The sequence below is a fragment of the Ovis canadensis genome, chromosome 1, assembly GCF_042477335.2.
Source record: "Ovis canadensis isolate MfBH-ARS-UI-01 breed Bighorn chromosome 1, ARS-UI_OviCan_v2, whole genome shotgun sequence".
Lineage (NCBI taxonomy): Eukaryota > Metazoa > Chordata > Mammalia > Artiodactyla > Bovidae > Ovis > Ovis canadensis.
This window is the reverse complement of record NC_091245.1, coordinates 133371980-133429138: the sequence shown is the minus strand read 5'-3', so window position 1 is coordinate 133429138 and position 57159 is coordinate 133371980. Positions and strand designations below refer to the sequence as shown.

At 39.5% G+C, this 57159-nt stretch overlaps 2 protein-coding genes across 9 annotated transcripts; one reads left to right on the top strand and one right to left on the bottom strand.

The window, feature by feature from the left end:
* Window positions 1-597: 597 nt before the first annotated feature.
* Window positions 598-9620, bottom strand: ATP5PF (ATP synthase peripheral stalk subunit F6). Of its 4 annotated transcripts, none has more exons than XR_011248564.1 (4): window positions 8835-9620; window positions 4148-4318; window positions 1355-1479; window positions 598-773 (listed from the first exon to the last, which is right to left on the bottom strand). XR_011248564.1 is itself a non-coding variant. In XM_069549856.1 (4 exons), the coding sequence occupies exons 2-4, from the start codon at window positions 4309-4311 to the stop codon at window positions 736-738; spliced, it is 327 nt and encodes a 108-aa protein (XP_069405957.1). In that variant the 5' UTR covers window positions 4312-4318; window positions 8835-9424; the 3' UTR covers window positions 598-735. The 4 variants fall into 4 exon arrangements, 3 of the variants coding, with proteins under 3 accessions (XP_069405957.1, XP_069405952.1, XP_069405943.1); XM_069549856.1 differs by having other exon boundaries at window positions 8835-9424; XM_069549851.1 differs by having other exon boundaries at window positions 8317-9075.
* Window positions 8272-48698, top strand: GABPA (GA binding protein transcription factor subunit alpha). 5 transcript variants are annotated; one of them, XM_069549795.1, is made up of 10 exons: window positions 8272-8396; window positions 16421-16523; window positions 20309-20453; window positions 24644-24728; window positions 26879-27124; window positions 28857-29051; window positions 32916-32969; window positions 33763-33903; window positions 37379-37571; window positions 45146-48698. In XM_069549795.1, exons 2-10 carry the CDS (start codon window positions 16447-16449, stop codon window positions 45372-45374), a joined length of 1365 nt encoding a protein of 454 aa, XP_069405896.1. In that variant the 5' UTR covers window positions 8272-8396; window positions 16421-16446; the 3' UTR covers window positions 45375-48698. The 5 variants fall into 5 exon arrangements, with proteins under 5 accessions (XP_069405896.1, XP_069405891.1, XP_069405904.1 ...); XM_069549790.1 differs by lacking the exon at window positions 8272-8396 and adding an exon at window positions 8421-8926; XM_069549803.1 differs by lacking the exon at window positions 8272-8396 and adding an exon at window positions 9107-9383 and having other exon boundaries at window positions 45146-48563.
* Window positions 48699-57159: the final 8461 nt, after the last annotated feature.

Genomic DNA, 57159 nt, shown 5'->3' with positions numbered 1-57159 from the left:
GTAATAAACACAGTGACCATTACACTGTAAGGGGAGAGGAGGGAGGTGAGTTACTGGGATAATAAAAACATTTAACACATGAGGAGACAGAAGTTAAAACATAAAGGTAAGTCCCTGGACGTATTCAGTGTCACACTCGATTTCCCTGAAAAAGTTATGGTCAATGATTTCTGAACGGTTTCTTCATATTCTGGGAGCAGGTGTGACATCCTCCACTGAGAACACGCCTTCCTTCAGTCAGGGTGGCTCCTCTCCAACAGTAAGTCTCCAAAATAAACAGGACGCCTCAACACTCTAAGAATCTGGCGAGTTCGGGGCAAATGGTACTCGGTTAATCCAAGGTCTCCATCTGCTTTCATATAACCAAACAGGAGGATCCAAAAACAAAGAATTCGGGGACTTCCCTGGTGGTCCAGTGGCTAAGACTCCAAGCTCCCAATGCAGGGGGCCTGGGTTCAGTCCCTGGCAGGCAACTAGATCCCACATGCTGCAACGAAGAGTTCGCATGCCACAACTAAGATCCGAGACAGCAAATAAATAAAGTAAAATCAATCAATTAAAACCCCCCCCAGAATTCAATACACTCAGCTGTATATCTAACATCACCAAATAATTTATTTGAAATCAGAATTAAAAGAACATTTGACAGCTGTGAAATGTATATTTATTCCGTTACTTCTGGCCAGCTGAAAACTCATCTAGGACAAACTACCAGATCAAGTTTGCATTACTTCTTCAGGACTGTGGTTTCTCGACAACTTCAAACTTGGGGTCTAAAAAGAGGAAAGAAAGGTTCAAACTTAGCTATACTGCGATAAAGCATATTTTCTAAAAAACTTTAATATTTATCTCACCTGTCTTCCAATTTTTTAAAGAAACATCTACATGCAAATACAACTTAAGATTTATTTAGGACTTACAATGAAACAGGCTGTATAAATTTACATATATTACGTCATTTGACTACAGCTAAGAGGACAGTATAATCTTACCCAAATGTCAGATGAGGAAACAGGGACCAGTTAACTCTCCAGAATCACATAGCCCATAATGATAATCAGGCATTTGATCTTAGGTCCCCACCGTTTAACCTCTATGCCATGTGATCTCCTCCAGTGGCATTTACCCCAGAGCCTGCCACACATGCCACTGTCCTAACACATTCACACATTCAGTTCAGTCGCTGAGTCATGTCTGACTCTTGCACGCCATGCTTCCCTATCCATCGCCAACTCCTGGAGCTTGCTCAAACTACATTCATGTGTAACTGTCATTTAATCCTCCAACCAACCAATGTAAATATTCTCCACTTGAAATGATCTCCCACAGTGAATCTGTGATTACAAAGACTTACCTTCAAATGTGAAGTTAGGGAACGTATTCATGTCTGCTTTACCATACATTTGCTTAAGCTTAAAAAGCTCCCGGTCTAGGTCTTGCTGATACTCTGGGCCAGCATCAACAGGTCCTCCAGATGTCCTGTAGTGTACATGACCAAGTAAAAATGTATTTTAAGCATTAGTTTACAGAAACGAAAATAAGTTTCACATACCTTCCGAGCGTAGAGAAGAGCAGACTTTTCTGAAAGGTAACAAGTATTTCAATTTGAATGTAACCTCAAACAATTTTAAATATGAGGGTTCACACAAATGACGCAACTTCAAACAAAACATTCAAGGTCTGTCAGTATCAGTATTATTAAGTCAGAATCTCTCAGCGTCTGAGCAGCAATAAGGTGTAACGGCTAAGTCTATGGGCTTGGGGTGAATAACTGCTTGTTTCATTGTCAGTTCTACAATCTAGTTACTGTGTGAACTACAGCAAGGCATGAAGCACTCTAAACTCTAGTTTCTACACCGACAACTCAAAAGTCTTACCTGACGGTGCTGAGAGAATTAAGAGATTGTGTACGTGTACCACTCATGGACCAGTGCAGTTATCTACTATCACTACGCTTTAAATCAAACACCACTGAAGGGTTTAAGTCTCTGTAAGAGCCGCCTATCAAAGAAGCAAATTACTTCCCATCCTCGGAGGTTTTACCATTTAGAAGAAAAAAAAAAATAACATTTATAAACATTTATGCCGAGAAGCAGTCAGGGGATAACCTTTAAAGGCACAGTTTAACAAAAAGCTACTAGAGGTGAGGGATCACTTTTGCTAAGCTAAACAGGGAGACTTCATTTTAAAAAGGTGGCATCTGTGACAAACCATGCATTTGGGTCAGATTGTAATTTGAGACATTCTAAGACTCAAAAGCAAAGATGAGAAGGTGGGAAAGCATTGGCTGTATATGGGGAATGCTAAGCAGCCTAGATGGAAAAGCTAGCAGGACCCAGATCACAGGAGGCCCAGAATGTAAAGCCTGGATGTCTGTATTTTGTTTGCTAAGCAATAAAATGACAAAGAGTTGTGCTTTGTAAAGATAAACACAGCATCATGGACCAGCTGGGCTTCCCTGGTGGCTCAGATGGTAAAGAGTCTGCCGGCAATGCAGGAGACCTGGGTTTGATCCCTGGGTTGGGAAGATCCCCTGGAGAAGGGATACCCACTAAAGTGCTTGGAGAATCCCCATGGACAGACAAGCCTGGCAGGCTATATAGTCCATGGGGTCGAAGAGTTGGACACAACTGAGAGATTTTCACTTCACGGACCAGCAACGGGCCAATTAGACCTAATTAACTATTTGTACAAATTCTTGTTTGTCATAATGTTATTGTCTGCTTATCAATGAACAATATAATAAAAAAATTATAAGTGAAAATTCCATCAAGGCTAGTATTTTCACCTATGCCTATGATAAAAGCATAGGACCTTATTTGTTATTTCCACAAAAAAAAATACTGAGCCAGCTCTAATTTAAGAACTTGTTAATGATGTTTCTTGTCATGGACTCAGTTTTCTTCTCTATCAGCATGTACAAGAGAAACTTTCTATGATAACAGAATGCTCTGTGTCTGTGCTGTGCAACATGGTAACCACTAGCCATATCTGGTATTGAGCACCAGAAATGTGGCTAAAAGGTAAATGAGGAACTGAATTTTTATTTATACTCAATTAGAATTTGAATAGTCACATGTGGATAACAGCCACAGAAATATATAGCGCAGTTCTAGATAGAGCCTTCAACCAGATACTTTGATGATTGACGATCATTGTCCAGTTCTTGGATCCACAAACTTTTGGAAACATTACTCTTCCATGCCACCTTTCAAAAGGTACCAGCTAGAAAAGGATTCCTTCCAAGAAGTTCCCCAAACACTGAATGTGTCACTACGTTCTCACTTAACCTATTTTACCTCCTATTATATTTACTTGCTTACAAACTTTGTACCCTCGTAGACTTGAAGAATATTATGGAAATGCAAAAATGGCTTCTTTCTTTGTAGCCCACCACTCTCAATAGTCCAGTGCTCTGCATATTACAGACAACTAAATAAAACAAAACTCTGAACTGATCTATATTACTTTCCCAAAGATTTGACAGTTAAGTTTGATAATAGCTAAAGTCATCAATCACCTTCAAAACTGTATGGTTCTGTAATTAGGTTTTCCCTGGACTTGCTTTATGCCATTTCAGAGTCCTTTGATAGTCCCAGAAATATATTAACTATGGAAGTAACGTTAAAGAAAAAATGCTGTGCTTATACATTTCTTCCCAAATCAATTTAGTGGTCCCAAGATCACTAAATTGAGAGTTAAGAATATTCTGAGTATATTTTCCCCATAATTAGTTTTATGACCTTAGGATAATCATTGTCTAAGGGGCTGAATTTTCTCAAATATGGTTCCTAAATGATTTCCAAGATCCTGGTATGGATCTTGTATGAATTGTATGGATCTTGTATGGTACAGTTGTATGAACTGACTCCAGTTTATAATAAATGACATTACAGTGGGGATATATCTAAAATGGCATTAGATTTAATGCAATTCTCCCTGGGAATTCATAAAATTTGAGACTTAAAAAAAAAAATCAAGGTCCTCATCTTTTTCTTTTGGAGCAGCTAATGAGCCTGTACCACAGGGATCAGCTCAGTGAAGGTCTTAAGACACTTTGAAACGCCAAGTAATTTTTTTACCATCTCAAAACTTACATACTTTGAATATGCACATTAACACCAAAGTCAACGATCTACCCACTTACTGTCGCTTAGTTCTATATTCTCTAATCTTGTCCACGAAGAGTTTCTGCACAGGATCAAGCTCCTTATTAAATGCCACTGCTGTAACACCAATGTTCCTCCTCAAAGAGACTGAGATTGCAGACTGAACGACAGAGGACAACCTGAAGAGTCTCTGAAGAATCATGGTGATCCTGTTATTGGAAACAAGAACAGCATGGGAAGATACATTAAGATAGATATAATTGTAAAACCCCTGTAAAAGTGTTACGGTGGGTACCTAATTCTACTAAGTGCTACAGAACTTACCAGAACTCAGTGAATACTAAGAACAGTCACCTGACCAAAGATCCCTTTCCCTCTCTACCCCTCACTGCAAGGGTTTTGTTTCTCAAGCAAAAGGCCCTGGGATCTAGCAGCAGTTCAGAATCACTCAGGCCTGCATGCACCTCCACTAGGTCAGATGCAGAAAGAAAGCACAAAATCTGGGATGGGGTGTTTCTTCTCCACGAACTTTTTAGTCTTGACTGCCCACCCTCAGCAGAGAGACAGTAATACTGGTTCCCAAATTAGCCTACCAGGTTCCCCTGACTCCCTCAAAAGGCAAAAAGGGATATAAGCAGGGAGCCTGGAGACAGCTGCCTCAGCCTCAGTTTGCGTTTCATAGGCCCACAGGGAGAGAAGTATATAGCGCAGTTATACGCTCTCCCGGTGGTACAGCTGTAGGATTCCAGGCATTCACGAATACTGTAGAAACCAGATCTGAGTCCAAAAGAACCAGCAAGAAAAAACAGCAAGGGAGTCAAACAAAACAAAACAAAACAACACACACACACAAGGGAGTCCACCAACAAGAGAGGGAAAATCAAGCAGTACCACCTCATCAATGAAAGAGAATTTGTGAGAAAGCCTGAATTTTAAGGACTTAAAGACCTCTAAGTTCTTAGACTTCCTGAAGCTAAAATACATGATTTCCTAACTAAAAAATTATAGTATGTATATTACAGGATGATCTCAGTTGAGAACTCACTTAAGTGTCTTGAAAAGATCTAACATAAAAGTATCAAATATATGCAAGCAGGAATTCCAAAAGAAAAAGAATAAGGAGATCACAGAAAAATTAGAAGAAACTGCCCCAGATTAATAAAAGGCTGACGAAGCCATGTTGGAATGATAGAGTCACACCTCGATACAGCCTGGTAAAACTTCTGAACCTTAAAGTAAAACCCCAACACACTAACATGATTCCCCAGGCTTCCCAAATGAATTAAACAAGCACCGTCACACCGAACTGTTAAATTATAACGCTACTGCTCAAAGTGTGGTCCGAGGACTGTCGGTAGTACTGTGTTACTGCTCCACTGTAGTATCAAAATTGGGAATAAGCATTTAGAAACTTTTACAGCAATCTGACAGAGTAATTCGTACCTGCAGAATTCAATAGTGAAAGTGAGTGTCACTCAGTCTCGTCCAACTCTTTGTGGCCCCATGGACTATACAGTCCATGGAATTCTCCAGGCCAGAATACTGGAGTGGGTAGCCTTTCCCTTCTCCAGGATCTTCCAAACCCAGGTCTCCCACATTACAGGTGGACTCTTTACCAGCTGAGCCACAAGGGAAGCAATTAAGAGTTCATATTTTGTGTCTCCATGTTTTAACTTTCATCTACTAAATTTCCAGTAATTCATTTTTACTGGATTCTTCAAAGATATCCACAAGCGCTAGGGGGAAAGTGGCCCTTTACTAGTGAGAGTTGGAAAGCATTAAGCCAGAAGACTGAAGAGTGGCACTGCAGTTCTCTAAGCACGGTGGGGATGTCCCACAGGAAATGCCTGGCAATGTCTGAAGACATTTTTGGTTGTCCTGACAGGGGGAATGTTACTAGCCTCTAGTGGGTAAAAACCAGGATGCTGCCAAAATCCTATAACAACAACAACAACAATAGCAGCCTCCCCACAACAAAGAAATATTTGGTTCAAAACGTCAATAGTGCAAGGGAAGCCCATGAACTAGCACATTAAAGACTATCAAAATAAATCCTACGATCTACCATACTTCACCTACAGGATGAAAGAAAACTATTTGAATGACCTTAAGGTGCTACTTGGAGAAGGCAATGGCACCTCACTCCAGTACTCTTGCCTGGAAAATCCCTTGGATGGAGGAACCTGATGGGCTGCAGTCCATGGGGTCGCTAAGAGTCAAACTTGACTGAACGACTTCACTTTCACTTTTCACTTTCATGCATTGGAGAAAGAAATGGCAACCCACTCCAGTGTTCTTGCCTGGAGAATCCCAGGGACGGCGGAGCCTGGTGGGCTGCTGTCTATGGGGTCGCACAGAGTCAGACACGACTGAAGCAACTTAGCAGCAAGGTGCTACTTCCCTGGCGGCTCAGATGTAAAGAATCTGCCTGCAATGCAGGAGACCCGGGTTTCATTCCTGGGTGGGGAAGATCCCCTGGAGAAGGGAATGGCAACCCCCTCCAGTATTCTTGCATGAAGAATCCCACGGAGAGGAGCCTGTGGGCTACAGTCCATGGAGTCACAAACAGTCGGGGACACAACTGAGCGACCAACACCCAAGGTGCTACTTAATATCATTCTCACTTTACAGATACAGAAACTGTGGCTTAGAGGTAAGTACCCGATCCCAGGTTACACAACAGAATCTGACAGGACACAAATACATTTTTAAAATTGTGCAACTCAGTGTATACTTTCCCTTTTGGCAACATACACACAAACAACATTCCCCAACAGGGTCACCGTAACATCTGTTCAGACCTAGGTATTCTGCTAAGTACTTCCATACATATTCTCTCCTGGTACCCTTACAACAATCCTGTTAAGAAACAGAGCAAAGTATTCTTGAGCCTCCTTCACAGATAGTAAGACAGCGTGCAAGACAGTTTATTAATGATCCCCAAATCACACCTAACTGTGCATGGTTTTCTTACTGAATTCCAAACCTATACATCAACACCTCTCATCCCTTCAGAAGTCTTATCTTGCTCTCAAACTCATCTAAAAAAGGAACACATAATCTCACTATCAAAACTTGTTCCTTCTCCTCTGTTTCATTTTTTCCCCCGACGATTTAATATCTATTGAAAAATATACACATCATTACACAAATAGGTATTGACGTGTCCGACTCTTTACGACCCCATGGACTGCAGCCCACCAGGCTCCTCCATCCATGGAATTTTCTAGGCAAGAGTACTGGAGTGGGTTGCCGTGTCCTTCTCCAGGGGATCTTCCCGACCCGGGGATCAAATCCGGGTCTCCCGCATTGCGGGCAGACGTTTTACCGTCTGAGCCACCAGGAAATCCAAATATGTATACAGAGTATCAACTACGATTAAGTCCTCTATTCGAGTACTATGCGAGGCCACGCACGCCAGCTATGACAGGGATTGGACATACTCAAAGAAATTGGGGAACGCAACAGCTAGAAAAGAACACAGCATAAGAAGAGGCCCTGTGCTGAGAGGGAGCATGGCTCTCCCGTTTACAGTGATGACTGGCCAGTCCAAGGTTAGTGCTTTCCTCCAGGAAACAGTGATGTAAAACAAAAGCTGCTTAACCAAGTTTCAGCACTACCAACATCTTTAGGTGGCGTCCAAACTTTTAAGAAGACTATTGTCTTTTTCTCTCAAGTTCTATGCCTAAATAGTTCAGAACCACCTCCCACGCTTCCGGGATCAGCAGGCCTGGCTGCAGACCGGCCCTGCGGACATGATATGACCTTGGGCTGCCCCAGACGGGCTGCAAGTCCACAAAGCGCCAGCCCCCCTGCCGCCCGCGCCACCCTGAGAGCCAGGCTGGCCCTCAGAGCGGGATTGTCTGGCTCCTTATTCAATCTACAGCAAACATCAAGGCCGAAAGGCGCCGAGGTCGAAAATGACCCGGGACAGGCCGTGAAGGCGCCCCGGGATACAAGGTTGCTCTCTTTTCCAGCGTCCTAGAGGGAAAAGGGCATCCCAGACTTCGTGAAGAAACCCAGAACCCAAGTCCCAAGAGGCCACGTAGGTCCAGTTACCCTCCCAGTCACCTTGCACTCAGTGCCGAACAACCAGCCACCGCAGCCGCCGCCGCCCCGTTCTACTTCCGGCCCTGGCTCCGCCCCCACCCGCCTACCCGCCATTGCAATGCATTATGGGCCGCCGTTTCAGACGGTCGACGCTCACCGGACAGGAAGCGTCTCGGAGACACTGCGACCGGACGGCTCTAGGTGAGACAGAAGCCAAACAGGAGGAGGAAGTGGAGGGTAAGTGCTTCCGGGTCCTCTAGTGACGCCTCCGCCATCTTTCCTTCGCCCAATTTGACCCGCTCTCTTTTTCCCTCTCGGAAACCGTGTGGTTTACGCATGCGCCATTGGACTGGCCTGTCCCCTAGTTCAGTCCCCCCGGCCCCGAGTCAGCGTCCTATTCCTTGGTTGACGGGGGAGAGGGGGATGTTTGTTGGGGTATACGATTGTGCAAAGTGACAGTGTAAAACAAAGCGAACTGGGGCGTTGCTACTACATTGTGCCTCGTGAGCCTCCGTTGCCTCAGGCATCCGTTTCGCGCAACCTGCTGGGAGTTGTAGTCCCGGACCCGGGGGTGCCTGGGAGGCGGGAGGGGGGTGGTTGGAGTTTCTCTGCGCCGTTTTCGCGGGAAGGGCCCAGGGGCCTCCCACTTCGAGTCGTGGGAGCTGCGGGTCTTACCGGGAGAGACGCTGCACGTGGAGCCCGCGCCGCTGCGCTTCTCAGCCGGCTCTGGAGCGCGGGCGGGGGCGACGGGGCCGAATCCGGAGCGGGTGAGTGCGGCCGCGGGGGAGGAAGAGAGCGCGGGCCCGCGCGGGCCGGCTTCGTTCCGGGGCCTTCTCCCCCACCGCGGCCCCCCCGCGGCCGCCTCTGTGTTTTGTTTCCGCTGGTCCCCGGCGCTGTGACTCCCATTTCCGTTCGTGGAGACTTGAGGGAGCCGGGTGGGGAGGGGCGGGGGAGGCTGTGCGGGGAGGGGCGGGGGGCGCGCGGCGCGGGGCTCCGCGAGGTCGCGCGCCCCCGGGGCCCGGGTAGTTCCTGTCACCTCTCGCCGCCCCCTCCCCGCCCTGTGACCCTGCTCGGCTGTCCGCCGTGCTTCGCAGCCGCCGCGGTCGGAATCACCTGATCCCGACGCCCCTGGGATCTCACAGGACGATGCCATATCGATCTTCTTGCCAACTCAGCGATGCGTTCTCCCTTCCCGTCCAGTGGTCTTTCTAGAATTGTCTTGCAGTTGCGTTAAAGCCATCTGTTTAATGTCTGGGACATTGGGTTTCTTTTAAAAACGAGGAAGTGAAACGAGAAAACGATGGGTTACTGTAGCTTGTCAGCTTTTTAAGTTTGCTTTTGCAGGCTGGAAGATAAGCCAACAACGTCTTTGTGTTTAGGAATCCCAGTTTGATTAGGTTAACGGCAGGGAGGACCACGCCTAATGTTGCACTGCAAGAGATTAGTGATTTAGAAAGACTCGCGGTAGTTCTGAGTCGTGGAGGCAGCAAAGGTTTAGAAGGGTCCACGTAAGCAAAGAACTGGGCAGGGATAACGTTCTTAGGTATTGTATTGTCTTAATGTCAAAAGAAACTGGGTCAACTAGTTCGAAACTGGAGGGAACAATAAGTTCTCTCTCAGGATTTGATCCAAGCTTTCCAGCCTTAATTATTTTCAGACAAATTCTGACGCTAGATGGGCTTATGTCAGTTTTACCTGGATTGCGTTTACAGGAGCAGTGACATGAGGCGTATATCATCTTAAAATAAGAATCTAAATAATGAGCTAGGTGTTTAATGGAGGAGCAGGTGGAGGCTGAACAATTAAAACTGTCGACTTGTCTCCTTCCAACTTTCGTTTATAAAACTTTAAGTCTAAAGGAAAATTCAGAAAATTATACACTGAAATTGTACAAGGTACACCGTCACCCCCAGAGACTCCACGTTTGCCACACTTTTTCCACACTTGCTTTCTCTCTGGATGTATACACACATGTCTGTGTTTACTTTTTCTTAGCTATTGACTTTTATCTTTAAAAATAAAAAATGTCTTTTTTCTCAGAATATTTAATAGTATTTTTTAACTTGAGAAAAACTCCCAGATTACATTTGTGTTTGTTTATCCTTCATTTACTTACTGTCCTTCACTATGAAAAATTATTCTAAACTCTAATAATGTGCTCCAATGGAGAGTAATCCTCAAATTTATCTGTGGCTTTAAAAGATAGTGGTAAATATAACTATTTTAAAGAATACTAGCCTTTCCTGGAATTTTTAGTTAAATATAAATTTGTATTGTTTTGTGAAGTGTTCTGAACGCAGGTTAGGTTTAATCCAGGAAAAAACCAGTGTCAAGGGACATTTTCCTGTGTGGAAAGTCTCCAAGTAATGCTGTCTTCTCCATTTTTTTAAGTATTGACATAGAATCCTGGGCAGTTGGCTCAAGGAGAAGAGCTAAGACCCACTCAAGCATTGACGGCAAAGATTTGGACAGCTTGCCAAATGTCTCCATTGCTTTAGGCTAAATTTAGAGAATTGAGAAAGAAGATCAGTTCAGAGATTTAAGTAACACAGTGTTTTCCAAAAGTGTATTGGATTCATCGCTGCCCACCCCCACCCTGGCTTTGGCACCTTTTAGAGTCTGATCTCTAACTTTTTTAAAAGATCACAGTATAAATTTCTTTTAACAACTCTCTCTTAGTGCTTCTGTCAAAAGGTGTGCCAAATATCCCTGTTGATCAAAGCCCTTAGGGCCATTTCTCTGGTAATTACAGAAAACTGGATTCATCTTTTGGTGGGTGTGAGACAAAAGACACAACCAAGCCAAAGATCAGGAGAAGACATTTATTACTTAGAGCAAGAAGAACACTGGGGGATCTTTCCCAAAGCAGCAAAATTGGGAAAAGTCTTAAGCTAAGGGTACATGCATATTTATGAAGGAGCTTGAAGAGGAGAGTTCAAGATAGGATTGGGGCAGAGGTTGACAGCAACCAAGCTTTAGTTGATTGAAGTCACAAAGGTCAGAAAAGATCAATATTATCATCCTTCGGGTTATAGTTGATCTAGTGGTTGCCACTAGAGGAGGGTTTAAATTCTGCAGAGCAGCTCAAGAAAGTGCTTCAGGCTAATCTTTACCATGGAAACAGAACCTGGAGTTTTTATACTGATTTGCTATCTTTGCTATTGTTATTCCTTAAGAGCATTATTACTGAGATCTATTCAAGGGTAAGCATTGTGGTTAGGCTTAGATCTCAAAATGGCTTAGGACAAAAATGGCTTCTGTTTGTCAAAAGCCATGCCTGATTCTTCTTTTCTGGGGACCTCCTACCCTATCTGCTTACAGTGCTTTCTTTCTTTTTTTTTTTTAATTGTTTATATGAATTTTATTGGTCATGCTGCATGACCTGTGGGATATTAGTTCCCTGACTAAGGCTGGAAACCATGCTGCCTACATTGGAAGCATGGAACTTTAATCACTGGACCACCAGGGAAATTCCTAAAGTTCTTTCTGCTTTTCTGAAGTCCCTAGAAAATTCACTCATTTTAAAAGTTGGTTATGGAAATGGGAGTGAGCTTGCTCGTGGACCCTGAAAGATAAAACATAAATGACCCTTTTAAATGCTGTCCTGCTATAATATAAGCCTTAGTCCATTTCTCACATTTTTTGGTACGGTTTTTATGCTTTGTTGTGTGTTCATTACTCCTTGTTTCTGACTGTTGCTAAAGTTCCGTAGTGTGTGCTGCTCCCACATTTTCTTGTGTCTGCAGTGCTCTCTTATCACGGGTTCGTGTATTGGCTCCTGCTTTCAGCTGTCTCCAGCAAAGCTACCCTTAACATACTATTATCAATCACTGTGAGAATGTCTCTGGAATGCTTATCTAAGGGCAAGATTGCTGGATCAGAGGTATAATCACTTTATTTGAGCAAGTGCTGCTAGCTGTTTCTCCAGAGTAGTCAGTCCTGTCTGTCTTCCCTCAGCAGAGGCAGGATCCCTGTGCTCCAAGGTCCCTGCTGCTCCTCTTTTCAGTATTCAACATTCTGATCTTTGCCCCACACACACACAGAATAAGGTGAATAGCTTGAACGTGAGCATCTCCTCGTGTCCTTAGCCATTTTGGTTTCCCTTTAGCTGAGTTTCCTTCTCTACCTATTTTGCTAATTTGTTCTGACTTTTGGGGGATTATTATCAACTTGTTCACTGTGTATTCCAGTTATTATTTGCTTATCATATATGGATATTGGAAATGTCTTTCTCTACGCTATAACCTGTCTACTATCTTAACTTTTATGTAATGAAATTATCAATTTTTTTCATATGATATATGTTTTTGGAATTTTAAGAAATGAATCCTTTTTTATCCACAAGAAAAATTCCACCACTTTCTTCTATTAGTTTTATAGCTTTACCTTTAACATTTAAGTCATCTAGATTTCTGGAGTCAATTATGTGGTGTGAAATGGTTCTTATCAGTCTGTTCAGTCACTCAGTTGTGTCTGACTCATTGCGACCTCATGGACTGCAACACACCAGGCCTCCCTGTCCATCACCTACTCCCGGAGTTCACTCAAACTCATGTCTGTTGAGTCGGTGATGGCATCCAACCATCTTCCCCTCTGTTGTCCCCCTCTCCTCTTGCCTTCAGTCTTTCCCAGCATCAGGGTCTTTTCCAATGAGTCAGCTCTTTGCATCAGGTGTTCAAAGTATTGGAGCTTCAGCGTCTGTCCTTCCAGTGAATATTCAGGGCTGATTTCCTTTAGGTCTGACTGGTTTGATCACCTTACAGTAAGGGATTCTCAAGAGTATTCTCCAACACCACAGTTCAAAAGCATCAATTCTTTGGCACTCAGCTTTCTTTATAGTCCAACTCTCATATGACTACTGGAAAAACCATAGCTTTGACTAGACGGACCTTTGTCAGGGGAAAAACCATAGCTTTGACTAGACGGACCTTTGTCAGAAAAGTAATGTCTTTGCTTTTTAATATGCTGTCTAGATTGGTCATAGCTTTTCTTCCAAGGAGCAAGCGTCTTTTAATTTTATGACTGCAGTCACCACCTACAGTGATTTTGGAGCCCAAGAAAATAAAATTTGTCATTGTTTCTGTTGTTTCCCCATCTGTTTGCCATGAAGTGATGGGACCGGATGCCATAATCTTTGTTTTTTGAATTGAGTTTTAAGCCAGCTGGTTCACTCTCCTCTTTAACTTTCATCAAGAGGCTCTTTAGTTCCTCTTCACTTTCTGCCATAAGGAAGTGAATTTGAGGTTATTGTGTATCATCTGTGTATTTGAGGTTATTGATATTTCTCCTGGCAATCTTGATTCCAGCTTGTGCCTCACCCAGCCCAGCATTTTGCATGATGTACTCTGCATATAAGTTAAATAAGCAGGGTGACAATATACAGCCTTGATGTACCCCTTTCGCAATTTGGAACCAGTCTGTTGTTCCATGTCCAGTTGTAACTTGCCTTTTGACTTGCATACAGATTTCTCAGGGGGCAAATAAGGTGGTCTGGTATTCCGATCTCTAAGAATTTTTCACAGTTTGTTGTGATCTACACAGTCAAAGGCTTTGGCATAATCAATAAAGCAGAAGTAGGTGTTTTTCTTTAATTCGCTTGCTTTTTCTGTGATCCAGTGGATGTTGGCAGTTTGGATCCCTGGATCTTCCCGAGCCAGGGATTGAACCCAGGTCTCCCGCATTGCAGGCAGATTCTTTACCAGCTAAGCCCCAAGGGAAGCCCAAGAATACTGAAGTGGGTAGCCTATCCCTTCTCCAGCATATCTTCCCAATGCAGGAATTGAACCGAAGGCTCCTGCATTGCAGGTGGAATTCTTTACCAACTGAGGTATCAGGGAAGTCCAAAAATGGCAGCTGTTTGAAATACAGGAGCCCCAAGGATCTGCTCATAGGTGAAAGTTGCTCAGTTGTGTCCGACTCTTTGCAACCCCATGGGCTGTCTTTACAGTCCATGGAATTCTCCAGGCCAGAATACTGGATTGGGTAAGCTCTTCCCTTCTCCAGTGGATCTTCCCAACCCAGGGATCGAACCCAAGTCTCCCCGCATTGCAGGCAGATTCTTTACCAGCTGAGCCACCAAGGAAGCCTCTTTGGTTGTTATAACATTCATTTATTAAACACACTTTAATACAGTGCCTACAAAAGGAGCGGCACTGTTCAAAGTTCTGCGTATACATCTGTCAACAAATACGCCTTCCCAGGTGAGCTTACGCTATTCTAGAAGGTCGGTCCCTACTGGGTTACTGCCACCAGTGTTTTGCTTTAGTGCTCCTGTTGAATTCCACAGTTTTAACACATAGTATCAGTTAAGAAATAGGCTTTATGAAGAAAGGAAAGACTGACTAGGCTGTGGTCAGCGAGAAAGGAAAACAAAAGCCCTTCATTCTTCTGTCATCCCAGACAAAACCTGCTGGGGCCTAGGCATTCTGCTGGACGTGCATGATGCGTATCTGTTCCAGTGGGGAGCCCCATCGTCTTATTATTATTCTTTCTTGTTATAAAGGAGCTGTGAGAGGAGCCTTTATAATGAGGGAGAAATCAGATCATTTTTGTACCGGAAAGTCTAGATTCGGATGCCAGAATTTAGAGACTAAGTTATCAGAAAACCAGCTCCCCAGTAGTTGGAGACTTTTGGACCTGAGGAGAGTTACAACCCTCTCTAAAGTGGGAAAGAAGACTTACTAGTTTCCTAGAACTACAGTAACAAATTACTACAAACTTAGTGGCTTGAAAACACCAACTTACTATCATACATTCTTGAAGTCAAAAGTCTGAAATGGGTCATTCTGGGCTAAAATCAGGTGTTGGCAGAGTTGTATTTCTTCTGGAGGCTCTGGGGGGAGGGTCTGTCTCCTTTCTTTTTCGAAATTTTAGAGACTGCCTGTCTTCCTTGTATTCTGGCTCTTTTTTTTTTCATCTTCAAAGCCAATCACAGCCAGTCAGTCGTCCTCACTTTGAATCTTTCTGGATCTCTCTAGATTATTCCTCTCTTAATGATTCTTGTGGTTTCACTGGACTCACCTGGATAATCAAGGATGATCTCTGTATTTTAAGGTCAGCTGATAGTAAACGTCCCAAGAGGCACAGTGGGAAAGAATCTTGTCTGCCAGTGCAGGAGATGCAGGAGATGTGAGTTCACTCCCTGGGTCTGAAGATCCCCTGGAGCAAGAAATGGCAACCCACTCCAATATTCCTGCCTGGGAAATTCCATGGACAGAGGAGTCTGACAGGCTACAGTCCATGGGGTCTCTAATAGTCAGACCCAACTGACTGACTGAGCACGCACAACAACCTATAACTTACAGCATTAACACCTTGGAAATGGCCATAAAGGAATGCCAACATATGCAGCTGTTTTATACATTACTTAGCATTTTATAAAATTATAGCATTTTAGTATTGATAGTGCAAATGGTACAGAATGGCACATAATGTATCAATGGTACAAAAATCAATGGAAGCTTAATGTCGTAAGTAAAAATTTTACATGCGAGAATTAAAAACTGATGTAATAGTTTGATTAAAAGGTATAAAACCACATCTGAAAAATAATCATAAAGAATTCTAGTGTGTGATCAGGGCAGTAATTCACATATCTATGATTTTGTTACTTTATTTTGCCATTTGAGAATATTGTACTGGCATGTATAAGGTATGTAATTTGTAACATAAATCATAGCTTGGGTTAATTTTTAATTGGCTAATTTTTAATTTAGCTTACTCTGTCAATAGTGGTTTATAGTAAACTCTGCTAATAAAGTACAGCTTTTTAGCTGGACAGTTGTACATTTTTCAACTCCATGTTGATCCCCCTCATCCCCTCCAAGCTGTGTGGCATGTGATTATCTTAGTTCCCTCACCAGGGATCAGACTCACATGCCCTGCAGTGGAAGTGCAGAGTCCTAACCACTGGGAATTCCCATGTTGATTTTTAAGGTGCAGGTTTAAATCTGTTATTAAGACCGAACTGCTGTAATAGTCGACATGCCTTTCATTTGATTTTGAAGTAATCTTGTTGACTGAGACTAGGGTCAAAAACATCCCAGTAAATCCAAGGGAATGATACTGATGTCATGGCAGACTGGTAAACACCATTTAAACAAAAACTGGTTTATAAATATTGCTTGTGGGTTTTCTTTTATATGTGAAGATTGCGTCCTCCTCTTCTGCTTACCCTCATGTTTTATTTGATTTGGGTCTTTACTTCTTGTGTGACGTGTCTGCTTATGCATTTCAGATGTCTTAAACTTTAACTCTTGTAGGGCTGAACTTTTGAAATACTTCAGCCATGACGAAAAGAGAAGCAGAGGAGCTGATAGAAATCGAGATTGATGGAACAGAGAAAGCAGAGTGCACAGAAGAAAGGTTGGTATTTTTTAAATTTACTACTTTTTATAAACATGCCTAATTAAGAATAGCCAAGTTCTTTGAGGACCTTTTTTTTTTTCCTCCTAACTGACCTTAGCATTTTGAGGGATAATGTATTGCCTTTTTCCTCTGACTAGATGGTTTTGTAGCTGGGAGGAAAAGATAGTTTTAAACTAAAGATGGTAGTAAGCATAGCTAATAATGGTCAAGCAGTTGATTGTGGTGGTTTCTACCCTTCAGGCACTGTTGGATTCTTTTTCCTTTTGTCAGTGCTGATTTCTTTTATTTCAGTAAGAGTTTAATTCACAGCCTGAACTAGTTACAAATAGTAACTATCAGGAGTACATCAGTAAATGAGACTGTAATCTGCCCTGGTAGAGACTACGTTATATTTGAAGAAGCACACAGCTGTATGAGCCATCAGGCAGGCAGGCAGGCAGTTCAGTTACTTAGACTCAGTTCAGTCTGACTCTTTGCGACCCCATGGACTGCAGCACACCAGGCCTCCCTATCCATCACCAACTCCCAGAGCTTGCTCAAACTCATGCCCATCGAGTCAGTGATGCTATCCAACCATCTCGTCCTCTGTCGTCCCCTTCTCCTCCTGCCCTCAAATCTTTCTCAGCATCAGGGTCTTTTCCAATGAGTCAGGTCTTTGCATCAGGTAGCCAGAGTATTGGAGCTTCAGCTTTAGCATCAGTCCTTCCAGTGAATATTCAGTACTGATTTCCTTTAGGATTGACTGGTTTGATCTCCTTGCCGTCCTTGGACTGAAAGACTCTCAAGAATCTCCTTCAACACCACAGTGCAAAAGCATCAATTCTTCGGTGCTCAGCTTTCTTTATAGTTCAACTCTCACATCCATACATGACTACTGGAAAAACCATAGTTTTGACTAGACGAACCTTTGTCAGCAAAGTCATATCTCTGCTTTTTAATAAGCTGTCTAGGTTGGTCATGAGCCATCATAGTACTAAGCATATAGAGAAGTGAAAGGTGTTAGTTTTTGGTATAGTAATAGAATACTGTTACTCCATTAAGGAAGGTGGGCAGTGGTAATGAGTTCAGGATCCAAGGAGAGAATATGACTGAAAAGAGGGATTTAGGAGTCAAGAAGGACAAGGAAGGTAATGACTAATGGTCCTAGTTTACTCTGGAAAGCAGGAGCTGAGATAATGTACTAAAAGTAAGAGGGGCTGAAGAGTGGTACAGAACTTCAGTAGAGTAACAGAGGTTTAGAAGAACTCCAGTGGGAATAGACAGATTACTAAGGTTGAGTAGCTTGTTGAATGTTGAGTGTGCAGCTGAGATGAAAGACCTGAAATTGTTTAAAAATTGTTATTTTATTGTGGTAAGAACATTTAACAGTATCTGCCCTCAGTAAATTTTTAAGTGTACCATGCAGTATTGTCAGCTATAGGCACAATCTTGTGCAATAGATCTTTTGCAACTTTTCTGTCTTGCATAATTGAGATTTTTGTGCCAGTTAATTAGCAGCTCTTCTGCCCTGAGGCCATGATTACTCATGAAGCCATGGTTACTCAGGCCGCCTCATCTGCTCAGGCAAGATGTCTTGCTCTAGCTCAAAATAACAAACCTCGTTTTAGTGCCCCCCACCCTGTCTTCTCCCATCATGCCCTGGCATGGAAATGTATTCTTGGCCCAAAAGGTCTAAAATACCTTGATGTGATTACACAGGAGACATTAAGTTTTGAATGGAGCTTTTCAGCATGTTTGATTATGCTATTTTCTCCAGCAGAAGAAACAATAGGCTATATATATATACATACATATACTTATTTATGTAGCACTTTACTCCAGAACTTTGGAGCTTAAAACACCCAACAGTTATTCTTGCACCGAGTTTCTCAGAGTCGGAAGCCTCTCATCCAGTCAGTTAGCTGCTTGGTTCTGGCTCAGAGACTCTCAAGAGCTTGCAGTTAAGCTGTCTGTCTGGGCTACAGTCATCTGAAGTGTTGGCTGATGGTAGCATATCTGTTTCTAAAATCACTCATAAGACTGGTGACAGGACCATTCACTTCCTCAGCACATGGGCTTCTGTGTAGGGCTGCTCGCCACATGGCGGCTGGCTTTCCCTAAAGCAAATGGCCGGAGGGAGCGTTCACCACAGTGTCTTTTTAAATAAGCTAATCTAAGAAGCAGTACTTGTATCACTCTGCCATTGTCCTTTGGTCACACAGTCTAGCCTTGGGACAGTTTGTGAGGGAACTGTAAAAAGCTGTAAATATTAGAAGGTGAGGATCATTTGAGTTGTCTTGAAGCCTGACATGAATATATTTGTGTTTTTGTATACACATATATGTATAAATGACCCACAGAGTGTAAAGTTTTTACTGTTTGATTTCGTAGAGAAAACCTTTGTTGATGTCTCTTGCAAGGTTGGTAGTTACTCTGATTGCAGCTACTGTTGACCTGGGGAGTAGCTGTGTGAAGCAGGCAGGTAGAGCTGTCTAGTTGTAGCAGAGTGCTGTGCAGGAATGTCGATCCAATGATGGGAGATCATCCATGTTTTCTCAAGGGAAAATTGGTAATCAGATTTTTTTATATGGATCTCCCAAGGTTTAAATGATGGCAACAGAATATTAAAAAATGTTTTAAATGTTGAGCCGATGTAAAATGGGTCCTTAAAAATCTGTGTTAAAGTGACATCTGACTCTTGTAAAGATTATTGTTACCAAAAAAAAGAAATATATAGCCCACTCTGCTATAGCTGAAGAATTTGTGAAAATATTTACATAGGCAAAAGACCCAATTAATCTACCTTAACAAATAGTAATAATAATAAAATGTTTATTATTTTAAAATAATTTTTTTTCAGTCATGAGTGGTCTCTTTTATAAATTTTAAGTTTTAGGAATTTAGGCCACATATATTCACTGAATATCATGTATTTATTGAATTATACGTGGAATTTATGTGAAAATGTAACGACAAATTTTTAAGAACACACTTTTTGACAACTGTGAGATTTAAACCATATTTAAATTAAACATGTGAAACTTGATTGAATTGTAGATTTACCAATTCAGCAAATACTTACTGGTATCTACTTTCCATTTGGCCTCAAGTAAGGATTCACAAAAGATATGTAGAATTACTTACCAAAGATTTTACTCTTAAGGAACTTAACGGTTTTTTGTAGAACTTAGAATATGAAGTAAAAATGCAAAAGAGCACATAGAGAGTTTTAAAGGAAGAATATAACTTTCTAAGGTGAATCTAGACTGATTATAACCAGTAGTTTTCAGATTAGATTAGATGGAAAATATTTTATATAACTTGTATTTTCATATCTTATAACTTGTATTATTGTATTGATTTTGGGAAGTAGAGCTACCATACAAGTTTTGAGGAGACTTTTTATATTCCTTTCTGAGCCTGAAATTCTTCAAAATAACTTGGAAAATAAATGCAGACATTTCCTCTTCAATATTTTAGTGTAAGCAATATTAGTATGCACATACACACACACATACATATGTGTGTGTGTGTATGATGTGGTCTATTTGCAAAGGTGCCTTAAATTTCAAGCTTGCATTTCTTTGTGTAATGTAGTTCGTTATTAAGTTTGACAACACTAGTTGATGTTGAGCCTACCACTATGAAAGGTGTCTGTGCAGAAATGAGTTTCAAAGATCAGAAATGTGTTTTGGAATTGAATTTTGTTTTGAACATATTGTTGGGTTAATATCCAGGGTAAGAAGGTGATTGTTAACCATAACATTCTTTAACACTGGGCCCTCTAACACTGTATTCTTCAGCATTGTAGAACAGACCTACACTCCAGCTGAATGTGTAAGTCAGGCCATAGACATCAATGAGCCAATAGGCAATTTAAAGAAACTACTAGAACCAAGACTACAATGTTCTTTGGATGCTCACGAAATTTGCCTGCAAGATATCCAGGTATTATTATTTTCTTTTTGAGATTTGTATTTCAGCATTTATGTCTGCATTAGAAATGGCTTTGTTGTTACTATTGGCCTTTTCTAACTATAGCCTTTATCTCCCCTTTCTCTCCATTTGACCTATATTTTTATAAAATGTAAGCATTTAGAAATATCAGAAACATTTCTTCCATTTAGAATTATTTTTCAAAGATTGAGTAATAAATCAAACTTTCCTTTTTCAGCTGGACAAATGTTAAATGAGAAGTTTAAATACAGTTTAATCAGAGCTTAAACGTAGTGAGAAGCACATTGACCTTGAAAGTTGAAAAACTGTACCCTCACATCCTGTTTCTAACTAACTTTTAACTTGTTTGTACATTCGTTTCCTCCTTTTTTAGATTTTTGACCAAAGGATTTTATATTCCTTTCCATCTGTGTTTGCTCCAGCAGTAAATTTTGGATAAAAATTTAAATACCACTATATGTATATATCTCGGAGATTGTTGCAATAGGAGTTTACCTGTGGTAATATAATAATATGTTTGTAGCATATTTATAGTCATGTTTTATGGTATTTTTTCAAGAAAGGGAGTATTTTTATGTATAAAAAGTAGTTGCCTATATAGGGTTGCTCAAATAGTTTCTTCAGACCTTTCTTGAACATATGAATAAGTACTAGGGATTTATTTTGTTTTTCTAATGCTGTATTATGTAGATCATGTCATCTTTTCGAATGTTTGGTTTGGTTTATTCTTCACTCCTCCTCCCTCTGCTTTGTATTATAGCTATTCCACAAATCAGAACTTCTGCCTTAGTTTTTTAAAAATTCAAATCATGTATCTCCTCTATTTTTAAATAAGATACTGATGTAGAATAAGTTGAAATGTTTTGATGAAATTTGTGAATTTTAGTTGCCATCTAACCATACTTTTTTTCCCCAGCAAGCTAATAAATATTAGGGAAGGAGAGGAGGGAAGTTGCTCTTCTAAAGAGAATATATGTGAGTCTAATAATATTGTGATTTAAGGTTTTTCTTCTCTCAGCTGTGAATTAACATAATTCATAGGGGTGAATTAACATAATCTTTTTGAACAGTAACTTATTATTTAGTGTCTTAATGTTGAATGTGAAATATTTAGCAGCTTTCCTCAAGGAATTTTCTTAAGTGCTCCCCTCAGTGAGCAAAGGCGTACATTGCATAGCTGTGTGGAAAGTAAAAACATCTCAAGTGATCCAAAAATAGGGAATGAGATAAATAAATTCTGTTGATTAGAATTCAAGGCAGCCATTAAAAATAACTGAACCAGGGCTTCCCTGGTGGTCCAGTGGTTAAGACTCCACACCTCCACTGCAGGGGATGTTCCCTTGTCGGGGAAGTTCTGCATGCTGTGAGGTGCAGCCAAAAATTAAACTGGTGATCTAGAGTTATATGGTTGTAAGACATTTCTAAATTATCTCATTCTTCACAGCAGTCTTTGAAGTTGGCACATTCTTAATCATAATCTGCAGATGTAGCAACTAAGATTTAAATTAAATAGTTTGCCCTGTGTAGTGGGGTGCATTGGAATTTGAACCGAGGCCTATTATAACTATAGAACTCTCTTCACTTGTTTGAGGCTGACTTTTTAGGAAAATTTGCCTTGCATAATTCAGTGTCACTGGACTTATCTTGTTTTTTTTTCTGTGTAAAATTAAGGGGAGTTTGGGCTCTTTACTTGTCTTTTAGCTCTGACATTTGTTGCTGCTCTTATAATACCTGACCTATATAAAATGAAAGTTTTAACCTGCAAAGTAGCCAGCCTATCATAGGATAAATATTGGTTAAAGGGATCAAATAAATATTGGTTGAAGGGATCAAACCTGGGCCATAGCAGTGATAGAGCTAAATCCTAACCACTAGGCCCCCAGGGAATTGTGCTGGAGAAGACTCTTGAGAATCCCTTGGACAGCAAGGAAATCAAACCAGTCAATCCTAAAGGAAACTGACCCTGAATATTCATTGGAAGGACTGACGCTGAAGCTAAAACTAATACTTTGGCCACCTGATGCAAAGAGCTGATTCATTGGAAATACCTTGATGCTGGGAAAGATTGAAGGCAGGAGGAGAAGAGGGCAACAGAGGATGATGGTTGGATGGCATCATCAACTCAATGGACATGAGTTTGAGCAAAGTCTGGGAGAAGTGAAGTGAAGGACAGGGAGGCCTGGCGTGCTGCAGTCCACGGGGTAATGAAGAGCGGCACAGGGCTGAGCGCCTGAATAACAGTGCACCGGGCCTTGCCTCCCATGTCCTCAGCCTGCCTTTTTGTCCGTGGAAAAAACTTTAGCCAAAGAATAAGTTTAATCAGAGAAGGAGAAAATGAAGAAACAAAGGAAAACAGTCATGACAAAACAAAAATAATTTAGTCACTAAGCAAAGTCAGGGACCTTTAGTTCTTTCTCAAGGGCTATCATATCCTATGAGCTGTCTTACAGATACTAAAACCCCCACCAGGTGGAAGAAGTTTAGCTACATGATGACCAGACTGTAGCCACACCAGAAGCTGCCACAATTCCAAGAATTGGCCTTAAGAAAATGGGAACAGACTGACCCTGGAACTAAGATTAACTGTACTTAAAACAACCAAGATGATACTGGTCACATCACCAATGTCCAATTTCAAGATGACTGTCAGAGCAGACTGTACTATTTTTGCATGTAGCCCTCTCCTCCATCTATAAAAGCTCTTGCCCACCGATTGTCAGTGCAGGGGAGCCAGCCTTTGGATAGGAGTCTGCTCCCCACCAATTGCCAGCCTCCCAAATAAAGCAAACTTTCCTTACCACCAATAAATACATAAATGAATATTGGTTGAATAAGTGGGAATATGCATAATTTATAGTACTGTAGAATTCAGAACTACCTGTGCATCTAGGGCATTTTTCATTTCTTCCTGTCTCCCTTCCTCTCTTCAAAAAGAATATGAGGATAGCAACTTCTGTTCTCCATATCATTTAAAGCAAATATAGTTGGAGTCAGAATGCTTGCCACTTGTGTAATACAAATACAAATGCTTTTATATTTTCAGATAAGTGCTGACTTTAAAGCTGATGAACAATTGAGTTGTGCTTCTCTAAGGAATATGACCCAAGATCAAATACCATGCTTGAGTTTTGTCCTTGTGCCAGCTCTTACTGAACTAGCTAGTGTGCTCAGTACCTGAGAATCCTGTTTCAGAGCTCCACAGGCTTTAGCTTCTAGTCGATAATACCATTACCAGTGTCTACTAGAGAGGGGAGAAATCTCAGTTGAATTTTTAGCAAAATGTCATACAGAGATGGTTGTATTAAGGAGTGAAGCTGCCACGTTTGACCTGTCTGCCTGCAGGGTTACACAGTTTGCCTTGTCTCTATTTAAGTTACATGCAGTCACTTAAGATTTTAGGCTTTATGTGTATGACGTTTTTCATTTTAGAAAATACGTGCGTACCATGATTCCCATATTGGCTGAATTCTAGGAATAAGAGTGGGAGGACTTTGTATTTCCAGCTGTATGTATACACAGAAATACACCTTATTCAAAATAATTTAACAGAAACATGTTTTAAAACTTGATAAAATATCCAGAAGTCAGAAGTTCTTTTTGCCGTTTGTGTGAAATACATTCAAAAGCACTGGCACTGAAAGGTGAAGAACTGTGACTAAAGATATTCACAGCTAGATCAGATAGTATGACTGTAAGTCCTTTAACTTTGTTAACTTCATGATCAGAAATTAAATTACCCTGATCTTCAATGTGTATCCTTGGTTATGAAGAGATCTGGCAAGAAGTAGATAAATAAATTTGTATAAATTGTCCCCACTAATAAAAAACCCTTGCTTATTCATGGCAGATAACTGCATTTTTTTCTACCAGAAATACTTTTGCAGAAACAATAGTTGCCTTTTGGCATTATTTAAAATTCTAAACTAGACTCCAGATCTTTGCAAATAGAGAAAACCACTATTTAAAACAAGTCCTGTTTGTGTTGTCCCTAATTGCTACCACAGTGGTGAAATCCTTTTCAGTTTTGGCGAAGAATTAAATGATAAGACAACTTGAATAATTAAATGTGTTCTTGTAATTTAAGTAGTATACCTTAGTAATTAGGTCTTATTTGGCACATCCATTTATATTAAACCAGATGACTGAGCTAAAATAATCTTAATCCTTTTACCCATGTTTAGCTGGATCCAGAACGAAGTTTATTTGACCAAGGAGTAAAGACAGATGGAACTGTACAGCTTAGTGTACAGGTAATTTCTTACCAAGGTAAGTTAATTTTAGTGTTGTCATTTAAAAACTTACCTCATTTTTTTCTAATATGGGAACTCAGTTTTATAAGTTTTAGATGATTGTCTAAGTTAGTTAAGGTGATGTTATAGTTAAATATTCGTGCTTTTCATTGTTGTATCTGTCAGGATGAAGCAAATTGTATAACACATTCTGCCTACTTTAATCAGGAAAGGATATATTATAGGATAGTAAATAACAGAATCCCAGGGAGGGCTGGAAGAACATGTGCTAGTTGACTTTCTAAAAATGCCTCAGCCACACTGCAAAACTAGACTGCCAAGGAAGCTGCTGCTCTGCTGGGATCTGGAAAATGCCAGATCTGAAAGCCATCACTATAGCTGCTGACTTGGAACTATGCTCCCTTTTCAGTGACCCACATTAGCCAACGGATGGATTGCTTGTCCCCTCTTAACTCATTTCCAAGTAGAACGCTCATGCCAGTAATTCTGGAACCTAAGTCACATCTGTATTCCTGCACGGAAATCTAGTCTCTGCAGTTTAGCACACAGAGAGGAATTTGCAAAGGCTCTGGGGTGACCCAGTCAGCCATATCCACATAGTATTTTACTGATCTTTGCAAATACGCAAGTTAGAAAATTAGGAAACCATTTTTGGTAGATTGAATTTTAGTTTTTTAAATGGGCTTATTGGAATTTCTAACCAGAGTTTTAGACTAATTTTAATCTCTGAACATGTTATTGGTTATGGTTCAGTTGCTTAGTCATGTTTGACTCTTTGCAATCCCGTGGACTGCAACATGCCAGGCTCCTCTGTCCTCCACTGTCTCCTGGAGTTTGCTCAAATTCATATCCATTGAGTTAGTAATGCTGCATAACCATCTTATCCTCTGCTCCCACCTTCTCTTTTTGCCTTTTATCTTTCCTAGCACCACAGTCTTTTCCAGTGAATCAGGTGGAACACATTATATTGCTTACAATTATGTCTCACAAATCAAAGTTTTTTTCCACATTATGAAAGTGGTAATTACCTACTTATGATCCTTAATTTCCCCAGAATTTTCCTATTGTTGGAAACAGGAAAGAAAAATCAGTCTTTGTTTTTTATCTTTAAAAGCTTAGTGACCTCTCAGTGCAAGTGTGTTAAGAAGAGTTGACTTGATGAAATTTGATGGGGACTTAATGAATAATTTTTAATAAAATTTTTTTTCAAAAATTGCAATCTTTTTTTCTCATGAACATTTGAAAAAAGCAACTTCTGTTTACACCACCTAATGAATGAAAGCAGTATATTTTTCTGTAATATAGCTTTTGAGATTGAACTTCACAATAATGAAATTGAGTTTTATTTTTTCTTTCAAGTACACTTTGATTAAATTTTGATGTAGTTTATAACTAAATCAGTGAGCAAACGGTAGCCAGTGAGTTGTATGATAGTTTCTTAGAACTGTCATTTTACCGTTAAGTAACTATGATTATTTCATAAAGGGCTAGTTTTAAAACATGTACTTTGTCTTCTAAAAAGACAAGGAGTCATAAGTAATTTTTAATTAGCTTAGAAAGACTTTTTAAACTTTCAAAGATGAGTAGCTACTCATTTATACTCTCCCTAGTGTAGTTTTAATTTCCTGTTACATGTTGGTTCTTTTTCTCTGTTTGTAAGTAAGGTGTGTGTGTTTGTATGCATGGTGGTGGTGGTCTTAAATTATTTTAGATTTATAGAAAAATTGCAAGTGTAATAAAAGAATTCCCAGATTCCCCAAATGTTAACTTTTATTATTACATTGTTTTATTCTGTCTCTTCCTCATCCCCACATTATTTTTTTAACCTAGTTAAGAATAAGATGTAGACATGATTTTTTTTCTGTCTCTAAATACATTAGTGTGTGTGTTTTCCAAAACAAAGAATTCTTTTAATGGCCACAGTTGTCAAAATCAGGAAATTAATACTGATACAGAACTGTCCTGTGATGTACCAAAGTTCTGTTCATTTGTTGTTTTTGTTATTTAATAGAAATCTGTTCAAGTTCTCTAGACATAATGCTAAAAATATTTAATGTGGAGTTTTGCTCTACTATTTGAGAACATATAAACTAAACTAAATTTTGCTGTGTTACTTTCGTGTTTTCACTTAGATATACTTTTTTTTTTTTTTTAATCATTGTTAAGGAATTGAACCAAAGCTAAATATCCTGGAAATTGTTAAACCTGCGGAAACGGTTGAAGTAGTTATTGATCCAGATGCTCACCATGCGGAAGCAGAAGCACATCTTGTTGAGGAAGCTCAAGTGATAACTCTTGATGGCACAAAACACATTACGACCATTTCAGATGAAACGTCAGAACAAGTGACCAGATGGGCGGCTGCACTGGAAGGTTATAGGAAAGAGCAAGAGCGTCTTGGGATACCCTATGGTAATAAAATACGTAATAATTATGTTAGGTAGAATAATATTTAGGCTTGACATAGAAGACACTATGCTGAATAAGTTTAAATATCGAACTTTCAGGAAATAAATAGATTTTCTGTGTATCTTTTTTTTGGACTGTTAATACATGATGGTGCTGGGAATACAATGATACACATTTTTTAAAAAATCCTGCCCTTAGGGCATTCATAATTTAGAGAGAGAAACAATAAATGAAAAGAAGTAGTTTCCATAAAAGTGACATATTTTAAATTGTCAATAACTGGTATAAAAGGAACATATTACTAGAATCTCAAAGGGATCATAGTGATCTGGGGAGAAATTGGGAAGGAGTTTATTGTAGACAAGGAAACTTCTGGACATTTGAGACAGGAAGTGTTTATGCAAAGCTGAGAGGTGGGAGTGTGCTGAGTAGTAAGAAGATATAGTGGGTGAGGAATTATTCTGTACCATTATAGAACTGATTCTGATTGATGCAGCTGACAATTGAAAATGAATGTGGCAGTGGGATGTGATGTAAGTTGGAGGGGGTAGTTTCCGTGTGTCTAGGTAATAACATTTAGGTTAGCCTAGACCAGGTGATTGCTGTGGGAACAGAAAGAAGGAGATGAATCAAAATAGTGATAGGACTGATCAGCTGGTTGATGGATTGCATGAGGCTAGAGAGGGGAGAGTCGAATATTTATCTAACTTCTCAAGCTCGGGTGACTAGGCTATAATAATATTGATAAGAATTGGTAACATCTTCATATTTCCTGAGCTAGGCACCATGGTAAATGCTGGGCTTTCAGTGGTGCATAAGAAAGACAGTCCATGCCTTCTAAACCTTTGTGGGGAAGGTAGGAAAGTCTGGTATTGGAAAGATTTTTCAAGAGAAAGTGTTGATAGTGCTTGATTTTCAAGAGTACATATTCAGTTGAGGGTCACCAGAAAGTAGTTTCAGGGGCACAAGATTTGGACTGGAGATAAAGGTATTTGTTATCTGGGATGAAGTCACATTGAGTTTGTATTAAAGTCATAAAAAAGTAGGTGTAATCTCTGGTGGAGAGAGAGAAAATGAATGATAACACAGTGCTAAACCTTGTCAACATTGAGGGTTTAGGAATAGGACATTGGGGAGACATGAAATAGCTTACCAGATAGAAGAAAAATAAGAATTGTACATATATAGTGCCATTGAAATTGAGGAGGAGTTTCAGATGGTCATACGTCTCAATGCTGCTGAGAAACTCAAAGAATGCTGGCTGAGTAGTATCTACTAAATTTGGTCATCAGGGGCTCATTGGTGAATTTCAATACAAAATAGCTATTGGAGGTACAAAACTGAATTATAAGAAATAAACATTGCAGAAATGGAAAAAAAAATGAATATTAACTTGGTGAGGGGGCATTTCCTACAAGGTAATCATGTGTTTTATTCTTTCATTTGGCTCACTGGAGAGCAGTTGTGCTTTTTGTTTTTTTCTCAATAAAATTCCAAACTAACTGATGTAGAAACACATGAACCCATCAAATTTTAGATTAAGGAGTTGAAAAGGAGCTAAGAAGAAAATGGAGTGTAAGCATCGTTTTATTTCATATAATGAGTTCACTTACTTGCGGGGGAAAAAAAAACCTGTCTGGATCTCATCTGTGTTTTTGTGTGTGTGTTGACAAGTTAACTGTAAATTGTAATATCTAAGATGCAGCTAGGCTAATGGTAATATGTTTGTCTTTAGATCCCATACAGTGGTCCACGGACCAAGTCCTGCATTGGGTGGTTTGGGTAATGAAGGAATTCAGCATGACTGATATAGACCTCACTACACTGAATATTTCTGGAAGAGAACTCTGTAGTCTCAGCCAAGAAGATTTTTTTCAGCGAGTTCCTCGGGGAGAAATTCTCTGGAGTCATCTGGAACTTCTTCGAAAATGTATAAAATTGAAACCATTATCTTATTTGCATTATAACTTAAGTTTAATTGTATTTATAACTTTGTTTTCATCTTAATTGTTCATTGCTAACAGCAGTAATTAACATTTATTGTGTAAGGCTGCGATGTGCTAATATGTATGTATAATCTCGTTTAATCTTATACCAAAGCCAGAGATCATTACTTTCCTTATTTCTTCAGATAGGAATCTGAGGCTTAGAGAGCCCCCACAAGGTTATAGAACTAGGGTATGGCAGAACCAGGATCCAAACCCAGGCAGTCTAACACTAGACTCCAAGTTCTGTTCTATCCAAGTAAGATTCTGTGCCTTGCAATTAGCTCTGTTCATATATTCTAGTTGTTGACTTCTGGTTTATCAGTCAGTTCTTTCATTGATGCTCATCTTTTAGAAATTTACGATTATTTGTTCACAGATGGCTTCTCTCTCGTCCTCTTCATTATGGGGATTAAACCTTTTAAAATTTCTTTTAGTCGAATGGGATTTTAAGGGAGAAAGGGGAGTATGCAACCCACCATCTTGAATTGGAAGCCACTGGTTACAGTGTTTCCGTGTTGCTCAACAGACATTATTTTGATGATTAAAGCTGTCCAACCAAAAGAGCTCAAATATATGTAAATTATTTTGTTTGAATTTTAGTCCATGTTATATTTCAGTGACTGTTAAAATATTAGTAGTAACCCATTCCCTGACATTGTTATATAAATCAGAAACGCTGACCAAAGAACATATTTTTCAGAATGAGTGACTAGGACATGCTGACTTTGTTTTTATAATCACTGTGGATGAAAATATAAATGGTAGCATTTCATCCTACTGTGTATGCAATTAGGGAACAGTTCTGGTGGAGGGATTTTTCAGTCATTTAATGCTTAGGATTTCATCTGCTGTTGAATTAAGAAATAAGCTCAGTGGAGAGGCTTTCCTTCATTGTTTTATTGGCACTATCTTCTCTTGTATTGCTTCTATTAAATATTAGGAGGAAAAGTATTGAAAAGATTTAGTAGATTCATTACATTTACAAGGTTTATTTCTAGTTTCAGTTCCCATTAGATAAATAAGTTGAATGTTCTAGTTGAAAGTTTATCCTTGGTGTCACAGGTTTTCTTCTCCCGAGAGCTTTTTAGATGAGTAAGGTAAATTCTGAAATATTTCAGGTTTTTAACATGTGAGTCATGTTTACAGAAACATTTTCTTGTAGGAACTCTCAAGACTAGAACAAGGACAGTGTTTAGACTGCAATTTGGTTTTTCTCAAGTTCATGATTTTTACTGTCTATCCCAGATCTGCACTTTGTTGTTTCTCTCTGGCTCTCCTAGGGCTTCTCAAATGTTAAAGTTCACTCAGAGGCTTTTCCCAGCACAGGGGGCTGTGAGAAATCTTATGTATCTTTCCATCTTCCTGCAGTAGAATGGGTCTTCTACAGGGGAGCTCTGCTTTGGAATTGTTTTGTTTACAAAAGTAACAGCCCCATGGCCTACATGAATATCTTAAGGAATTCCTTGCTTATCTGTCCATGATTCTTTGCTCTGCCTGGCAAAGAAATTCCATTGGGTTTGGAAATCTAATTCTCAGAATCTGGGAATGGGTAGGGTGATATGTAAGGCTATGTCTGGTTGACTTTCTGTAATTCACAAGCCTAGCTTCTCAGAACAGGCTCCTTGGGACACAGTCTAGCCCTCTGGACCCTCTTGTAGAGTGAAGTCTATAGCATGTCCTTAGTAACCTAGCATTTACTATCTGTTCCTGAGTGATTTATCAAGGAGAAGCAGTACTGAACAGACAGACCTCCTTCTTTAAGTATTTGCATTAGTTTTCCCACCCAGGCCACCAGCCTCCTGCAGTTTCCCTTCTAGTAAAACTTGATCCAAGTCCTACCTTACATGGAGAGGATAATTAGGAAATGTTCCAGGAGTCCCAGCTCTCTATGGTGTCCTTCTTGGTGTGAATATGTCTTCTGTGGCCAGAGGCACAAAACTCAGTTTGCTGAGAGTTTTCTTTGGGACAAAGAATTGCCTTATACCTTCAGTGTTCAGAGTTTGCATAAAATTGCTCCATACACCCTAGAGCTTTTCCCCTTAGGGCTCTGCTTCCTTTATGCAGGACCAGGGTTTGAGGGCTGGAGAAGGAATTTGATATTTAGAGTGTCTGTGTGGTCTTGGACCAGCCTTTCAAAAGCCCCTCTGTTTCTGTGTTCTGCCTTCTGTTAATATCTTGAGAGTTCCCAGGAAACACACCAAACTACAGGGCTAAGTGGCTGATCTTAACAGGTTGGTAATAATGCCTGTGTAGTGTAGTGGTGACTCTTCTTTGTCTCTTTTTAAGCTAGGGTACTGTGTTCAGTCACAGTCAGGAGTTGAACAGTTTCATTTCAATAACACTTTGCCCTTTGAAGGTACTTTTATAAAATTTGGGGGAAATATACCACAAATATAAAGCACGAATTTTTCTTCAGGACAGTTGTCCTTGAGGAGAATACTCAGAATTATGAATCTGGATAAAAGAATAGTGTCTTCAACTTACTGAAAGTTAACTATATTTCAGGCATTGTGCTTCTTAAAAATATTTTCCTTTAATCCTCACAACAGCCTCCTGAAGTGGTAGGTGGGGGTATTCCATTGCATTGTGAAGAAATATTAGTTGAATAATTTACTGTTGTCATACAGCCAATAAGTTAGTGCTAAGACCAGAATCCAGATCTGAGGCTAGTCTCACTTAATTGTTTACATTCCCAAACTCGGGACCCCCAAAGAAAGCTCCCATCTGACAAGTAGGAGTCGGATCTCTCTTTAGTTTGCCGGTCCTCTTCAGCTCTGTGCTTGGCGTTGGAGCCTGGTGTGGCATTCTCAGTAGAACTGTGTTAGAATCCCAGGCCCCAGGACTCAGCTCGATACACAGGTGACTGCTGGTGGGTGCAACTTCAGTTGGAGAGAGAAGCATCCAAGTCTGTGATGGGCACTAAAAAGGCTGAAGGGATATAGACTGGCAAGTGTAACTCTTATCTGAGAGGTGAAGAATAACATTTCAGTAGGAAATAGCAAGGGATGAGTAATGAATGGTTCTCTAAACGGTTATATTAGGACCTTTTACACTGTAACTCATGGGGGGTTTTGTTTGGTTTTGGGGTTTTTTGGCTGTACTGCACAGCTTGTGGGATCTTAGTTCCCCATCCAGACTGAACATGGGCCCTGGGCAGTGAGAGAGTGAAGTCCTAACCACTGGATGACCACGGAGGAGTTCCCTTCACTATACCTCATTTGAGACCTGAATTTGTAGACGTGTTAAATTACTTACTTCATTTGTGACACAGAGAACAGCTGTAATTCCACTGAAAATCTAGCTACCTATCTTTAGAAGAAGTATTCTAAAGTTAAAGCAGTTTTTTTTTTTTTAATGGGTATTTGATCGTGCATACAGCAAATTGTGATGATCTCTCCAGTCATCTTGAAAGAGCCTTTTTTAAGGAAGAAAATGTATCTAAATAATTTCACTCTGGTGATCTGATCTTGAATATTTCCTGTTTTACATAAAGCCTAAATAAATAGCTTTATAATAGACATTTTCAAACCCTGATCCTCTGAACAACTTTTCTGAACATTGAATTGGAGCTTTCTTTCTGTTGCATCTCTTAAAAATATCTATTCCCTGTAAAATGACTGTGAAGTATTTTTTAGGTTCTTAGGCCAAAAGTTTCAATTATTTGATGTTTTGCTTTTTTGTTTGCTTGGTTTTTGTTTTAATCATGGAGGGTGGTGGTTATTTTTTTTTTTTAATTGAATTTACTGAATTGGAGTTTGCATTTGTGGTTTAAATGAAAACAAAAAATTTTTATGTGTGTTCTTCAGATGTATTGGCAAGCCAAGAACAACAGATGAATGAGATAGTTACAATTGACCAACGTGAGTATTCATGTGCCCATAATATAGGGTTGATTTATCAATAAGACATGTTCCATTTAGTACTGCAAGGTAGTAAAAACAAAAGCTAATTTATAAATTTTGTATGAAATGTTTTAGATATACAAAGACATTAAGTGCAACTAACATCTGCATATACCATAAGAGAAAACTTTGTATGTTAAGTAGATCCCATTTTAAATGACTGCCCTGAATTTAAGGTTTCTTATTCTATGCATATTTTATATTTTTGTGAACTTTTATAACTGTAAACACGTTAGGGCATTAATTTATAAATGTATAAACTTTTGGGTAAAGATGGTGATATACTGTGTGAACATCATTGAATGAGTATCTGTAAGAATGTGTGTGAGATTCTCTGGTTGTGATTTCGTGGGATCCTACCCTTTCAACTTAACTGGATATACTAAAGTTTTTCTCAAAATGGTGGTATGTTTGTACTCCTGTCAGCAGTGGAACATGAATTCTCATTTGTCCTCATTCTCCAAAATTTGATAAACCATCTCTTACGAACAAATATTTTTAAAAAATTATATTTTTTAAAACCTTATCTACTGTATATATATCAATAAGTTTTTCCAAAATAAGGAAACCAACTTTTTATTCACTTAAGATTCATAAACAATAATGCAGACATTATACCTTATCCTCTGAACTTTTGTTGAGGTAATTAGGCATCAGTTAAACTAATTGCGTTTTATTTTCTTTCAGTAGTTTTTTCTCTGTCTGTACTGGAAGGAGAAAAAAAAAAATTTCCCCTTGTCTTGCTTTGCAGCTGTGCAAATTATTCCAGCATCAGTGCAGTCTGCTACACCAACTGCCATTAAAGCTATAAATAGTAGTGCAAAGGCAGCTAAAGTACAAAGAGCTCCGAGGATTTCAGGAGAAGATAGAAGTTCGCCTGGAAACAGAACAGGTATTTTTGCATTGTCATCTGATATTTATAAAATTTGTCAAATTGTGTATATTTTATTTCACTGTGTGAAAATGTGACTTTTTCTCTTCTGGGACTCCTATGATTCGAGTGTTGGGTCATTTGACATTGTCCCAGAGGTCTCTGAAGTTGTCCTCATTTCTTTTAATTTTTTTTCTTTTTTCCTCTCAACTTCATTTATTTCTACCATTCTATCTTCTACCTCACTTATCCTATCTTCTGCCTGTTATTCTACTGTTGGTTCTCTCCAGAGTGTTTTCGATCTCATTTATTGCATTATTCATTATTGATTGACTCTTTTTTTATTTCTTCTAGGTCCTTGTTAAACCTTTCTTGCATCTTCTCAGTCCTTGTCTCCAGGCTATTTATCTGTAACTCCATTTTGTTTTCAAGATTTTGGATCATTTTTACCATCATTATTCTCAATTCTTTTTCAGGTAGACTCCCCATCTCCTCTTCTTTTGTTTGGTTTGGTGGGCATTTATCCTGTTCCTTTACCTGCTGAATATTTCTCTGCCTTTTCATCTTGTTTAGATTGCTGTGTTTGGGGTGGCCTTTCTGTATTCTGGCAGTTTGTGGTTCCTCTTTATTGGGGAGGTTCCTCCCTGTGGGTGGGGTTGGGCAGGTGGCTTGTCAAGGTTTTCTGGTTAGGGAAGCTTGTGTCGGTGTTCTGGTGGGTGGAGCTGGGTTTCTTCTCTCTGGAATGCAATGAAGTGTTTAGTAGTGAGTTTTGAGATGTCAGTGGGTTTGGTGTGACTTTGGGCAGCCTGTATATTGAAGCTCAGGGCTATGTTCCTGTGTTGCTGGAGAATTTGCATGGTATGTCTTGCTCTGGAACTTGTTGGCTCTTGGGTGATGCTTGGTTTCAGTGTAGGAATGGAGGCTTTTGGATGAGCTCGTATCAATTAATGTTCCTTGGAGTCAGGAGTTCTCTGATGTTCTCAGGATTTGAACTTAAGCCTCCTGCCTCTGGTTTTCAGTCTTATTCTTACAGTAGCCTCAAGACTTCTCCATCTATACAGCACCGATGATAAAACATCTAGGTTAATGATGAAAAGATTCTCCACAGTGAGGGACACCCAGAGAGGTTCACAGAGTTACATGGAGAAGAGAAGAGGGAGGAGGGAGATAGAGGTGACCAGGAGGAGAAGAGGGGGAATCAAAAGGGGAGAGAGCAAGCTAGCCAGTAATCACTTCCTTATGTGCGCTCCACAGTTTGGATCCCTCAGAGATGTTCATGGAGTTATACAAAGAAGAGAAGAGGGAGGAGGGAGACAGAGGTGGCCAGGAGGATAAAGTGGGGAAACAAAAGGAGAGAGACAGATCCAGCCAGTAATCAGTTCCTTAAGTGTTCTCCATCGTCCGGAACACACAAAGAGATTCACAGAGTTAGAGAGAGGTAGAGAAGGGGGAGGGAGGAGATAGAGGCGACCTGGGGGAGAAAAAGGAGAGTCAAAAAGGGGATGGAGCAATCAGGCCAGTAATCTCACTCCCAAGTAAAAATGGGTACTGAAGGTTGGGTTCTTAAAAGTACAAAATTGATAACAAAACCAAAAAGCAAAGATTAAAAATCTAGAGTAGGTTAAACTCTCAAAAATACAATATTAAAAAAATAAAGTCTCAAAAATTATAAAAAATATATATGAAGTTTGCTTTAAAAATAGGGTCTTTTTTTTGCAAGGTAATAGGTTATAAAAATGAAAAAGGCATAATAGAGAACTTAAAAATAAAAAACATTTTTTTAATTTAAAAAATGATAATAGTAGAAATATATCTAGGAATTTATCTGGAGCTGTTGTGGGCAGTTTGGGTCAGTTCAGATAGTTCCTTGTTCAGCTTATACTTCTCAAGATCTATAGGCTCCTTCCAGTGTAGTTGGTGCTAACTACAGGGTTTTAAATCTGTTGCACCTGTCACTTCCAAAGTGGTTCCCTCTATTTTGGCTTCTGTTTGCTGGTCACTTCACTGTCTAATTTCTGCCCTGACACAAGGGGGCGGTGGTGGACACTTTTTTAGGCTCCCTTGTTCAGCCTTGCTGTAGGGAGGGAGGGACGCTACAAACAAATATCACTGGCGTGTGTGGGGAGTACTGGCAGTGTCTCGGCCACACTGGGTTTGCCCCCGCTCACAGCATGTGTGCTTTCCCAGTCTACACTGCTCAGGCTCTAGGCTGCTCTGCAGGGGCCCTGGGTTGTGTGCACTTCCCAGGTCTGAGCCACTCAAGTTCAGGTACTCCACAAAGGCACAGACTCGGTTGGGCCTGCGTTTTGTGCCCTTCCCAGGTCCGAGCAGCTCAGGCAACCAGGTGCTTGGCGAGCACGCTCTGCCCAGATGGGAGCTGTGTTTTATCGCTTCTCCCACCCCAGCCTCTCAGGTGTGCCGAGTGTCTCCTCTGGGGAGCTGATCTCTGGCTGTGACCCTCCCTGCAGATGTCAACCATCCAGGATCCCAGGAAGTCTTGGTTAGCAACTGGGAGCCTGCTCGCGGTTTGGTAGAGAATGCCGTCTCTGGGGCCCCTTGCCTTCCAGCTCTGGCTGGCACCCGCCTGCCTCCCTGTCTCCAGCGAGGGGTGGGCCGGTCCAGAGCCGGCTAGCTCTCCTCCGGTATTCGCTCAGTCCTTTGTTCTGTGAGCAGGCCGGCAGTGCCTTAGGATAGAGCTTTTCCAGGGAAAGTTCTCTCTCTCTCTTTTTTTTTCTCTCTCTCTCTGGCTGTCTCACAGTCTGGGTTGCTATCTCATGTTTGCTCCCTCAGGTTGCCCTCAGGTCATTCAGGCCCGTTCCTTACCCTAAGCAATGCAACCCTCTCCTCCCTGTTCAGCCCCCACTTGCTGTTGGCGGGTTCCAGCGTCTGGGCTACTTCTCCCCTGGGAGTTGCCATTAGGCACATTATCTGTGAGTTTTATGTACTGGCTACTTCTCCGCTGGGAGTTGCAGTTAGGCATGTAATCTGTGAGTTTTATTTATTTATTTTTCCTCCCGGTTATGTTGCCCTCTGAGATTCCAAAACTCCCCTCAAACTCACAGGTGAGAGGGTTTCCTGGTGTTTGGAAACTTCTCCTCTTTTAAGACTCCCTTCTCAGGATGGGTCTCCGTCCCTAACTCTTTGTCTCTCTTTTTGTCTTTTATATTTTGTCCTACCTCCTTTCAGAGACAATGGGCGGCCTTTCTGGGTGCTTGATGTCCTCTGCCAGCATTCAGAAGTTGTTTTGTGGAATTTTCTCAGCGTTCAAATGTTCTTTCCATGAATTTGTGAGGGAGAAAGTGGTCCCCCCGTCCTATTCCTCACCGTCTGAGGACTGCCCCCTGGACTTTGTCTCTAAAAATACTTAGTGTTTGTAAAAAGAAGTTTATGTCTTCTATGTGGCTGAGATATGAACCAAAGGACCTGTTTGTTGTCTTTCACCCTCTGAAAGTCCATAGCATTATGGTCAGTGCTTGCCATTCTTGTCAATTTCTAGGAAACAATGGCCAGATCCAGCTGTGGCAGTTTTTGCTAGAACTTCTTACTGACAAGGATGCTCGAGACTGCATTTCTTGGGTTGGTGATGAAGGAGAATTTAAGCTAAATCAGCCCGAACTGGTTGCACAGAAATGGGGACAACGTAAAAACAAACCTACAATGAACTATGAGAAACTTAGTCGTGCATTAAGGTAAGCATTTTAAAAGTATCAATCAGTCGTTTCTAAAAAATGGCTTCTTATTTGTATAAACATTGTTATGTAATGATGTTAAATTACTTGACTTACGTTTTCTTTATATAAATAAAAAAACTAAAAATGTTCACATTCATGTTAAAAATTACTTCTTAAAAGGTTTCTAGTAGTAATTTGAGATATGTAGAATTTTTTAAAAGATGATTCTAGATTATTTGTTTTTATCTGATTAAAAACATTCACCACTCTGTTTAAAACCAGCATATTTAATCTTTGAGGTTTTTGGTTTTTTTATTAACAGAGATGCTGTCATTTTGGCATAGGTGCATTGAGTGTTTGTAAACTCTAGTAAATACATAGATACTGTCAATTTTTATAATTAGATGCAAAATGTTAACCCATTTCTCTGTTTTTCCTTCCCCCCAGTCAGCCTAAATCTGAATATTCAAACTTTTTCATCAGTTGAGTTGAAATAGAATAATTATTTATAATTTCTCATAAATGGTATGAAAGTTTTGATGTAATTAATGTCAGAATTTATGCTTACTACAGTGATGGAAATTCAGTATGTGCACTTAAGTATCTGAGAAGTATGAATTATGTCCATTTTTTTGGAAGAGGGAATTTGATAAAGCAGTTCTGTGAATTTCACACAGAGTATGATTTACCTCTCATCATTAACACATGCAACCTTTCTATCCCCTCATTCCATTGTAATTATATAATTATGCGGAATACTGGTTAAATCAGTATTCCTTGTTATAGGATCGTGACATTCAAGTACTGTTACCTAGTTTATCATGATAATTTTTCTTTTCCACAATGACAATTTGTTTTCCTTAGCATATACAAGTAACTAAAATGCTTTATTTTCAGTGTACTTATTACTCAGTGTCAGACACTTTGCTAACTATCTAAAGATCCTTTCTGTGTAATCAGAATTAAAACTGTCATTTTTGACAGCTGATGTGATTGTGTACATGCTGCTAAGTCACTTCATTTGTGTCCGACTCTGTGTGACCCCATGGACTGCAGCCACCCAGGTTCCTCCATCCATGGGATTTTCCAGGCAAGAGTACTGGAGTGGGTTGCAATCTCCTCAAAATTACATATGAATTATTAGAATTAATAATTAAGATGTCACGTGTCTGCAGTTGGCCTGTTTCAATGCAGTAGCTGCCTGAATCAGTTTTCATAGAACTTGACAAGATGATAATAGAATTTATATGTGAATGTAAAGTGGCGATGGTCAGGGAGGCATAGTGTGCTTCAGTCCACGGGGTCACAAAGAGTTGGAAACAACTGAGTGACTGAACTGAACGGATAAAGTGTCCTGAGAACCAGGACGCCTGAAGAAGATTATCAAACTGGACAGACGTGCTCTACAGGATATAGAGACTCACTGTAACAGTAAGACAGTGTGCCGTTTGCTTGGGATAGACAGAAGACCCAAGATTAGAACTGATAACCTGAATAGAACAAAAAATATAGGAACATTTGATTTAAAGACGGCAATAGGGAAGCGACCTACATTTCAGTCAGTAGTGCTGGGACAGTTGACTATCCATATTGACTCCCTTCTTAGCATACTGAAAATCAATTCTATGTAACTTGCAGCTCTAAATTGTGAAAGTAAAATAGGGAAGCATCTGGAAATACCTTCTTGACTTTCAGTACAGTTCAGTTCAGTCACTCAGTCGTGTCCGACTCTTTGCGACCCCATGAATTGCAGCACTCCAGGCCTCCCTGTCCATCACCATCTCCCGGAGTTCACTCAAACTCATGTCCATCGAGTTCGTGATGCCATCCAGCCATCTCATCCTGTTGTCCCTTTCTCCTCCTGCCCCCAATCCCTCCCAGCATCAGAGTCTTTTCCAATGAGTCAACTCTTCGCATGAGGCGGCCAAAGTACTGGAGTTTCAGCTTTAGCATCATTCCTTCCAAAGAAATCCCAGGGCTGATCTCCTTCAAAATGGACTGGTTGGATCTCCTTGCAGTCCAAGGGACTCTCAAGAGTCTTCTCCAACACCACAGTTCAAAACCATCAATTCTTTGGCACTGAGCCTTCTTCACAGTCCAATTCTCACATCCATACGTGACCACAGGAAAAACCATAGCCTTGACTAGATGGACCTTAGTCGGCAAAGTAATGTCTCTGCTTTTGAATATGCTATCTAGGTTGGTCATAACTTTTCTTCCAAGGAGTAAGCGTCTTCTGATTTCATGGCTGCAGTCACCATCTGCAGTGATTTTGGAGCCCCAAAAAATAAAGTCTGATACTGTTTCCACTGTTTCCCCATCTATTTCCCATGAAGTGATGGGACCGGATGCCATGATCTTCGTTTTCTGAATGTTGAGATTTAAGACAGCTTTTTCACTCTCCTCTTTCACTTTCATCAAGAGGCTTTTTAGTTCCTCTTCACTTGCTGCCATAAAGGTGGTGTCATCTGCATATCTGAGGTTATCGATGTTTCCCGGCAATGTTGATTCCAGCTTGTGCTTCTTCCAGCCCAGCGTTTCTCATGATGTAACCTGCATATAAGTTAAATAAGCACTGTGACAATATACAGCCTTGACGTACTCCCTTTCCTATTTGGAACCAGTCTGTTGTTCCATGTCCAGTTCTAACTGTTGCTTCCTGACCTGCATACAGATTTCTCAAGAGGCAGGTCAGGTGGTCTGGTATTCCCATCTCTCAGAATTTTCCACAGTTTATTGTGATCCACATAGTCAAAGGCTTTGGCGTAGTCAGTAAAGCAGAAATAGATGTTTTTCTGGAACTCTCTTGCTTTTTCCATGATCCAGCGGATGTTGGCAATTTGATCTCTGGTTCCTCTGCCTTTTCTAAAACAAGCTTGAACATCAGGAAGTTCACGGTTCACATATTGCTGAAGTCTGGCTTGGAGAATTTTGAGCATTACTTTACTAGCATGTGAGATGAGTGCAATTGTGCGATAGTTTGAGCTTTCTTTGGGATTGGAATGAAAACTCACCTTTTCCAGTCCTGTGGCCACTGCTGAGTTTTCCAAATTTGCTGGCATATTGAGTGCAGCACTTTCACAGCATCATCTTTCAGGATTTGAAAGAGCTCAAGTGGGAATTCCATCACCTCCACTAGCTTTATTCATAGTGATGCTTTTTAAGGCCCACTTGAGTTCACATTCCAAGATGTCTGGCTCTAGATGAGTGATCACATCATCATGATTATCTGGGTCGTGAAGATCTTTTTTGTATAGTTCTTCTGTGTATTCTTGCCACCTCTTCTTAATATCTTCTGCTTCTGTTAGGTCCAGACCATTTCTGTCCTTTATCGAGCCCATCTTTACATGAAATGTTCCCTTGGTATCTCTAACTTTCTTAAAGTGATCTCTAGTCTTTCCCATTCTGTTGTTTTCCTCTATTTCCTTGCATTGATCACTGAAGAAGGCTTTCTTATCTCTTCTTGCTATTCTTTGGAACTCTGCATGCAGATGCTTATATGTTTCCTTTTCTCCTTTGCTTTTTGCCTCTCTCCTTTTCACAGCTACTTGTAAGCCCTCCCCAGCCAGCCATTTTGCTTTTTGGCATTTCTTTTCTATGGGGATGGTCTTGATCCCTCTCTCCTGTACAGTGTCACGAACCTCATTCCATAGTTCATCAGGCACTCTTATCTATCAGATCTAGGCCCTTACATCTATTTCTCACTTCCACTGTATAACCATAAGGGATTTGATTTAGGTCATACCTGAATGGTCTAGTGGTTTTCCCTACTTTCTTCAATTTAAGTCTGAATTTGGCAATAAGGAGTTCATGATCTGAGCCACAGTCAGCTCCCAGTCTTGTTTTTGCTGACTGTATAGAGCTTCTCCATCTTTGGCTGCAAAGAATATAATCAGTCTGATTTCAGTGTTGACCATCTGATGATGTCCATGTGTAGAGTCGTCTCTTGTGTTGTTGGAAAGAAGGTGTTTGCTATGAGCAGTGCATTTTCTTGGCAAAACTCTATTAGTCTTTGCCCTGCTTCATTCCACATTCCAAGGCCAAATTTGCCTGTTACTCCAGGTGTTTCTTGACTTCCTACTTTTGTATTCCAGTCCCCTATAATGAAAAGGACATCTTTTTGGGGTGTGTGTTCTAAAAGGTCTTGTAGGTCTTCATAAAACCGTTCAACTTCAGCTTCTTCAGCATTACTGGTTGGGGCATAGACTTGGATTACGGTGATATTGAATGGTTTGCCTTGGAAACGAACAAAGATTATTCTGTCGTTTTTGAGATTGCATTTCGGACTCTTTCATTGACCTTGATGGCTACTCCATTTCTTCTGAGGGACTCCTGCCCACAGTAGTAGATACAGTGGTCATCTGAGTTAAATTCACCCATTCCAGTCCATTTTAGTTCGCTGATTCCTAGAATGTCGACGTTCACTCTTGCCATCTCCTATTTGACCACTTCCAATTTGCCTTGATTCATGGGCCTGACATTCCAGGTTCCTATGCAATATTGCTCTTTACAGCATCGGACTTTGTTTCTATCACCAGTCACATCCACAGCTGGGTATTGTTTTTGCTTTGGCTCCATCACTTCTTTCTTTCTTGCCTTTAGTAGATGAGAAAAGACATTAAATAGAACCCAGAAGCACTAACCTAATGGAAAAGATCAATAAATTGGACTACATTTAAATTAAGAACTTCTGGCCATTAGAAACCATCAAGAGAGTTAAAGTCAAGCCTCGTATATCTGATGTAAGACTCTTACCTGCAATAATTAAAGAACTCTTACAGATCCATAGGAAATTAGGAAAAAATTAGAGATTATCCAAATGGCCAGTCAGTTTGCTGACAAAGGCCCATCTAGTCAAAGCTGTGGTTTTCCAGTAGTCTTGTAGGAATGTGAGAGTTGGACCATAAAGAAGGCTGAGCGCCAAAGGATTGATGCTTTTGAACTGTGGTGTTGAAGAAGATTCTTGAGAGTCCCTTGGACTGCAGGGTGATCCAACCAGTCCATCCTCAAGGAGACCAATCCTAGGTGTTCATTGGAAGGACTGATGCTGAAGCTCCAATACTTTGGCCACCTGATGTAAAGAGCCAACTCGTTAGAAAATATCTTGATGCTGCAAAAGATTGAGGGCAGGAGGAGAAGGGGACAACCGAAGATGAGATAGATAGATGGCATCACAGACTCCATGGACATTAGTTTGAGCATGTTCCAGGGGACAGTGAGGGACAGGGAAGCCTGCAGTCCATGGGGTCGCAAAGTGTTGGACACAACTTATCGGCTGCACCGCAATACATCCAAGAGTGGCTCAAATGAAAATAATTGCTTGTACCAAGTGTTGGTGAGGATATGTAGCAGTGGGAATACTTCTACACTTTTGCTAGGAGTGTAAACTGTGACCAGTAACCTAGCAGTTTATCTTGGATTTACCAGACAAAAATGTACATATATATTCATATAGATTCTTATAGCAGCCTTATGTATAACATCCCCAAATCAGAAGGGGCTTCCGCAGTGGCTCAGTAGTAAAGAATCTGCCTGCAATGCAGGAGACACAGGTTTGATCCCTGGGGTGGGAAAATCCCCTCGTATGAAATGGCAACCAGCTCCAGTATTCTTGCCTGGGAAATACCATGGATAGAGTAACCTGGTGGGCTGTAGTCCCTGGAGTTGCCAAGAGTCGGACACAACTGAAGTGATTGAGCATGTAAGCATGCACGAAATCAGAAACCACCTAAATATCTTGCCACAATAGAGTGAATAAGTAAACTGTGATATACTATAGAATACTGTGGATCCATGAAAATGCACTGATATGGGTGAACCTCAAACATAATATTCCGTGAAAAAAATCCAGACCCAAAAGAGTGTATACTGAATTCAAACAGTATCATGCAAATAACAGCAAAACTAAATTACAGCACTTACAGATGCATGTTTGGGTGATAAGAATACAAAAAGCAGCAATGAAATTATTATCATGAACGAGGATTGTGCAGCCTTCTAGAGCAAGGGAGGGGTGATGATTGAGAGGGGCTGTGGAGGAGCTGTGGGGTACACGCAGTGTTCTGTGTCCTGACCGGAGTCATAGTTAACAGGTGAATGAATGTTCACTTTATAATAAGTCACTGAGCTGTTCACTTAAATCAAAATGCCTACAGTATTTTAACTGGATGACAAGCTGTTGGTAGTTTGTGGGCTGAGTTATAATTCTGTATTAATGTAGTTGACAAAAAGACACAAGACTATGCCCAATGTGTTACATCTCCTACTGGGAAAGTGGACATAACCATTATACTTTAGCTGTTCTGGAATTAGGGAAGATGACAATTTACTGCCTGTAGTTTTTTGTTAATGGATTTTTGGTTACACTGAGTTACTTTTATAATAAAGTCCTACTAATGTGATAGTTATACCACCTGTACTTTTGCATGTAGTTTGTTTTGTAACAGCTCTTCATCAAATGAGTGCAAATGCACCCAAGTGGGCAGTACAGTTTTAAGATAAAGTCTCCAAAGTCTGCCAGCCCAGAAGTTTTGACTTACCTTTTTCCTGCTGATTGGAATTGGCAGTGCACGTGTGTGTGTGTTTGTGTGTTAGTTGCTCAGTTGTGTCAGACTCTGCCACCCCATGGACTGTAGCTCACCAGGCAGTGCATAGGGGTAAACAGTCTTTTCCAAAGTGAGTATCATTCCAGTCTGTTTTATATCCATAAACCAGGCTTCTAGAGTGATTTCCCCAAGTGTACCTGTGTAGCTTTAGAAACGTTGTTTCTTTATGAAGTCTTCTTTTCTGTTTTTCTGGTCCTCTTTCTTTTTTCTTTTTTTGTTTTTAAACCCTTCTGCTTACAGTTTTGAGGCTCCCCTATTGGTTTGGAGAATTTCTCTGGAAGGAGAGCTTTTAATATATTAAAATGATAAAGATGAAGGCATAGATATGTAATAAAGCATTTTATACAAGACAGAAAAATGGACATTCCAACAACCAGAGAATATGTATATTTAAATCTTTTATTCATACAATATGGGTTCTTAATTATCACCATAGCTTCTATTTTATAGTAGGCTATATGTGTCAGTCGTTGTGTGCTAAGCACCTTACAGAGATAATCCTTTTAATCTTCAATAATTCTATTAGGGTCCATACTTTTTAAAATCTCATTTTATAAATGAGGAATACAAGCTTAGAGCAAACAAATGTGGCTTTCCTGTAGTCACAGGAAAGACGTGAGGTTTTGATTCTTGGCACTCTGATTCAGACTCCTTATTCTTGGATTCTGTTACTGCTCCTAAGATTTTTTTTTGTTTTGCTTATAATGTTTATTTTTAAATTCAGTGTTGCAGCATAATTTTTGAGAATATGTTTTTTGGATTTAGTACATAAAATTTTAGAGTACTTAGCATTGAAATGTTAGTGAATATTTTAAAGTTTCTTTGGATAACAGCATTAAATATTTCTATATAACCTCATTGTTAGTTCCTGTTGTGATAGGTATAATACTAGGTTTCTGTTTATGGAATAATCTGTGAAGTATTGTAAGAAGTCCAGATTTTAAAAAATTTTTTATATGGTCGTAATGCCGTTTTCTCTTTTTAAAGGTATTATTACGATGGGGACATGATTTGTAAAGTTCAAGGCAAGAGGTTTGTCTACAAGTTTGTCTGTGACTTGAAGACTCTTATTGGATACAGTGCAGCAGAGTTGAACCGTTTGGTCACAGAGTGTGAACAGAAGAAGCTCGCGAAGATGCAGCTGCACGGAATCGCCCAGCCGGTCACAGCAGTAGCCCTGGCTGCTGCGTCCCTGCAGACAGAAAAGGATACCTGAACCCAGGACCTTCTGGGAGTCCAAGGTCTTTCTTAAAATGTTAGAGCAAACATTGCTCTTCCCTTTATTACTGAATTTGAATCTTCTTTTATTTCTAGACTGTACAATCTGATGCATGATTTTTTTTATAAATATTTCATACTCTTGTGAATTTGGATCTTTTTACTTTGAGCATATATTTTAGAATATGTGTATGTTAAACAATCACCACAATGTCTTTAGGCTGGTTCATTGTGGGATAGTTTGTTAACAGTCAGAAAAGCTAAACTGGTCAGTATTAATGTCTAGCCCTACCAAAAATAGCCAGTAGCATCTGAGGATGAAAAATAAATGAAGTATCTCCAGGAAACAGTCTGGCTTAACTATTAATATTTTTGAAAATATAACTGTTTCCCCTCTCTGCTGCTTTAGATGTTGCTTTACATAAAAACCAGAAAATGGAATTTTTCACAGCTGAAGCATGTATGCCTGTTTCATCTAATCAAGCAGAGCTAAAGTAATCATATCCAATAAAATTATAATATTAATAAAATTACTAAGAGTATCATGTTATTAAAATAATTTATGTATTTTCAAGCAAAAGACAGTAAAAAAGACTGGCAGAAGAGCAGTGCTGAAGAAAGAGATCCAGGTTTAAATCTGGCTTTACTCAAAAGCCAATTTTAAGGATTTACTGTATAGATTATTCATAATGTCAGGCCAAGAATTTAAATTATTACAAGAGAGACATTAAATCCTAATAAACCAACTATTAAAAAATTCTCAGATGATCTCTGTTTTTCCTGTCAGAGATTTAAAAATCTGAAAAAGTATACCTCAACCAGAAATAAAATTTTGGTTTAGTTTGGTTTGTTATGGCTCCCTTTTTTAAAAAATTAATTATCCTATAGTGCTTGTTTATTATACAAAACAGCTTTCCTCGTCTTGTGTTTCTGATGAAGACTTTAAATCAGTCGGCAGTACTTGATCTTTCAAGACATGAGTAAATTACTTGCAAATAGTCCTAAAAGGAAAATTTGACCTCCAATACAGGCAGTCTTCTCTTAAAATTTCCCATTTATTTAATTTTTTCCTTTGAATATTACATATGTGAGTGTACAAATATCTGTATGCATGTCCAGTTGGCCATCTTATATATACACACACACACACACACATATATATACACACATATAAACAAAGACATAATATTCAAAAGGTGATATTTCAAAACTCGCTTAGAAATCCTTTAAAAATTAAATAATTCTTACATACATGAAACTCTTTTCCTGCTACAAGCCAACACTGAACAGAAATGGCTAGAAATGTCTTTTTCTTACTTGCTTTGCTTGGTTTCCTTACTTTTTTTCTCTTTGCGTTTTAAAGTATAATGCACAAATCATGATATGAGATACTTTAATCTTCTTATAGCAGAAGACTGATTCTCAAATATTACTCTATGTACCTTCTCCCTCATCATCTCCTTTAAATCCATCCCCTAAACAGCTTTATAAGAGCTCATTTAGTGCATTTAACTAACTAGGAGGAAAGGGCCACAGTAATGCAAGAAGCTATTGTTGGCAGTTGCTGCCCCCCAGTACTAAATAGTGGTTTGGAAAGAACCATAGGAGGCAGGGATCTTAGGAAGAGAGAGGAGGGGGAGGTGTGTACGACCTCCTTTTCTGATAACTTCAGATCATAATATTAAGTGTTACACTGTGGGACTACAACATGTTATGTCAGTTCACTTATATTATTGTTTCATGTCAAAGTCCTTTAAGAACAAGCAGTAGAAAGAATAAAATCTGTAATTTCCATTTTAACCTTTTTATAAACACAGAATAGACTGACAAACTATTAGTTCAGCTTGGATGCTGTGATTGCAAGAATATCAGAGTAGAATAGCAATATGATACAGATGTTCTAGTTCAGATAACAGGTAGCTGAAAAGAGGATTTTTCACCATCCTCTTATGGTCTGGGAAATTGACAAGTCAGTTACAGTTTTAAAATAATAATGATAAAGTCTACTTTTCTGTTATATTATCGAGAGCTTAAAATTAGTGACTTTCGACTTGAAATACTTTGAGGGAGACATTATGTTAAAGTTTTAGCCAAGTTGACAGATTTCCGTTATATATATCTCCGCTATGTGTGTGTGTATTTTAAGGCAAGGAATTCTCCTAGATCTCTAAAAATCAGTCTATTATTTCTTTTTTATTTTTCCCCTGTGTTCCTCAGATACCTTAAAAAAATTCTTTTCACTTTCTTCCTTTTGCAGTTTTTCTTTTATTCCTTGTTATCATTTGAACAATCAGTTCTCAAACACAATCTGATGCTGTTTCTTTTTTCTTCTTTGGCTCTCTCCATCACTTTATGCACCATAAGCAATGAGACTAATATTCCCAGTTGATTCAAGAAACTTCCGTTACTTTGTCTCAGCTTATAAACTGTGTCTGTTGTGCTTATTGAGGTTGCAGTTATCAGAAGCCAAGTAGTCTTGTCTTTTATTGAAAGATAACTTGTAGTTTGAAAGAAAATATAACTTATGCTATTCATTCTTTGCTCTGATTTTATGGATAAATAAATCTTTCAGAGGATGAAAGATAAAATTATTGGTTATTTCTATACCATTTAAGTATAAAAATAATGAAACCTTCAGTTTTGTTTTAAAACTTTTTCCACATGAGATTCTCATTGAGCATTTTTATACGTATCTTGCTAGCCTGAAGTTTAGGAATTTGTGTTGGCATCAGAAAATCAAACAGATCAGGGAAAATTGCTGTGTGGTTGATTGCCACATGCATTGACTCATCACATTTATTTTTGTGACAGTCCATGTCAGTTAATTAGGAAAGATTGTTTTTTTGCCCCTGATAAATGGTGAAATTCAAGTATGATATTTCTTTAAAGGGTTGTGCCTCCAAATATTTTTGGTGAGGTCTGCTGTTTTCATATTCATCATTTTATGCTACTGCCTTTTAAAAAGAACTAATGTATCTTTGAAATAGCACAAAAATGTTTTAAATTTCAAAATAACCTGTGACTAACTTAATGTCTTCATATCTAGAGGGTATAAAAATATTGATATTTCAGTGATATTTCACTCGCTGCCAGAAAAAAATATTCTCAATCTTTTGTAAGAGGGAGGAAGATTTTTGCATACATTTTTACTCTTTAAATAAAGACACTTATACTGTCATAATAACAATTATGTATTTCTTTGTGAGTTTTTTTTTGTAATTTTACATAAGACAGTTATTTTCTATTTTTACTCAGATAAAAAAATATTTGTGCATAAAATGTAAAAATAGTAAAATGATAAAAATAAAACTATTATACAGTATATTTCTGTGTTTTTTAGAAGTTTTTTCCCCAGCATACAGATAGTCTCAGATTCCTGGGATATTCAATTCCTGGTTAGATGAAAATGTGACAGTTCACATCTGATGTATTATACATGTGATTCCCATATATTTTATTTAAAAACTATTAATGTCAATTTGGGAAGAACAGATTCCACTGAACTAAAAATAGGTGTTAGAGAGTTTAGTCTTTTTAAGAAAATAAATGAAAACCCCATAAACAAAGCTGAACTATTTCAGAATAGCAACAGAAGAAATAGTAACACTGAGTACTTATCAAAAGGCAAGTTGATGATTGTTAGAAATACTTAGTCAAGTTTGCTAGGTTTCCTTTTTGTTTTTTTTAAATTAGGAAAAATTGTTTCTTTATGTTGGCTGTGGGTGCTTCAGCCAGGAGCAGAGTGTAGAGGAATCAAACCGGAAAGGAGAAAAACCTTACTTTCACTTTTGTTTATGGTCAAGCAGTGATCACATTTTAACTGAACTGCTTTAAAAAGAAATGGTTTGAGTAGAATAAATTGCTTTTCACACAATCTAGTTTTATCTAGTTTGAAGTGATGAAAATCATCAGGTATATTTGTTCTCCCAAGACACTAATTTTTTTGTTGGTACAACTGTAAAGCTTAATTTGCAAGCTAATAAGCACCTATTTAAAAGGACTTTTTTTTTTTACTACAAGCAAACTAATTTAGAACATTGCTTTTAAAGCTTTCTGTAGTGAAAGTGAAAGTCATTCAGCTGTGTCTGACTCTTTGCAGCCCCATGGATTATACAGTCTGTGGAATTATTCAGGCCAGAATACTGCCTTTCCTTTCTCCAGGGTATCTTCCCAACCCAGGAACTGAACCCATTGCAGGCTGATTCTTTACCAGCTGAGCTACAAGGGAAGGCCAAGAGTACTGGAGTGGGTAGCCTATCCCTTCTCCAGCAGATCTTCCCAACCCAGGAATCGAACCAGGGTCTCTTACGTTGCAGGGAGATTCTTTATCAACTGAACTATCAGGGAAGCCCTTTTATTTCCAATTAGAAACTGAAACTTTTATAAAAAGTGAATTAATGGAGGGAGGAGGAAATGAGTTTTTTAGTGGGTAGAACGTTTGTTTTACAAGATGACAAAAGTTCTAGAGATTGGCCACACAACAATGAATATACTTAATACTACTGAATTGTACACTTATGTGTGGGTAAGATGATAAATTTTATGCGTATTTTAAAATTAAAGCTTTTATTAAATTAGAATTTAATTATTCAGTTAACTCACCAAATTAACAGAATACAGAGAATAAAAAACATTATCTTAGTAGATGGCAGGAAAAGTATATGTTAAAACTCAACATTCATTCATGACAAAACCTCTGGGCACGCTAGAACTAGAAGGGAACTTCCTTAACAATACAGAGCATGAAAAACCTATAGTTAGCATCATTCACAATGGTTTGTTTTCCTTCTAAGATTTGCTTGCTTGCTCAGTCGCTCAGTCGTGTTTGACTCTGTGCAACCCCATGGTCTATACATGGAATTCTCCAGGCAAGAATACTGGAGTGGATTGCCATTCCCTTCTCCAGGGGATCTTTCCAACCCAGGAATCAAAGCTGGATCTCCTGCACTGCAGGCAAATTCTTTACATCTGAGCCACCAGGGAAGCCCAAACATGAAGTATTCCAGGAAGGCCAGAATACTGGAGTGGGTAGCCTTCCCTTCTGCAGGAGATGTTCCCAGACCAAGGATTGAACCCAGGTCTCCCACACTGCAGACGGATTCTTTACCAGCTGAGCCACCAGGGAGGCCCAAGAATACTGGAGTGGGTAGCCTATCCCTTCTCCAGCGGATCTTCCCGACCCAGAAATCGAACTGGGGTCTCCTGCATTGCAGGTGGATTCTTTACCAGCTGAGCTACCTGGGAAGTCTAAGATTTGGGGAAAGGCAAATTCTGGGCTTCCCCAGTAGCTCAGTGGTAAAGAATTTGCCTGCAATGCAAGATACTGGCTTTGATCCCTGCATCAGAAAGATCCCCTGGGGGAGGAAATGGCACCCCACTCCAGTATTCTTGCCTGAAAAATCTCATGGACAGAGGAGCCTGGCAGGCTACAGTGCATGGGGTCATAGAGAGTTGGGCAAGACTTCGTGACTAAACAACAACAACAAAAGAAATACTTGCTCTCATTTCTAGTCCACACTATACTTAAGACCACCTGGAAATAAGGCAAGAAAGAGAAGAAGCATATGTATTGTAGGAAATGAAACTGCAGAAGACATCAAATGTAATGAAACTCCTAAATAGATTTAAAAAAAACAAAACTAGAATTAGTGAGTTTAGTGAGGTAAGATACAAGGTCAGTATACAAAACTCAGTTGCATGCTAGCAACAAATAATTGGATATTGAAATTAAAACGAAGTAATTAAGGAAACAGCAAAAGTTGTGTAAGACTAAAAAAGAAAGTGGAAAGATGTGTATCATAATTGTGAATTGGAAGACAATTTTGTAAATGTTAACTGTCTCTAATCCATAATCAAAATTCTGATGGTTTTCTTTGTAAACAAGCATCATAAAAATATATGTAAATAATATGTAAATACAAATGACCCAGATAGCCAAAATGATTTGAAAAAAATATTAGAGAACTTGATCTATCTATAGAAAGCTTTGCTATTCTTATACTGCAAGATACAATGAGATCAGGATAGATACGGATTAGTGAATAGAATTGTCCAGAAAGACTCACACATACATGGCTAATTGAATTTTGATAAAGGTAACAAGGTTCCTGATCAGGGAAGAGATAGCCTTCTCAATAAGTGTTATGACAACTGTATATATTTATGGAGAAAAGTGAAGCTGTATCCTTACCTCATGTCACATAAAAATTGGATGGCTAAAGATGGATCAACCTAAACATAAAAAGTCTCAAACTTCTTGAAACTGATACAATGTTGTCAATTAGCTGTACCTCAATTTGAAAATAAAAACTTTTTCAGTTGCTCAGTTGTGTCCAACTCTTTGTGACCCCATGGACTGCAGCACACCAGGTTTCCCTGTCCTTCAACATCTCCTGGAACTTGCTCAAACTCCATTGACTTGGCAGTGCCATCCAACCATCTCGTCCTCTGTCGTCCCCTTCTCTTGCCTTCTATCTTTCCCAGCATCAGGGTCTTTTCCAGTGAGTTGGCTCTTTGCATCAGGTGGCCAAAGGATTGGCTTCAGCTTCAGCATCAGTCCTTCCAATGAATATTCAGGATTGATTTCCTTTAGAAAATCAAATCCCTTGCAGTCCAAGGGACTCTCAAGAGTCTTCAACACCACAGTTCGAGCATATCAATTTTTCATTGCTCAACTTTCTTCATGGTCCAGCTCTCACATCTATACATGACTACTGGAAAACCTATAGCTTTGACTACATGAATCTTTTGGCAAAGTTATGTCTCTGTTTTTTAATATGCTATGTAGGTTTGTCATAACTTTTCTTCCAGGGAACAAGCATCTTAATTTCATGGCCACAGTCACTGTTCGCAGTGATTTTGGAGTCCAAGAAAATAAAGTCTGTCACTGTTCCCAAATCTTAAAACCTCTCAAACTTGTAAAACAAGAAAGTTTTCATGACCTTGAGATAGTCAAAGATTTCGTAGATAAAGTCGTAAACAAACAAAATAGTAAAATAGACCATCAACATCTTTTGAAACCTCTCTTCTTTGAAAGACACTATTTTTAAAAAAAGACAAAACAGTAGAAAAAATACAAGCACTACACTTAAACCTTCAGTTCAGTTCAGTCGCTCAGTCATGTCCGACTTTGCGACCCCTTGAATCACAGCGCGCCAGGCCTCCCTGTCCATCACCAACTCCCGGAGTTCACTCAGACTCACGTCCATCGGATAGTCAGTGATGCCATCCAGCCATCTCATCTTCTGTTGTCCCCTTTTCCTCTTGCCCCCAATCCCTCCCAGCATCAGAGTCTTTTCCAATGAGTCAACTCTTCGCATGAGGTGGCCAAAGTACTTAAACCTTACAAAGTTCTTGTTTCAAAAAATGTATGGATCTCTTAATAAGACCATCCAGTAATATATGGTCAAAGTATTTGAACAGACACTTCACAAAAGATGTACAAATAGTCAATAAGTATATGAAAAACTGCTCAGTGTTATCAGACTTCAGGGAAACACAAAGTCACACTTTACTACTGCTAAATACTCATTGGAGTTCATGCACATCACCACTGAAAATGTAAAATAATAGCACACTACTTTGGTAAACACATTTTTGTCACAACCCAGCAGTTTTAATCCGAGAGAAATTTTTACCCATGAGAAATACAATATATCCACCAAAAGACTTGGACACTAACATTTATAGCAACTTTAGTGGCTCCAATTGTAAACAATCCAAATACGATGGAAATACCACTCAGCAACACAAAAGATTGAGCAACTGCTTCACCAACAACTCTAGAAAAGGCATATCTAGGAAAAGCACAGAAGGCAGTTCCGTGGTCACCTAGGGCTGGGGATTCAGTTCAGTTCAGTTGCTCAGTCGTGTTTGACTCTTTGCGACCCCATGAATCGCAGCACGCCAGGCTTCCCTGTTCATCACCATCTCCCGGAGTTCACTCAGACTCACGTCCATTGAGTCAGTGACGCCATCCAGCCATCTCATCCTCGTTCATCCCCCTCTCCTCCTGCCCCCAATCCCTCCCAGCATCAGAGTCTTTTCCAATGAGTCAACCCTTCTCATGAGGTGGCCAAAGTACTGGAGTTTCAGCTTTAGCATCATTCCTTCCAAAGAAATCCCAGGGTTGATCTCCTTCAGAATGGACTGGTTGGATCTCCTTGAACTCCAAGGGACTCTCAAGAGTCTTCTCCAACACCACAGTTCAAAACCATCAATTCTTCAGTGCTCAGCCTTCTTCACAGTCCAACTCTCACATCCATATGTGACCACAGGAAAAACCATAGCCTTGACTAGATGGACCTTAGTCGGCAGAGTAATGTCTCTGCTTTTGAATATGCTATCTAGGTTGGTCATAACTTTTCTTCCAAGGAATAAGTGAGTGTCTTTTAATTTCATGGCTGCAGTCACCATCTGCAGTGATTTTGGAGCCCCAAAAAATAAAGTCTGACACTGTTTCTACTGTTTCCCCATTTATTTTCCATGAAGTGATGGGACCGGATGCCATGATCTTCGTTTTCTGAATGTTGAGCTTTAGGCCAACTTTTTCGCTCTCATCACTTTCATCAAGCGGCTTCTTAGCTCCTCTTCACTTTCTGCCATAAGGGTGGTGTCATCTACATATCTGAGGTTATTGATATTTCTCCCAGCAATCTTGATTCCAGCTTGTGTTTCTTCCAGCCCAGCGTTTCTCATGATGTACTATGCATATAAGTTAAATAAGTAGGGTGACAATATACAGCCTTGACGTACTCCTTTTCCTATTTGGAACCAGTCTGTTGTTCCATGTCCAGTTCTAACTGTTGCTTCCTGACCTGCATACAGATTTCTCAAGAGGCAGGTCAGGTGGTCTGGTATTCCCATCTCTTTCAGAATTTTCCACAGGGCTGGGGATAGGGGATGATTTTCTGAACTGGGCACAACAAAATTTTGAGGGTTCATGAGCCCATCATTGGAGAAGGCAATGGCACCCCACTCCAGTACTCTTGCCTGGGGAATCCATGGGCGGAGGAGCCTGTAGGGCTGCAGTCCATGGGGCCATGAAGAGTCGGACGCGACTGAGCGACTTCACTTTCACTTTTCACTTTCATGCATTGGAGAAGGAAATGGCAAACCACTCCAGTGTTCTTGCCTGGAGAATCCCAGGCTCGGAGGAGTCTGGTGGGCTGCTGTCTATAGGGTCGCAGAGTCGGACATGACTGAAGCGACTTAGCAGCAGCAGTAGCAGCAGAGCCCATCATACAGTATGCTATGATTATATGGGTGGATGAATTTTCCAAAGCTAATTTACATCTATGCATGAAATGAGAGCATGAGGCCATATAAATTGCATCTCAGTTAAAAACGGAATTACTAGGGGGACTTCACTGGTGGTCCAGTGGCTACAACTCTGTGCTCTCAATGTTGGGGGCCAGGGTTCAATCCCTGGTTGGGAAGCTGGATACCACACGCTGCAACAACACAGCTAAGACCCAGTGCAGCCAAATTAATTAATTTGAAAGATCTAACTTAAATACATTGAATTATTAGAATAAATGAAAAAGATGAAAATGCATACCCACTTTTTAAAATTTATCAGGTTCAGCAGACATAGATTACTCTGGCAAATTGCCATAATTGTTTCAATATCTGTCCTTATATACCTCTGGACAGATAACAAGAGTTCACTGACACTCACCTGCAGATCATACTGATCTTATAGTATTTTGTCATTAGATGAAGAGCATCAGTTTTAGCTAAATGATTACGGCAATGTCATTGGCATTTGAAAGTTTCTCTGTAATCTGAGGAGAGCAAGGTTATTAATCTTGGGGTCCATACTTCAAGACACAACTAACACTCGGTTAAGACCTGTATTATTTTGGGGAGTAATAGTAATTAGATATGAATAGAACAGTTAAAGATAATAAACTATTGAGTACTTTTATGAGCAACTCTTCAATTCACCTGCTCATAAATCTATGCAAAATAGTCTTTTAATATTTTCCATAATAAAAGGAAAAGTGAAGTCTTCTAAGGTTGGTTTTACTTATGGATAAAGGGATATGATACACATTCCATTAGTACATCCATCAACATCATTGACTTTTTATACAGTTCATAGCGTTCTCATGGCTAGTATACTGGAATGGTTTGCCATTCCCTCCTCCAGTGAGTCACGTTTTGTCAGAACTCCCCACTCTGTCCCGTGCATCTTCAGTGGCCCTACAGGGCACGGCTCATAGCTTCATCAAGTTTTGAAAGTCAATTAGCTGTGACAAGGCAGTGATTCATGAAGGGCTTCAATACTTTGACCACCTGATGTGGACAGCTGATTCATTGGAAAAGACCCTGATGCTGAGAAAAAGTGAAAGTGAAGTCGCTCAGTTGTGTCCGACTCTTTGCGACCTCATGGACTGATTAGAGCCTACTGGGCTTCTTGGTCCATGGGATTTTCCAGGCAGGAATACTGGAGTGGGCTGCCATTTCCTGAGAAAGGTTGAAGGCAAAAGGAGAAGAGGGCAACAGAGGATGAGATGGTTGGATGGCATCACCGATTCAATGGACATGAACTTGGGGAAACTCCTGGAGATGGTGAGGGACAGGGAAGCCTGGCCTGCTGTAGTCCATGTGATCTCAAAGAGTCGGACACAACTTAGCAACTAAACAGCAACAGCAACAACATCATTGGGTAGTTGAACCAGAACATTTGCTTGGCTTAGTGGTTAAAGGAAATAGTTATGCATTAAGAATCCCATAATAGGATTTGTGTCTTCAGCTCTCAGAATATAAAATAAAGAGGATATTTTATTTTAAAGAAATTTCTTTAACTGTGAAAATCTACCCTGCTGGTCTGAAATTTATTGATTAAGTGATTAAACAGATACAGAGTACCTAACTGTATGGAATATGTAAGGCAGCGTGTCAAGGAAAGACCAGAAGAGCTAGTTTATAGACCTAGCTTTGCCACTAACTAGTATGACATTGAGGGCAAGTTGTCTAGCGTCTCGGCTCCTTCCTATCTTCCAAAGCTGGGATAATAGATACATTTGTGTACAATGCAGGTGTATGGATAGGATTCACATGGAATTACATGGAATCACATGTAATTCACATGGATTACATGGAATCACATATATGAAAGTATTTCATCTCACAATTATGTAATAAGCACAAGGGTCTGGAAAAGAACATCTAACATCTAACATCCAAAGAATCCTGTTCTCTATTGTGGCAACTAGTGCTTATTTCATTTAATGATAAAATGATACAATATTGTAAAATGACAAAATATTATAAAAATGATAAAGTATTATTGAATAACTGCAGGAATGATAATAAAGACTAATTCTGATCACTTAGCGCAATAACTTCTAGGTCCATCCACGTTGTTGCAAATGACAAAATTTCATTTATTATGGCTAACTAATATTTCTTTGTATGTATTTGCCATATCTTCTTTATCCATTCATCTATTGATAGGTACTTAGATTGCATCTGTATGTTGACTAAACAATCTGCAGTGAACATGAGGTGCAGGTATCTTTTAGAATTAATGTTTTTGCTTTCTTCAGAAAATACCCAGAAGTGGAATTGCTGGATATTAGTTCTATTTTTAATTTTTTAAGGAACGGGTGTACTATTTTCCATAGTGGGTGCAGCAATTTACATTCCCATTAGCAGGGCATGAGAGTCCCCTTTCTTTCAAATCCTCACCAACGCCTGCTATTTATTGTCTTTTTGATAACTACCATCCTGATAGATATGAAGTGATATCTCATTGTTGTTTGATTTGCATTCAT

Bases quoted from the DNA above. Each gene is read 5' to 3' on its own strand.
- GABPA (XM_069549795.1), top strand. From the start codon at position 16,447: ATGACGAAAAGAGAAGCAGAGGAGCTGATAGAAATCGAGATTGATGGA. The intron at 20,454-24,643 runs GTATTATTATTT...ACCCATGTTTAG, and splicing joins TTTGCCTGCAAGATATCCAG to CTGGATCCAGAACGAAGTTT. The intron at 27,125-28,856 runs GTAATAAAATAC...GTTTGTCTTTAG, and splicing joins GCGTCTTGGGATACCCTATG to ATCCCATACAGTGGTCCACG.
- ATP5PF (XM_069549856.1), bottom strand. From the start codon at position 4,311: ATGATTCTTCAGAGACTCTTCAGGTTGTCCTCTGTCGTTCAGTCTGCA. The intron at 1,480-4,147 runs GTAAGTGGGTAG...TGTACACTACAG, and splicing joins GAATATAGAACTAAGCGACA to GACATCTGGAGGACCTGTTG. The intron at 774-1,354 runs GTAAGTCTTTGT...TCCTCTTTTTAG, and splicing joins CCCTAACTTCACATTTGAAG to ACCCCAAGTTTGAAGTTGTC.